This window comes from Hevea brasiliensis, chromosome 14 (genome assembly GCF_030052815.1).
Source record: "Hevea brasiliensis isolate MT/VB/25A 57/8 chromosome 14, ASM3005281v1, whole genome shotgun sequence".
Taxonomy (NCBI): Eukaryota; Viridiplantae; Streptophyta; class Magnoliopsida; order Malpighiales; family Euphorbiaceae; genus Hevea; species Hevea brasiliensis.
In genome coordinates, this window is record NC_079506.1 from 81,195,531 (window position 1) to 81,252,734 (window position 57,204).

General features: G+C 30.3%; 2 protein-coding genes, 1 long non-coding RNA gene and 2 other non-coding genes across 6 annotated transcripts; 2 read left to right on the forward strand and 3 right to left on the reverse strand.

Annotated features, from left to right (window-relative positions):
* Positions 1–29,163: 29,163 nt before the first annotated feature.
* On the reverse strand, positions 29,164–29,235 carry TRNAP-AGG (transfer RNA proline (anticodon AGG)). The gene has a single exon. It is a non-coding gene; the product is annotated as a tRNA-Pro (tRNA).
* A 36-nt stretch (positions 29,236–29,271) lies between these two features.
* LOC110670423 (protein REBELOTE) lies at positions 29,272–33,866 on the forward strand. 2 transcript variants are annotated; one of them, XR_009143039.1, is made up of 4 exons: positions 29,272–29,428; positions 31,834–31,921; positions 32,032–32,700; positions 33,322–33,866. XR_009143039.1 is itself a non-coding variant. In XM_058133447.1 (4 exons), exons 1-4 carry the CDS (start codon positions 31,609–31,611, stop codon positions 33,371–33,373), a joined length of 249 nt encoding a protein of 82 aa, XP_057989430.1. In that variant the 5' UTR covers positions 30,018–31,608; the 3' UTR covers positions 33,374–33,866. The 2 variants fall into 2 exon arrangements, 1 of the variants encoding a protein (XP_057989430.1); XM_058133447.1 differs by lacking the exon at positions 29,272–29,428 and adding an exon at positions 30,018–31,619 and having other exon boundaries at positions 32,032–32,129.
* Positions 33,867–35,387: 1,521 nt separating this feature from the next.
* LOC110670424 (uncharacterized) lies at positions 35,388–36,191 on the reverse strand. The gene has a single exon (XM_021832469.2). It carries the CDS (start codon positions 36,189–36,191, stop codon positions 35,388–35,390), a length of 804 nt encoding a protein of 267 aa, XP_021688161.2.
* A 9,174-nt stretch (positions 36,192–45,365) lies between these two features.
* On the reverse strand, positions 45,366–49,937 carry LOC110651939 (uncharacterized). Its single transcript, XR_009143040.1, has 2 exons — positions 49,341–49,937; positions 45,366–46,632 (listed from the first exon to the last, which is right to left on the reverse strand). It is a non-coding gene; the product is annotated as an uncharacterized LOC110651939 (long non-coding RNA).
* A 5,896-nt stretch (positions 49,938–55,833) lies between these two features.
* On the forward strand, positions 55,834–55,905 carry TRNAP-AGG (transfer RNA proline (anticodon AGG)). The gene has a single exon. It is a non-coding gene; the product is annotated as a tRNA-Pro (tRNA).
* Positions 55,906–57,204: the final 1,299 nt, after the last annotated feature.

The window sequence follows — 57,204 nt, forward strand, 5'->3', positions numbered from 1 at the left end:
TTGGACCATATATTATGCCATCAAATCGATGGTTCTCTGCAATCTGACTAAGGTAGCTGCCATTAGGTCCATGGGACCCTGGGTCATAAAAGACTGTTCTTGAACTGGCAGCGGCTGCTCTTCTACTTTAGCAGCTCTAGGTCTCCTGCCCCGCCTCCTTGGGGCAGGCGCCTCATCCTGTGCTGACACCTCGTCTGGCACATCCTGTTCTAGTGCAGTGGTAGCTCTTCTGCTTCTATGCATTTTCTTGAAATTCAACAGCATTAGCCCACAAAAAATTCAAAACGGCATGTTACACAGCTCTATAGACTCATATTTACACACAACTATATAAAGCAGAAACTAGAAGCAAAGATGATAATGGAAGGACGAATGTGGACTCTATTCTCTGCATGTGACTCCTATTAGACTCTTTCCAAAACTTTAGACATATTTTCCCTATGAATCTGGAGCCTAAGCTCTGATACCACATTTGTCACGATCCAACCTATGGGCCAAGCCAGCACTAGGACCTGAGCCATCCTAAAGCCCCTGAGGCCTAAGGCCCGTAGTAAGCCTAACTATTCCTCAACCCAATCCTAAGGCCCATTTGGGCCCAATTTCAAGAATTCAACCGGACAGAGTCTGGCCATAAAATGGACCATTCAACAGAGAGTTTTTTACTCGTCCGACCTATAAACACAATATAAAATAAATTGGAGAGCTCAGCTCACCCTCCACATGCTCATAATGTTAAAAATCCAATCGGAGCTCAGCTCCCTCATCCAATCCAATCATACATCCAGTTAATAATTTTATACGTCCAACATAACTTTTATAATACAGGCCCAAAATAAAAATAAGTACTTTTAACACATGCGGAGTCTAAAATTTAACTCAATTGAACAAAATACATTAAATACTATTAATGGACTTACGAAGAAGAAGAGCAGGTTAGCCACAACAAATAATCCTTTTATCACCTAGAAAAATGGATGAACAGGAGTGAGCGTTCAACTCAAAGAGTAAAATACTAATTTTAATCACAATTTCTATAGCTAACTAAAGCTAATGTATCTAAGGAATGTAAATGCAACATCATCATTAATTTTCATACAAACCACATCATAGCAGTAAAAAGCAATTTGGAGCACTTACCCACCCAACACTGTACAAACAGTACATATATGGGAGCTGATCCCCTATACAGCTCTCTTAATCCAAACTCTATCAGTGAGTGTCTCTCAAGTCGGACTTTTGCTTAATAAACTAAGTGTGGGGTCCCAGCAAGTATCTCTCAAGCCGTATCTACTCTGACTTATCCATAAAGGATCGGGTCCCAGCGAGTATCTCTCAAGCCATGTCTACCCATCCTGTCCATATCCAATACCATACCACATGCACACTACTCCAAATTATCACAAACAACATCCATGGCACTTCATCAATTATGAATGCAATATAAAACGTGCATAGTATTTAACTACATAGATACATATTTATAAGTGATGCATGGGCATGCTTGAACATATAATAATATCGAAATTATAATTAAAATTAATATTTTACTCACAGACTTAACCGCAGTCATTGCGGCGGCTAGGAGGAGGAGGAAGGCTGTACCAGCTCACCTGACTATTTCATAGCAATTATTTAATATATTTGATTCGATACAAGCTTGGAAAAGACCAAAGACAACCTAGGTCGTGCCAAAAATCCAGCAGAGTCTTCCCTATACTTAGGACCTATCCAACCTGCAAAAGGGTTCAAAATACACTTCTATCACATCCACAACTCAATCACATCACATGGCCCCTCCTGGGCCCATCCAAATAATCAACAATCACTATGTGAAAAATTACAGTTTAGTCCTTATAATTAACCCCTTTTTCAAAAACTACCCATATGAGCTCTAAAAATTCTAAAACTTTAGTAATATTACTAAGCTAATGTAAAAGGAATTATAATTTTCTAAGCTACCATGAATATTTTATAGATTTTTAATTGAATTCAAGCACTAGATAATTAAGAAAAAGTAAGGTTTGGGTTTTCCTATGCCGATTCTAACCCCGGGAATGTGTTCGGGACTTCTGACAACGGTGGGGTAGCCAAAATCTCGACCTAATTTCGAGACTTTTTCGATAGCCTGTCTGTTCGATGCAAAATTTACAGACCCAGGCAACCGTTGAATTTCAGCGAATTGAAGGTACCTACACGAAGCCACAAAATGGGGGTTAGTACATAATTTTTACGGAATTTTCTAAGCTCATTTAGTGCTCAGAAAAATACTACGAAGTTTCGAGAGACCCACTGAAAAACGGTGTCAGAAAATTTTGAAATTGGTATTGCCGCGAAGCTCTCATTGAGCGGTGCACTCCGGTACTCTCGATTTCCTTGTGGGGTTCACAGTTTGCGAGAAATTTAGCTCAAAAGTTGAAATGGGCTAAAACTTCTCGAATAAAAATTGGGCAAACCGCTTAATGGATTTTGGTGTTCTTGGTGTCTACAGAAAGCTCTCGAGGTGTAGATGGGTTTTGGCACAAGGCCCAGTCCAATCGGTGGCTGAATTGGCCGAATTTTGGCCAGAAAGATAAAACAGTGTGCGTGCGCCAGGTGGGTTTCGCATGACATTTCCGACGGCCTGAATGCTTGCCTGCAGCGAGGGAGGTGTGCCGGCGAGCTGGGGAGGCTGGGGAGGTGGCTAGCCGGCGATGGGTGGAGGGAAGAGAGAGAAAACGAGGAGAGAAGGGGAGAGGTCGGGACGCGCGGGGGGAAGGGGAAGGGAAAAAGGAAAGGGCTAGTCCGATTCGATCGGTCCAACCTGATCTGGTTCGATTCGACTGGTCCGATACAAAAATTTAAATTTTTACTCTGCCTTGGGAAGAAAAACGAGGCCCAAAAATTTCGAAAAAATTCTAGAAAACTCAGAAAAATTCGTAGAGTCCAAATATATTTTTAGTTTTATCACGTGGTCTTTAAATTAATTTTTAAAAATTATCAAAATTTTATATTTTCAGAAAATCGATCCCGATTTCTAAAATCCAAAAATTTTCAAATAATTTTCTAAAATTTAAATAAAATAAAATAAAATAAAATATTAATATCTACCCATAAAATAATTAATTTAAAAATTAGGGGTGTTACATCTAAACTCATTTAATGCTGGAAAAAATACTGCGAAATCTCGCGTGACCCACCGAAAAAATGATATCGAAAAAATTTGAAATGGGTATTACCACGAAGGTCTCGACGAGTGGAGCACTCCAGTACTCTCGGATTTTTGGTGGGGTTTACGGTTTTTGAGAAATCTAGCCCAAAAGTCAAAATTGGCTAAAACTTCCTGGATAAAAATTGGACAAACCGTTTGATGAATTTTTGTGTTCTTGGTGTCTATGGAAAGCTCTCGAGGTGTAGATGTGTTTTAGGACAAGACTCGGTTCGATTGGTGGTCGGATTGGCCGGAATCGGCCCGGGAAGTCGAAACGGCACGCGAGCGTGAGGGAGTTTTTGGGGCAGTTTTTCGGCCGCCTGGAGCATCGACCGGTGGCGAGGAGGGGTGCTGGAGGTGCTCCGGCGAGCTGGGGAGGCTGGGGCGATGGTGGGGTGGTGAGAGGAGGGGAGAGGAGAGAGAAAACGAGAGAGAGATGGAGAGTGTTGAGGGCGCATGGAAGAGGAAGGAGAAAAGGAAAATGGGCCGGTCCGATTTGACATGTCTAGTTCGATTTGGCCGGTTCGATTCAAGATACTTAAAATTGACTTTTTACTCTATCCTGTAACAAAAAACGAGGTAAAAAAATTTCGAAAAAATTTTCAGAAAACTCAGAAAAATTCGTATAATCTAAATATATTTTTAGTTTTGTCACGTGGTCTTTAAATATATTTTTAAAAATCATCAAAGTTTTATATTTTTCAAAAAATTGAACCCGATTTCAAAAATTCAAAAAATTTTAAATAATTTTCCAAAATTTAAATAAAATAAAATATTAATGTCTACCCATAAAATAATTAATTTAAAAATTAGGGGTTTTACAATTTTCTTAAGAAATAAATTTTATTTGAATAATATATATGAATATAATTTAAAAATAATATTAATTAATTATCATTATTGTTAATTTAACATAATTAATTAAAATTAATTATTATATTTATTGCAATATCTTTATATTATTACACCAATTTCTTTTCATTTATTATATTTTTAATGAATTTTCTATTCAAATTGTATATAATTTTAATTAACTTTATTATAATCTACAAATAAAAATTAAAAATTGACTTACATTTACTATTTTAGTATATTTTAAAATATTTTTTCTATTTAAAATATTTTAAAAATAAAAATTCACAAGATTAATGAAATTGATTTTTAATTTTTTTCTCAAAAAATTTGTTTGGTAAATGGTATCATATAAATAGTATATTTGTGATGTAAGAAAATATCATTGTAAGATATTGTATTAGGTTGCAAGTCATTTCTTTGATTGGTCAAGTATAAAATTAATTTTATATGATTGCTCAAATTTTCTATTATTAAGAAAAATAATTTAATAAGGGTAATTTTAATTTTTAAACCAAAATAGATAAAATTAATGAAACTAATATTTAAAATTTTTTGAAAATAAAAATTTTGCTAAATTTTCATTTTTTTTAAATAAAATAACTCAAAATTAATGCATTCTTTGTAAAAAAAAATTACAAACTAAATAAAAATATTTTTAATAAATAAAATACAATATTTAGTAGGATACCCAACAATTTCCTATTTGATTGAGCCATGTCATTAATTAGATTAACAGGAAATTATGAGTCAATTTCAATAACAGCTTTACAAAATTCCAGCTCCCATGAGATTAAGTATGATCCTCTGCTTATATAGATAATCATGGATGTAACATTTAAATTTATCTATCTTAAATTTAAATCTAAGATTAAAATACTAACTATAGAGTTTTTTAATATGTTTCATTTACAATTTAAATTTTTTAAAATCAATTTTTATTAATTAAATAAAAATATTTAAATATTAAAAAATGTAATTATTATTTTTTTAATTTAATTAGACTAATAAAAAAATTTTAATTTTTTAAAATATAAATTTATTAAATTTTTATTTAATCAAGTTAATAAAAATATTATCTAACATTTTAAACTTCTATTAAAAAATTTTACTGCCGCCGTTTGTATTTAACTTCATCCGTGCAAACGGTGAAACATTCCAAGCAACTGAAAGAAGTTTACAGGTAGAGGAACATTAACACTTGTTTGGATAGGTGAAAAAAGGAGGAAGGAAAATAACCAAAAGTAAAAATAAATTTGGAAAGAAAGAAAATAAAGGAAAAATGAAAATAAGTCTTATTTTTTTAGAGTTATTTTCTTTTTAATTTTTTTTTTAAAAAAACACTAGACTTTTACCTATAAAATTACATATTTGCCCTTTAATTTTTATTGTCATTTTTTAATTTTCCATCCCTTCATTTTTTACTCATCCATCATTATATTCATAAGAGGACTATACTAAGGAATCACATTTGTAATAATTCACTTTTTCTCTATTTTGGTAGAGAAACATCATCAAGTGTAAACTAGGGTCCACTAGTTAGACGAGTATAAGATTTTGCTTGTGAAGTTTGGCCAGGATATATTTATTCTTCCACAGTTTGTATATATATATATATATATAAGCTAGATATTAACAAAGCTATCCTTTTTTTTAACCTTAAAAATTTTCTAATATTATTTCATTAAACTGGTAAAATTTTATCATTTCATGTTGAATTATTAAATTTATATATATATATATATATATAAACTTTCTAATAAATTGATGTGAGCAAGGCAAATTTAAGCAATAAAAAGAATCTGATTAAATGTTTAATAAAAAGTATAAAATTTAGAAGCTTAACATATAAAATAAGAAGAAAAAATGTAAGGAAATAAATAAGATAATACAAGTTCATGGAATTCCCACTAGCCTTTTCTCTCAAGTAATTTTGTTTTTGGATTCTTAATTTTCTTAAGAAATAAAATTTATTTGAGTATATATATGAATATAATTTAAAAATAATTTTAATTAATGATTAATAATAATTAACATAATTAGATAGAAATAGTTATTATTTTATTCCAATTTCTTTATGTTATTACACAAATATTTTTTGATTTGTTAAATTTTTAATGATTTTTCTATTCAAATTGTAGATAATCTTTATTAACTTTGTAAAAATTATGAATAGTGTTTTTATATTCTAAAATAAAAATTAAAAATTGAAATTTCATTTATTGATTTTTGTATATATTTTAAAATATTTTCCTTGTGACACCCCTTACCCGTTTACAGTGCAGCCGAGTAAGATATGCCACACAGTGTAACGGAACACCATATTTTATTTCAATCATTTTTATTCTTCCTTAATTTATTTCTTCATGAATATGAAGTGCAATTTGTGAAATTTAACTTATTTAATTCATTTATTGAAATTATAAATTCATTTGGGGTTACGAAAATTTTATAGAAAATTCGGCGGAGTACCGGCTAAAAATGGATAATATAGTTCTTTGGAATCTGTAGAAAACACTTCCAATAATTTCCAATCATTCTCACACTCCATTTGTATCACATTAATTTACAATAATTTCTTAACAATTCCTCCATTTATCATTCATTCATTTCACATCATCATCATGCTCAAATCATAAATAAATTCTCACATGGTATTTATAATCACAAAGTTACAAATACTTACATTAATACAAAATTATATTACATAGGTTTCAAATATACATGATAAAATAAGAGTTTAATTACAAAACTTACAAAAATCACAAAATACAAAATGGGACCTAGTGTCCTACCAATGCACTGTATCCTGTGAGATGACACGGATACTATGCAGAACTGTGAACGGCCTTACCCAGTCTGTGGTCTACTGGGCTCTCTGTCCAAATCTTCAGTACCTACGCGTTGCAAAAGCGACGCGCTAAGCATAAAACTTAGTGGTGCCAATAATACAAGAAAATATAATATGCAAATAAAAATAATAATTTCCTAGTTATTATGTTCATAAAAAAAAATAATTATTAACTTATTGTTTAGTCGAGGGCTAATTACATTTTATGATATTAACTCCTAGCATTTTGTTAATCGTTTTCTTGATGATTTTGAGCTTGTTTATTTTATTGTAATCATTCTTGATCTTTATCTTGATATTTAATTTCCGTATTTTCTTTAATAATTAGTTCAATTACAATTATACTTTTCCATGCCCAAGTAACCTATACAAATTAACCGGACTGGATAAACGGATAAACTAGCACTGGGTATCAGGTACCTCGGGCCGTCACACCATCGGCCACAATGTATCTCCTGGTGCGCAAACAGAATGGCTAATAAGTCATAAAAGCAATAAGGCATAAAGCCAAGTATAATATCATAATCAGTATAGCCATAGGCCATCATCACAGAATGGCATGGAGCCATACATCATACGCAGTACTGCTATCAGAATCCTATTTGCATGCCAACCTATCCAACCCAATCACATTAGGCCTACTAGGGCATATTACAAAATTATTTCTTGAATATTTGTATTTTACATGTAAGCTTACTATTCATTTTATTAGTCAACTAAAATGTTGACTTTTTCATAGACAATAGGTATATTGGTTTTAATATCCCCAACATACCACATTTTGTATTCTAAAGATGTTGGTATTGGTTGCCAATACTATTTCTAAGCTTAGTGTTAGTTATTCAAAATTTTCATATTTCAAGCATTATATTTACTGTTCCATTGGTCATTTATACAGTAAGAATTTGGCAAAATTATCTTCATAAAAGTTATTCCTTATTGTGTCTAGTTACATTTCTTTTTTTGAATCACTCAATTTGGAGTTTTTTAGCTCAAGTTATGGCTTAAATTCCATAACTGGCCGGATTGCAAACTTTCCAGATTTTCTGGATAGACTAAATCTATAGTGTTTTGTACACTGACTGCAGGTCAGTTTTTGAACATGGTATGATCAAAATTTGGGTTTGTTTTCTTCATGAAAGTTGTAGGTCTACGTCTCAACTTTCTGCTGGTAAAATTTCAAGTCAATTGGACCTTTCTACACTAAGTTATGACTAAATGAATAGACACTGTTCATTTGGTCATTTTGCCCAGGCAGAATGCAAGTCACCCAGATTAGGGCAATTTTTAAGTCAACTTGGTTTGGTTTTCTGAGCAGGGTTTCTTCATCAAAGTTGTTCCATTATGTGTCTAATTTCATGTCCAATTGGCCTTGCACCAATTGAGCCTATACAACTCCATTTATAGCTGCCCAAACCTGCTAGACTCACAACTAGTCCTGCAGGTCACCAAGGGCAGCATGCCTAAACTCAACTCCAACATTCTTACTCACTTCATTTCCTGATCAAACATAGCCAAATGGTCACTAATTGACTGTTACAACTTTAGTTTATGTCCATTTTCATCCACCACCAAAATTAAATTTCAAAACCCTAACCCTAATTAACCAAGCATCCAATTCATGCATCTTACTCCTAATTTGCTATACTAATCATATAATTTATACTAGGGGCAGCTAATATGTCACTTTAAATCAAAGAATTCTCCTAACTCTAACTCATGTCAAGGCTGCCAAAATTTCATGGAACATAATCATGCCTCATTAACTCAATTTTTATCAAATTTTCAACTTAACTTAGCTCAAATTCATGTTTAGAAAGATGTAAAAGCAAAGAATATGGCACTAACCTCTTTGGTGATTTTCTAAGCTTGTTTACACCTCACTTTCTTTCACTTTCTCTTCTTCTAATTACTGCCCAAGTCTTGATCTAGTGGTAAGGGAAATTTTTAGTGAAGGGAGGATAAGGTTTTGAGGTGGTTTGGTAGAGATGTGGAAGCTTGGGTGAAGTTTTTAATGGTGGAAGGGTGTGGGAAGTGAGTTACGGCTGGAAGAAGGAAGAAGAAGTAGATTGTTTCTTCAATTTTTCCTGTCCATTTTACTCAGTTTAAGTGGTTTATGGACATGTGTCACAATGTGATTGGGTGAGAGTGCTTAGTGACATAAGCATGAGGTCAAAATTACAATTTTAATTCATTTTCTTTTCTTTTCTTTGCTACTCATTTTCAATTTAATTTTTAGCAATATTTATTCACATTTCATGTCATAATAATTATTTACTTAACTGGACAAGTAGGTCAAAAATCATCTCTAAAGACGAAATGACCAAAATGCCCTCCGTTTGGCTTATTGAACCAAAATAGTCTGTACCGATTGAAAAATTTTTCTAAGCATTTTCTTGGCATTCTAATGCCATAGAAACCTCAATGACTCTTCTCTGGAGTCCCAAAAATTATTTTATGAATTTTCTCTCTGGTCTAGGGCTCCTAGTTACGAGTACCGCAACTTCCCACTGGGTTACCCATCGCTAGGGCACCGGCTCATTTAACTTGGTTGTATTTTATTTCTAAAATTTTTCCTACATTTTTCTTACATTTATTTGATTTATTTATGACTCCTCACTCTAGTCTAAATATTTTTCCAGACGTTCTAGCTGTCCAGACCGACGCCGGTCGCCGGAACAGTAAAATGTGCGGAATTGCTACAGTGAGGGTATTACAACTCTTCCCCTCTAATTTAAATTTCATCCTCGAAATTTACCTGACTTAAGTAATCATGGAGTTGCTACCTCCTTGCTTCTTCACTTTCTTGTATCGCCTCATCAATGTTTGGGTTTGGCTCCTCCTGAGCTTCCATAGCATATACCTGTAGTGCCACCCTGACTTCGAGCCTTTCAACTGTCTCAGAAATAATCTTCTGTGAGATGTCAGCCGTCTCTACTCAACTCGATCTTCCTCACTCCCTATTGGTGTCACCCCCTTTCCCTCTTGTCCTATTGGTTGGAACACCTCACCCATATCCCAGCCTCACCCAAATTCTTCAATCCCAGTTGTTTAAGTTATCTAAACCTTATCACACTAGGACTTCAAACCCTACCACACCTCTTCCTCACTTTCTATTGGAGCCTTCCCCTTCCCCTCTCTTCCTATTGGTTGAAATATCTCATCCATATCTCAATCTCACCCAAATTCTGCAATCCTAATTGTTTAAGTTATCTGAACTTTATCACCCTATAACTCCAAACCCTATCACACGTCTCTCCCAAAACCCTATAAATACCCCACTGATAAAAAAAATAAAAAAAAGGAGAGGAAAAAGAAAAGAAAAAAAAAGGAGGTGAAGGAGAAGACGAAAAAAAAAAGGGAAAAAAATTAAAAAGAGGAATAGCCAAAATTATTTTAGTTTTTCTTTCTTTCTAGCGATATTTCTTAAAGGTTAGTTCTTTTATTTTCTTTTCAAGATCTATGCCATGTAATGTTTAATTTTATGTTCCTTGTTTTTAATTTATCTTGTATGTTCATATAGATCATGTAATCATGTTTAATTTGAGGGGATAAACAACTCTGCACATATTCAGTTTTTGGTCTCTCATGTTTTTACTATTTTTTGTTATTTTCTTAATCTGTAAAAATTTTAGGAAAATTATATTCCTATTCTTCACGAAATTCTATTAATTTTAGGCTCAAGAATCACTGAAAAATCTTTTGTATTTTGTAAGTTATAGCTGTTTGAAGTTAGGGTTTTTGTAAAATCCGATTTGCAGGATACCCGACTTGTGGAGCCCATATCTCCCTTGTTTCTTAATATTTTTGTGTAAATCTAGCGTCTAAAATTAATTTTAGAATCTTATGAATCTTTTTCAATTGGTTTTGCATTCATATCTGTTGTGGTTAATGAGTTATGAATTTTACAAAAAAGTAGTACGATTCTGTCACTTAGAAAAGTTACGATTTATGTAGACCATTCGGCTAGGATTTTCTTTGACTTATAAATTTTATGATCTTGTATGATATGTAGGCTGTCTTCTGTAATTTTTTTTATGATTTTTAGGCATGTCTAACTATTTTTAAAAAAATCGGATTTCTTGCTACCGTTAATCTGCCAGAATTTGAAAATTGTATATTTATGCATGTTCTTGTATTTTCTTGGGTTTTAATTGATATTTGATCTATTTTTATGTGTTCTTTTAATTCAAGAAGTGTTATGAAGTGTTTGGATCATTTTAGAAGACTTAGACCATTCGGTAGTTGTAACTAATTAGGAATCTTAACCCTTTAGGATACTAGAGCTAGAATCCAATGTAAATTGTTATTAATATTTTCTTATTTTCTTTAGTTTCTTTATTTTTTATTACAAACAAAATTGGTAAGTAGCCCTAAGGTAAGTACCAAAGAGGGCATCTGCGTGAAGCTTATGTGGAGCTAAACGGGAGTAAACCAGGGATATAATTGCCATACTAGAAGAGAATACCCTTTTTTAAGGGTAGCTTGCCCCAATGACAACTGTATTTACCAACAGGTAAGTAGCCCTAAACTCCTCAAATAATCATTGGCATGAAATTGTAGTAATAATAGAATTTTTATTTGGTAAATTAAAATTAACTTTGTTTTTAATTTAACAGACTTTTACATGTAATTAATTTAAATAAGTACTTTATAAATTAAAATTAATCCTATTTGTAAATTAAACTAACATTGGCATATAAAATAAATTTAATTTAATACTTGGTAATTGTAAAATAAATTTGCATGTTAAAAATCTTTATTAGGTTGTGATTGTATGGGCCATATGTGATATTAGAATAAATTACACATGTACATAATTAACTTAGTTCAATTATCCTTAGGGTAACTTGGTGAAAATTAATTAATTAGGTTAAATGAAAACGTAAGGTTATTTGAAATTAAATTTGTTTGTAAATTAAATTCTCAATTATAAATTAATTTTAGTCATTTGGTAAATATCATTTAAATAATTAGTAACCCCATAGATAGGAATTACTTGTGCATGAAAATTATTTGTAAACAACAACCCTTTTGTGAATTACTTGCGTGTGTAGGATTAGAATTATATTTTTTTATGATAAAGTTTAATAAAAGAATAATAAACGAGACTTTTAGAAACATTAGTAGATGACTGACACTCGAATTAATGAGGATAGACCAGGCGTAAGGGGTGCCTAACATCTTCCCCTTACGTATCCACTATCCCGAACCTAGACATTGGGCTATGGTAATGACAGTTGTGGAAACTCTGCAAGGAGTAAGTTGTCATCCTTGACCATCGGAAGAAACACTAAATATGTCCCGGTTATTACCCGGATGGCGACTCCTGTCTATCTATGCCTTTGTGGTATAAATCCTTAGTATCATGGTAGTATTATGTGAAGACGGTACTTATCAGTAGTTTGATTCTATTAGGATTGTATGAAGTGCATGTCTAGGAAATGTTGTCTAAGGAGGTGGTACTTAAGTGAGACCATTGCGACTCCACTATCTTTCCTGGACATTATCTGGTGTATTTTATATAATTCTAATGGATAATATTTCACCTCACGCTCCCCTCCCACAATCGGGTGCACTTAATAATTTTTCATTCACTTGTATATCCATTTCTAAAGTAACAACAATATTTGGATTAATTTCAACCAGTATTCCTTTGACATTATTTCAATGTTGTCTCTTAATTTTAATTTATAATATTAAAATACTCAAAATTTAATTTAATATTATTAAAAGTTCCTCTAACCATATTTCATTGGGTATTTTTATTAGAAGCTAATTTGAATATATGCCTAGATTGATTGAATATAATAAAAAAAAAATAATTTAGTATTTGATCTGTTAAAAAATAAATAAAAATTAAAAAAAATAAAAGAGTTATTAGTAATGTTTCAATCACAATTATATTTTATTGTATAGAGAAAAATATATTTGATTGTATCTAATCTACTTAAACATGTATAAAATCAGTTCTGATGAAATATTCAACATAATTTAGTCAGATAAATTTTGAGTAATATTAAATTAAAGACATAAATTAAAATTAAGGCATCATAATGAAATAATCTTTAAATTGAAAGATGATAGATGAAATTAAGCAACAATATTTGCAAGCTTGTTTGTCACTATATATTATATTTTCTATAGCAATGAGCTACAACTTCTTCTCAAGATTGATTTAGCAACTAATTAATGATATTTAGTAGCACACCTAACGATCTCATATTTGATTGAGCCTTGTCATTAATTAGATTAACAGCAATTTAGAATTCATTCTTCAATATCCAATTTTGATATTGAGAAAACTATCTTTTTTTCAGAATTTTTTTTTCTAATATTATTTCATTAAACTTGTAAAATTTTAGTATTTCATATTAAATTATTAAATTTATATTAAAAATTTTATAATAAATTCATGTGAGCTAGGCTAATTGAAGCAACAAAAAGAATTAATTTCATAAAATTTTTTTCATTGTTTGGTTATAATATTAAATTAATATTATTTTTATTTTATATATATAAATATTTTCACATTTTAATAAGATTATCAAAATTTAAAAAATAAAAAATAATTTACTCTTGTAAAAAAAGAAAGTCATTTTTCTTAAAAATAATTTAATTTTTCTTTTGATTAGAAAAATACTTTTCATTAATCAATTTTCATGAATGCTCTAAACACTCTGTAAAATAAATAAAATATTTTTTATATTTTCATAAAATAAATAAAACTTAAATATTAAATTTAATTTTAATTTAATTTTAATACTCTAACTAATATATTTTAAAAAATATTTTTCTCGGGACAAATAGGCTGCTCGTAATGTCAAACTGGCCATCATACACGCCTTTCCCTGTAGCACCAGAAACACGGCATGACTGATCGGGTGAATTTTCTTAGATATTTTGGTTTGATGCAATTTGGACTCTATGAATATAATTTCTTTTGGCCAAAACTTGCATATGGCTCTCCCATTGACTAACAGGCAAGGTTGCCGAATTGGGTTTTTTATTTTATTTATTTATTTATTTATTTTTTTAAATTGAACGAATCATACTTTTGAAGCAGTCAAGGTTTGTTTTAGCTTGCATGTACTCTTTCAAACAATTCATTTTTTCAAGAATTAATTTAATTAAAATTTGATACTGCATCATAAAAATTTGAACAATAAGGTATAATATGATACAAAAATCAGAGCAAAATCTAATCAATGCAGGGCCTCGCTAGCGAGATGCAACCGAAAGAAGTCTTGGGCAAAATGCTAGTAATGTCACGGGATCTAGATCTGAATAGTCTGAACAAACCCCAGTGGCTCTTCCCGCTATCAGAAACACCCGAATCCACCACCGGCAACACAGGAGGTGGAGTCCGTCGATTCTGCCTTTCCCTCAAGTCACTGAGCTCCATTTTCGTTGGAATTTTAGCCAGTCCAATCATAACCTTGTGTTTCCTGGAATTGGCGGACGGGCAGCGAGAAGTACCACTCCTTGAAGAATGCCTGGAGAATGAACTTGAAGTATTGATCTTGTTTTTGCTTAGCAACGAAGGAGAAGAAGATGATGAGGTTATCGATGATGGGAGAGGTGGGTTTCTTGGATAATCTTCTGTTCTGCAAGAAATGAGTTTCCCACAGAAAATGATATTGTCATCTACTATTGTAGACTTTGTTTCTGAGGTGGAGAACTCGAAGAAGTCTTCTTGGTTTGAAGGGGAGCCTGGAATCTCATTTCTGGGTTCGATTTCAATGTCGCAGAGATCAGAAAGATCACAAAAGGAGAGAGCATCTTCAAACTCTTCAATGGTGTTTTCCATTTGTGTGTCTAAAAGATGAGAACTTTTCTGAGTACAATTTGGTAGCTGGATTGTGAAAGGCCACAGCATTATAAAGGAAGAGGGTGGAGAGACAGGTTAAGGCTTCTAGATGGTGGATTATTTTATTATTATTAAGAGTAACAGTGGGAAGCAATGGACCTGGTAGCAGTGCATGATGAATGAGTTTGTTGCTAGAAGAGTTGACAAATGATTTATGGTGGTGTCAAGGAACTTACTTGGCATGGCTTTCTAGAAAGGAAAACTAGGTATGCAGCTGAGCAAATTTAGAACCCTTGCTGGCCTAACACTTTCTAGAATGGCTGCATGTATAACTAAACATCTACTAGAAAAATTTTTTTTTTCTAGGGTGAATATATAGATAAATTATACAATATAAAAATTAGTATATTAAATATTAAATCTGCTAATTTTTAAATTTAGGAAGATGAGACCCATGCCTTTGTAGATAAAAATATAAATATATCATATGTGTACACAATTTGCTCAATAAATAGGTGTCAATTGAATTCTTATCAGTAAAATTATATTTTCCACTTAAAAAGAGATTAATACTTAAATTTATGAGTAAATTTAAACAAATATATTAATTAATGTTATCAGGGATTCTTGAGTCAAATCCTGATTGAACGTTGCCTAAAAACAAAGAGAAAAGATAAGGTCAGTGGTTAGAGTTAGGCCACTCCGACGCTCAAGTCAGTAAATACCAAAAAAGCAAATACTAATCAAAAAAAGGGTAAAGAATTGCATGCCTTCAATATTATCATGACTCCTATTTATAGAATAGAAAATAGTACATTTTCTATATTAATCAGAATTTTATGCTAACTGACTCCACTTTTTATGGAAATATCAACTAACATGCCTTATATTCCTCGCTATAACATAGGACACGTTTTTATCATGTGTCTCTCTCTTATCCAATTACTCCTTTCTTATTTGATCATATGTTTATTCTGATTACCTTGAATGCCTTACCTTGTCCAAACATTATTTGTTCGAACACCTGGTATCTGAACCGAATACCTCACAGCTTGTTTGAACATCTGATGTCTGACCTTGATTCGGATTTCAAGACTCGAACCACATTCGATTCAGATTGAATTTTATCCATATTATATCATAAATATATAAGATTAATTTAAGAAAATGATGGGTCAATTGGCCCTTCAGATTTATCACTGATTATATCCTCAACCCTAGATCAAATATTTACATTTAAATTCTTATAATTATTATATATAAGTTTATTAATTATATATATATATTGATAGAAATATTTAATTCAATAATTATTAAACTCGTTTTCATATAAAATTTTCTGAAGTATCTATATATATATTACTTTAATTTTTTTAGAAAAGTAATATTTTTATTTATCTATTATGAAAATTCTGATATAAATGTTATTTTTCAATATATATATATATAACATCAAATCCACATTATCACATAAATGTAAATGTTAAATATTTAATTTGTGACAAGATGAAAATTCTGAAATTTTATTAAAAATGGAGAGGAGATCTTGATATTTCTTATACCAAATTTTATTAATATATATATATATATATATATATATATATATATATATATATATATATATATATATATATATATATATATATATATATATATAGGGTTGGTGTTAGTTATATGTGCTCCAGAGCATACACTAATCTTGTACCTTGTAAATGATATTGCGAATATTTTAATGGCAATTAAAATTTCATTTAAATGTTATATGTTTCATGTCATATTTATTTGAAATTGTCCATTAGCAATATGTTATATATTCTATTCTTATGAGATAAGAATATGAGTGATAGAATATATGAGACATTTACTATAAATCAGAGTTTGCAGCTAAATGATATTTTGGTGGGCACATTATATCCAATGAGCTGTCACCTCTATTTATCTCCATTGATTAGTATGAGATACTGATGTATATGGAATGGTGAGTCTCATACCATCTGATATGAGGTATCGGGATAAACACAGTGGGCACTTATATGATAAGTAGGTCGAACTTGTGACAAACAGATAACATGAACACTTGATAAGATGTTTCCTGATGGTAAAGTCTTATATGTCAAGAATTAGATTTCAAATGAGTGCATAAGATTCCATGTTAAGGGGTTTAACTCTACCATGACCCTTGATGGGATTGGGACATAATATGGAGGGATTTAAGTGCATGATGATGTATGATTAAAGGTTCATATTTAAGGTATTCTTTATTACTAATTGGGTGGCTATGACATGCTATGCTAGGTGTCAATTATGGTCTATAAGATGCTTAAAATGATTTAGGAAAATCATTTACGGTCTGGAAGAGTTCCAATGATATTAAGAGTTAATATCATTTCTCATTATCGATTAGTAATGAGCCTAGTAAGTCACACACCTACACAAGTTAATCATCAAGTATATAATGATTTAATTGATTAATTAAAGAGTTTAATTAATTAATTAATTAATTAGATTTTGTTTGCAATAAGATTACAAAGTCTTTAGTATGACTTGAAACTAAGTCTTGGATATTGGATGTATAATATAAATTAGATTTATATTTAAAGAGTTTAAATATAGATTTAATTGTGAAATTAATTAATAGAGATTAATTAATTAATTAATTAATTAATTAATATGTGAAATAAATTAATTTGAGGGAAAAAATTATAATTTTGAGTTAAGAACTCAAAAATACATACAAGGGCATTTTGATATTTTCACATGGTAACACGTGACACTATGAGATAGCGACACATGGCACTCATAAATGTGTGTCACTTGTCTTCCATTGATAGAAGATGATTATTTGATGATTTAATCTAGGCTTGACAAATGGCTTAATAAGATTAAGACAAAAATAAAGCTAGATTAAATGAGATCTTGACATGTAGCACTCCATTTAGTGTCTTTTATCTTGCATATTAATATAAGATAAGAAGAAGACAAATTAATTTAATTCTTCTTCTTCTTCTTCCTCAAGTTGGACGACAATTTCACTCTCTCTCACTCTCTTCATTTCTTCCATAGATTCATCAAGAAAAGCTTGTTTTCTTCTTGAATCAAAATTACTAAAAAGTGTTTCTAGTTTTATGCATCTGTTGACCCCGTGCAGCTCAAAATGAACATTGATTTTGATGATAACAAAACTCAAATAGAATCTATCTAACCCAACTTTAAAGTGATGTGTAGATTCTTTGTCTTATTCCTAAAGTATCTTTGAAGTTTCATCTAAGGAGAAAGGATACTCAAAGGCATTTCAAGACAAATCCAAAATGTGAAAAGAACAAGACTATGGAAGCCAAGACTCAAAGAAAAGGTATGAAATGCATAATATTAGAGATTGAGTCTTAGGTCTTTTGTGAAAAGAATAGATGAGAATTTAGTCAAATGGAGCTCAAAAATGAAATTTTATGTTTTGATTACTTTTTCTCATCATGACCTTAGACACTACTATTGAAACATTTTTCTAAGGTCTAAATCATTTTACATTGCAAGTTGAGACATGCAGCTGTTGACTTAGTTTGCTAATGTGTTTGCTAAAAACATTAGTTTACTAACCAGTTTACTGACTGCTACCAATATTTCATTAGTTTACTAATTGATCAGAGCTGCTTAACTTCGCACAAAATGACAAAATAACGGCTATTTTGTCTTGGGCAGTGTGTATAACGTTCCAAAAGGGTTTCAAACGGTCTAAAATGATTTGGGACTATAAATACACTTTCTTTGCTCCATTTTACACTTGATGAAAGCTTACATTTGAACTCCAATCTTGATTTTTCATTTATTGCTTTCATTCAAGAGCTTTAAAGTCTTTGAGCTACCATTGGCAAATCAACTCATCTCTTCTTTATAGTTTGATTTGTATTGAGTAAGAGTGAGTGTTGAAACATTAAATTGCATTTAAGAGAGGTTGTATAAGCACCTATTGAAGCTTGAGAGAGTAAAAGCTTGTGATAGCACTTGTGAAGGTTTCAAGCTACCTTGGTAAAAGCTTGGTGTTGAAAAGTTGTAAAGGGCTTTTGGTCTCTTGCCTTCAAAAGAGCAAATAGTGGAGAGAAGACTCAAAGAGGGTTCTTTGAGAGAGTGGATGTAGGCTAGTTAAGCCGAACCACTATAAAAATCATTGTGTTTGATCTCTCTAACCTTGACCTCCTTACTTTTGTGCAATTTAAATTTTTCTTCTTATACATGATATTGAATGTTGGTTGAATAGATTGAATTGATAAACTTAAGAATATATTGAGTGACATGAGAAATTAGTTGTATATTGTATGATGTATGTTTTGTTAGATATTGCCATATACATTGATTGAGGCTTGAATTGCAACTTAGGAACTCATTGTTGAAACACATATCACTATCATTTTGTATGGAGAAGCATCTAGTTGAACAAAGCCACAATTTTTCATTAGGCTACAAGCAAGAGCCGAAAAATTGTTAAAGTCCAATTCACCCCCCTCTTGGACTATTTTGGGACAACAAATTGGTATCAGAGCTAGTCTTTCTTGCTTAGGGTGTTACAACCTTAGAGTGATCCATAATGGTTGGTTCATCTAGCAATACTACCGGTATACCCGCACCATTTGCCGAAGGCTACTCAATCACTAGACCACCACTCTTCAATGGCACTAATTATTCATTTTGGAAAGTAAGAATGAGAAATTTCATACAATCTGTAGATATTGAAGCATGGAGAATTATTAAAAATGGTCCACATGTTCCTCAAAAGAATGGTCCAGGAACTACAAAAGTTCCAAAACTTGAAGATGAATATGATGACAATGATTGGAAGAAAATTTCTATAAATGCTAAAGCTATTAATATTTTGCATTGCTCACTTGACCTTAATGAATACAATCGTGTTTCAGGATGTCAATCTGCTAAGGAAATTTGGGATAAGCTTGAAGTCACTTATGAAGGAACTGATGTCGTCAAAGAGTCCAAAGCAAACCTTCTTATTCGAGATTATGAGCTGTTTGAAATGAGGCCAGGAGAATCAATTGCGGATATGAGTACAAGGTTTACTGATCTTGTAAATCTTCTCAAAGCGCTTGGTAAAAGATTTGAGGAAGCTGAACTTGTGAAGAAAATTCTTAGATCACTTCCAAAATCTTGGGAAGCAAAGACTACAGTTATCCAAGATACCAAGGATTTTAAAACATTCACCTATGATGAACTCATTGGCTCTCTCATTGCACATGAGATGGTATATAAGAAAGATGAAGTTGAAAATGAGCAAAAGAAGAAGAAAAGCATTGCTCTCAAGTCAAATAAGGATGAAGATAAGAAGAAAGGAGTTGCATTCAAAGTTGACTCAAGTGATAACTCAAGTGCTTCAAGTGAAGATGATGATGAAATGGCTATGCTTGCAAGAAAATTTAAAAGAGCTTTCAAGAAGGGAGGAAGCAAATACAAGAAATTCTTGAAAAAGTATACTCCCAAGGATAAACACTTCAGGGATTCAAAAGAAGAAATTGTATGTTATGAGTGTTACAAACCTGGACATATCAAGCCCAAATGTCCATTACTCAAAAAGAAGAAAGGAAAAGAAGATAGGAGCAAGAAAGCTATGAAAGTAGTATGGAGCAACAGTGAAGAATCTTCAAATGATGAATCAAGTGATAAAGAAACTGCTCTTCTTTGTATGATGGCACTTGAAGAGAAAGTTGAGAGTTCACAAAAGGAAGAAGAAAGTGACAATGAGGTAAATTCTTATGAATCTCCTAATGTAGAAGAACTTGAACTTGCATTTGCTAGAGTATATGATGAGTATAGAAATTACAAGAGAAAATGCACTAAAATGAATTTAGAGATTGAATCATTGAGCTCACAAAATATTGCCATGTCCAATGTGTATAAAAAAAATGAATTTTACAAAGGAAAAATTGCCTTGTTTAAAGAACTAGATTTAGAGTTGAAAATCTCAAAAGAAACATGTGAAATGCTCATTGAGAAAAATAAAGTTCTTGAAGCTAAAGTAGAATCCTTGACAAATGATTTGGCAAAATTTACAAAAGGAAAAGAAACTCTAGATGTACTTCTTGGAAACCAAAGAATTTCAAATGAGAAATATGGAATTGGTTTTGATGGTTTCATGAACTATGACAAGTACAAGAATTATTTCATTAAAGCATCTACATCTTCCTTGCCAAATGTTACATGTTATTATTGCAACAAAAGAGGTCATATGATTAGTTCTTGTGCATTTAGGAAAGGTCTTTTTAAGGTAAAGAAGGTATGGGTACCAAATGGAACCTTACCTAAGGTCACTAACCCCCAAGGACCCAAAGTTGCTTGGGTACCTAAAGTTCAATGATTAAATTTCAGGTTTGTTTCAAAGGGATGAAGAAAGTGATAAATGGTATATAGATAGTGGTTGTTCAAAGCACATGACTGGTGAAAAGGACAAGTTTTCAAAAATTACAATGAAAGATGGAGGATATGTAAAATTTGGAGATAAAGGGAAAGGAAAAATAATTGGAAATGGCACAATTGGAACCAAACCTTGTATTGAAGATGTATCGCTTGTTGAAGGTTTGAAATACAACTTGCTAAGTATAAGCCAACTGTGTGATAAAGGTTTTGAGGTAAAGTTTACTTCTTCTCTATGTACAATCAATAACTTAGATAATGACACATTGTTCATTGAAAATAGATCAAATAATGTTTACTTGCTTGACATGAATAATTTTGAAACTAATCATGATACATGTCTAGTATCTCTTGATAACTCTAGTTATTTGTGGCATAGAAGACTGGGTCATGCAAGCATGCATACACTCTCAAAATTGTTTAAGAAAGAACTTGTTAATGGTTTTCCTAAGATTAATTATGAAAATGAATTTCAATGTAGAGCATGTGCACTAGGAAAGCATACTAGAGCATCTTTTAAATCTAAAAATATTGTGTCTACCACTAGGCCACTAGAATTGCTTCATTTTGATTTATTTGGACCTGTAACTCCTACTAGTCTTGGTGGAAAGTCATATGCTTTAGTTATTGTTGATGACTATTCAAGATATACATGGACATTTTTCCTTGCTCACAAAGATGAAACTTTTGAAAAATTCACCTCTTTTAGTAAAATGGTTCAAAATGAAAAAGGCTTTTGCATCTCATCTATAAGAAGTGACCATGGAACTAAATTTGAAAATCATTTATTTGAGAAATATTGTGATAAATATGGAATCAACCATAATTTTTCAGCTCCTAGAACACCACAACAAAATGGGGTAGTAGAAAGGAAAAATAGGACTTTGCAAGAAATGACTAGAACTATGTTGAGTGAAAATAATTTGCCAAAGTACTTTTGGGCTGAAGCTGTTAATACATCTTGCTATGTGTTGAATAGAGTTTTGATTAGACCAATTTTGAAAAAGACCCCCTATGAGCTTTGGAAAGGAAGAAAACCAAATATCTCATATTTTAAAGCATTTGGTTGTAAGTGCTATATTTTAAATAACAAGAATGATAACTTAAAGAAATTTGATGCTAAATCCGATGAAGGAATCTTTCTTGGGTATTCAATAAAGAGTAAAGCCTATAGAGTGTTCAATAGAAGAACTTTGGTTATTGAGGAAACTATTCATGTTTTTTTTTATGAGACTAACCCTTCTATCAGAAAGAAAAATGTTTGTGATGATAATAATGAGCAGGTTTTTAGAAAAGAAAATATAATATCAAGTCAAGAAATGGAACAAATTGATGACAAAGATGAAGAAACTCAAGGAGAAACTACAATAGATGTCCATGATGCCAATGAAGATCAAATCAATGAAGAAATGCCAAATTTTGAAGAATTACAAGTAAATGAGCCCCAACATGATGATTTACCTAAAGAATGGAGATTCCATAGAAATCATCCTCAAGAAGACATTATTGATGATCCATCTCAGAGGATGATGACTAGAGCACAATTGAGAAGATATTTTGGTAATGTTGCTTTTGTTTCACAAATTGAACCTAAATGTTTTGAAGATGCTCAAAATGATGAAAGTTGGATTCTTGCCATGCAAGAAGAACTAAATCAATTTGAGAGAAATAAAGTTTGGAATTTAGTGCCTAAACCAAAGAATCATTCAATTATTGGTACTAAATGGGTTTTTAGAAACAAAATGGATGAAAAAGGCAATGTTGCTAGAAACAAAGCTAGACTAGTGGCTCAAGGCTTCAACCAAGAGGAAGGGATTGATTTTGATGAAACCTTTGCTCCGGTTGCTAGAATTGAAGCTATTAGAATGTTGTGTGCCTTTGCATGTTACAGGGATTTTATGCTTTATCAAATGGATGTCAAGAGTGCATTCTTAAATGGTTATATTGATGAGGAAGTGTATGTTGCACAACCTCGAGGCTTTGAAAATCATGAGCATCCAAATCATGTTTATAAACTTACTAAAGCTTTATATGGTTTAAAGCAAGCTCCTAGAGCATGGTATGAAAGGCTTAGTAAATTCCTTTTACAAAATGATTTTCAGAGAGGCAAAGTCGATACAACACTTTTTGTTAAGAAGCATCATAATGATATGCTTATTGTGCAAATTTATGTTGATGATATAATTTTTGGTGCTACTAACGAATCGCTTTGCAAGAAATTTTCTAAGATTATGCAGAATGAATTTGAAATGAGCATGATAGGTGAACTCACATTCTTCCTTAGACTGCAAATTAAGCAAATGAAAGATGGCATCTTCATAAATCAATCAAAGTACATCAAGGATATGCTAAAGAAATTTAAGATGTAAGATTTGAAGAGCATGGGCACTCCTATGAGTTCAACAATTAAAATGGACAGTGATGAAAAAGGTAAAGAAGTAGATACCAAACTTTATAGAGGTATGATTGGCTCTCTTTTGTATCTTACTGCATCTAGACCAGACATACACTTTAGTGTTTGCTTGTGTGTAAGATTTCAATCATGTCCAAAAGAATCCCATCTAAGTGCAGTTAAAAGGATCTTTAGATATCTCATTGGCACATACTCAATTGGCTTATGGTATCCAAAATGTGAATCATTTAATCTTGTTGGTTATAGTGATTCTGATTTTGCTGGAAGTAGACTGGATAGAAAAAGTACTTCAGGTACTTGTCAATTTCTTGGTCTTGCACTAGTTTCTTGGCACAGTAAGAAACAAACTTCAGTAGCTTTATCTACAGCTGAGGCAGAATATATAACTGCTGGTAGTTGTGTTGCTCAAATTTTATGGATGAAACAATAATTGGAAGATTTTGGTTTAAAATATAATCTTGTTTCAATTAGGTGTGACAACACAAGTGCCATAAACTTGATCAAAAATCCAGTCCAACATTCAAGAACCAAACACATTGAGATCACACATCATTTTATTAGAGATCATGTTCAAAATGGAAATATCGAAATAGAGTTTGTTGCCTCTGAAAATCAACTTGCTGACATATTTACAAAGACCACTTAATGAAGAAACCTTTTGTAGAATTAGAAGGGAAATTGGTATGTGTGAACCACTTGCTTGAAATTTAATTCATAATAATTTCATTTTATCCAATGTGTGAGTGATCTACTGTGATATAAGTTTGCTGAGAAATTTCTAAAGAACATTAGCTAACTTGTTTGTGTACTCGTAAAATTAGTTTACTAAGTTGTATGCTAATATTGCGTGACTTAAATTAGTTTGCTATATCGTGTACTGTTCAAATTTCAAACCAAAAGGTGATTGTGCTTGAAATTCTTTGCGTGTCCAGCAATGCATTTATCTTTTCACATATGATATCACATTCTCAGTGCTGTGTCAGACATGTAGAAATATATATTTGTGCATATAAAGATAGATAGACTTGTTTGAAATAATAATAATAAAAAAAGGAGAAAACAGGTTCACAGAGAGTACACTGGAATAGAAAAGCGCGGGACTCAAGAGAACTTAAAAACCTCTGCCACATGAAACCGTCACCCTCTCTCTCCTCTGCTTCGGTTCACGACACCATACCTCTAAAACAAACCCATTTTTCTTTCCGGCAAAATTTATCCAAACCCATCAGACCTCTCGTCTCTCCTTTCTTCTCCACTCCTAACACACCGAAAAACCAGTGTTCAAATTCTCCAATTTTTTTTTTCATCAATGGCTCGTGCTAAACGGAAGTCTCCTGTTGCTGCGGCTGCTTCGTCTTCCTCGTCAGCCTCCGACGACATCCCTTTCACCACATTACGAAAGAAATTGAAAGGGAAGAAAAACTTACCTGCATCAAAATCAGCTAGTGAGTCTTCCGACCCATCCAAGGCTGTCGAACCCACTATATCGACGCCAAAAAAGAAAAAGAAGCGACAAAAGCAAGGGGTTGATACCCAACGCAAAATGCGCACCGTCAAATCTTCGGGCTCAGTGGATAAAGCGTTGCTAGACTGCAAATTTATCAAATGGGAGTACTTTAATCAGGTAAAATTTCAATTCAAAGAGCTTTTTGAGTTTCAAGGATGGATGGATGTGTGTGAATGTACAAATGGGTATTACCCTAGGCTTGTTCAAGAGTTTTATAGGAGTTTAAGAACAGTTGATGATGAGGACAAATTTGAGGTAGTTTTGAATGACAGTGTATATGGTGTCTTTGTTGAATTGATAGCTACGGCTTTAAACTTGCCAAATGATGGAAATAAAATTTCCACACATAAGGATGTTGCTAGGGTGGCAGGCTTTAATTTGGTTGAGTTTGAAAACGAAGTGTTCCCTGCTAACACTGTCACAAATGAAAAGTCCACTAGCACCAAAGCTTTTCAACATATCAAAATCATTCACAGTATGGTGAACTACATTTTCTGTCCTAAATCTGGTAGCTATGGTTATTTGAGTCACCTGGACATGTGTATTATGTGGCACATTGTTAACAAAGTAAGGATGAATTTGGCTTATTTAATTTTCAAGAACATGTGCAAAGCTTATGGGATTGGAAAGCTGCCTTACGCACATCTTTTGACTGCTGTGTTTAAAGAGCTAAATGTGAATGTCTCTAAGGAAAGCTCTAGGACTGATTTGATTGTGCTCAGAGAAATTCACTCTGACACTGATGGGAGAAAGAAAAGGTTTGAAAAGGGTAGTTCTTCCTCTGCTAAGGTTGGTTCTGATTCTGCTAGTGAATTTTTGAGTGAGATTTAAGGGCTAAAAGCTGCTGTTAATGATCAATTCAGTTCAACCCATTAGTCCATTGAACTTTTGAAAAAATTTGTGGATGTAGTTGACTACAAAGTGAGTCACCTGCTTACTCAAAATGAGGAATTGAAGAGGCTAATTGTGGATCTTCAGCAGGCCAAGGAAACTGGTTTTCCAACTAAAGTTGAGGCTGCTACTCAAGTCTTTGCTCATAGTATTGGAAAGTGTGAAAGTAATAAGGTTGATGAGTCTCCAGCTGCTGTGGCACATGAAAGTGACCAAGTAGCTGAACCTGAGCTTGAACCTGCAGTAGAAGCTCCTGTTGACCATGCTAGTGAACAGGTTATTGAACCTAAAATTGGTCCTGCAACTGGTGTACCTACTGAGCATGATGGTGAAAAGGTTGTAGAACCTGAAGGTGAGCTACCTGTTGAACCTCCAAGTGCACCACCTGTTGAAACAGCTGCTGCCCCTACGCAGCAGAAGGAAGCTTCTCTCAAGGATCACTAAGAGAGTGCTCCAACTCAGCTATCTGCAGTTGCTGTCCCTGCAGCCAAGAAAGGGAGAAAAAGGACTAAATCCACCGTGTCAAATCCATACCAGTCCCTAGCTGTCGCTCTTCAACCACCATCTGATGAAGATGAGCCACAGAAGGATGATCAAGTGGCTGACCAAGGATCTCAACCACCTGTTGCTAAACCCACCAGGAAGAAGTTAGTGCCTTCCAAATCCACTCGCAAGAGCAAAAGACTAAAATGATTCCCATCTACTCTGGATTTTTAGTTTCTTATCTGCATGTTTAGTTTACTAGTCTGTTTGCTACTATTGGTTTTTAGTTTGCTACTGTTTACCTTACTGCGCTTAAATTTGGGCTAACATGATTCTTTTTGGTTATTTTCTCCTGTTTCCTTTTTTATTGATGACAAAAAGGGGGAGAATAGGATGGTTATGTGAATATGTGGTATCAAAATAGGTTGGATATGGTTATGTGAATATGTGTGTTGAATATGTGTTTAAAGGATGGATATGAATGTATTGATACTTGTGTTGATGGATATGGATATGTGAATATGTGTTGATACTTGTATTGATGGATATGTGTTTATACTTGTGTTTATACTCGTGACAACTGGAAATGTTTTTTTGAGAATATTGTGAATATGCTTTATAGCATAAACTCAGGGGGAGCTTATGTACATAAAATAGATTTCTTGGAATTTATATGCATACATTTAGGGGGAGCATTTTCAGCTTACTATACTTGGTTTTACATACTCACATAAACTTTCACACACTTTTATTTTTTATTGTTGATTCAATTGAGTTTTGTCATCATCAAAAAGGGGGAGATTGTTGACCCCGTGTAGCTTAAAATGAGTATTGATTTTGATGATAACAAAACTCAAACAGAATCTATCTAACCCAACTTTAAAGTGATGTGTAGATTCTTTGTCTTATTCTTAAAGTATCTTTGAAGTTGCATCTAAGGAGAAAGTATACTCAAAGGCATTTCAAGACAAATCCAAAATGTGAAAAGAAAAAGACTATGGAAGCCAATACTCAAAGAAAATGTATGAAAGGCATAATATTAGAGATTGAGTCTTAGGTCTTTTGTGAAAAGAATAGATGAGAATTTAGTCAAATGGAGCTCAAAAATGAAATTTTATTTTCTGATTACTTTTTCTCATCATGACCTTGGACACTACTATTGAAACATTTTTCTAAGGTCTAAATCATTTTACATTGCAAGTTGAGACATGCAGCTGTTGACTTAGTTTGCTAACTGGTTTGCTAAAATTTTTAGTTTGCTAATGTGTTTGCTAAAAATATTAGTTTACTAACCAGTTTACTGACTGCTACCAATATTTCATTAGTTTACTAATTGATCAGAGCTGCTTAACTTTGCACAAAAGGACAAAATAACGGCCATTTTATCTTGGGCAGTGTGTATAACGTTCCAAAAGGGTTTCAAACGGTCTAAAATGATTTAGGACTATAAATACACTTTTTTTACTCCATTTTACACTTGATGAAAGCTTACATTTGAACTCCAATCTTGATTTTTCATTTATTGCTTTCATTCAAGAGCTTTAAAGTCTTTGAGCTACCATTGGCAAATCAACTCATCTCTTCTTTATAGTTTGATTTGTATTGAGTAAGAGTGAGTGTTGAAACATTAAATTGCATTTAAGAAAGGTTGTACAAGCACCTATTGAAGCTTGAGAGAGTAAGAGCTTGTAATAGCACTTGTGAAGGTTTCAAGCAACCTTGGTAAAAGCTTGATGTTGAAAAGTTATAAAGGGCTTTTGGTCTCTTGCCTTCAAAAGAGCAAATAGTGGAGAGAATACTCAAAGAGGGTTCTTTGAGAGAGTGGATGTAGGCTAGTTAAGCCGAACCACTATAAAAATCATTATGTTTGATCTCTCTAACCTTGACCTCCTTACTTTTGTGCAATTTAAATTTTTCTTGTTATACATGATATTGAATGTTGGTTGAATAGATTGAATTGATAAACTTAAGAATATATTGAGTGACATGAGAAATTAGTTGTATATTGTATGATGCATGTTTTGTTAGATATTGCCATATACATTGATTGAGGCTTGAATTGCAACTTAGGAACTCATTGTTGAAACACATATCACTATCATTTTGTATAGAAAAGCATCTAGTTGAACAAAGCCACAATTTTTCATTAGGCTACAAGCAAGGGTCGAAAAATTGTTAAAGTCCAATTCAGCTCCCTCTTGGACTATTTTGGGACAACAGCATCCATAAGAATCTCACCATAAGTTAAAATCCCAAAGTTTATTAGCTAGGAAATCATTAAAAAGAAGAATTTGGGGCTGCCATTGATAAGTTTGGTGGAGCTTGTGGTAGACAAGATAAAGAAACTCCAATTGGTATTCTTAAAACTTTCAAGGGAGTAAGAAGTTTGATTCTGCGCCCTAAGAGGTTAGAGTCCCCAAAATCCTCTTTTAGTTAAGGTTTATTTGTTTAATTGTTAAACAATAATTATCGATGGCAAATGAATGTCTAATGCATGTTAAAAGTGTATTTTGATATATGTCTTTGATTGTTAAAGGTTGGTTATGACTATAATGCACTTGATAGGTTTGCATGAAATCCTATAAAAATTTTAAATTTCAACATCTAAAACCTAATTCACGCTTCCCGAGGCGGGTCTTGTTATTATGCATGTGTTATATTATATTTTAATACTATTTTTATATTTTGAGGAATACATCCAACGAAATAAATATTTAATTAAAGGGAAAAAAAATTAAAATTTGAAAATAAATATGAAGGGGCATTCCGAGAATTGAACTCGGGACCTCTCGCACCCTAAGCGAGAATCATACCACTAGACCAAATGCCCTCTCTGTTGATTTTGTGCGTTGTTACTCATATAGCTGATCTGAAGAAAGCGACCTTGCAATATTACGACTCTGCGCCCTGGGATTCCAACAAGCTCAGAAACTGAAAAAACATAAAAATGGCGAGAATGGCCTTTCTCCACTTGCTTCGATCCCAAACCGAACGCCTCTCATCCACTACTACCGTCCGCTCAGGTTTTTTTCTCATCATTTCCTTTTTATTTTAATCATTTCTCCTTTATATGATACCCAACTAGGGTTTTATTTTGCTTCACTTTTACAGTGGCTGAAGCTATACGTCGAGCTCTCACTCCTCATTCTACTTATTAAAAAATGAAAAATTAGGATTTTAGTTTAATTTAACCCTTATTTGGATAGAGAGAAATGAAAAAAAAAAAAAAAAGAATATTTAGACATTAAATAAGGGAGAGGGGAAAACATAGAACAGAAATTCAATTTGATAAATCTTCTTAATTAATTTAAAATATTTTCCTTGAAATTAGAGTAAATGAAAAGAAATATAAAAATAAAAATAATAGTTATATGTAAAATAAAATTACTTAAATACCCTTAAGGAATAAATAATTTAAGTATATTTTTTCTTTCTTTCTTTTAATCAAATAATATAAAAAAATTTAAATTTATTTTCTTTTCTCATCTCTTAATTTTCCCTATTCAAATTTTCTTCATCTTCAGTGCATAATTAAGATCCAAACAAAGGGCAATAGTTTCTGATTTCTTTCTATGGTGTTTGATTGGTCAAAGGAAATTTCTTTATTTTTTTTTTAATTGTTCAAGGGTTTGTTCTGCTAGTTCTTTAAGAGTTAAGTATGCTGGTGTTTTTGCTATAAATTTGTGAACTTTGTATTGTTTGGATATCTTAAGTAGGTGTAATGCATGTAAAATTTACAGTCTTTCTTGGTTATTTGTGGCGTTCTTTTGCTTTTACCTGCCTTATTCTGTCCAATTTCAGAACCTGTGTGCTGAGTTATTATAAAAGGAGATGTGTTTATGAATAGTTTGATGTTAGACTTAATAAATTGCAAGCATTTGAATTGTTCAAAATTAGGAATGTCTATGGCTACTGTCTTTATGCTGATTTAACAATTTAAGAATCAAAACCAATTATAAGGGCACAAGATTTTGATTAATTTAGTCCACAGGAATCTACCATTTGATTTATTATATTTGACCTTGGTTTTAGTTCATTGTTTGTGTTAAACTTGGTTTTGTGAGTCATTGTTCATTGTTTGTTTTTAGTTCATTGGTTTTAGTTCACTCCTTAGCTTTCTTCCAAGTGATGGCCCTGAAATGGTTTATGTAATGCATCAAGTATATAGGCCTACAAATCTGTCAAGGCAAGCTTCGACCAGTGAAGATTTGGCTTGTTTATGGAAAGAGTTTAACTTTAGGCTCAGGCTTGGCAAAATTATTAAACAAGCCAATCACTACCTCCTTCTCATAAACAAACCAAAACTGAGCCAAAGTCTTTCTTAATAAACATAAGCTATAAATAAAATTATTCAAAAAAATTAAATTATTCATTTTCAATATCGTAATATATACTTTTAAATAATTTCATAATTTGTATATTAAAATTCATATACATTACAAAATTGAAAAAAATTATGTTTTGATATGACTTTTTTAATAAATGATTTTAATTCTGTATGAATATCATAAATATAATAAGAACCTCTTAAATTTAAAATTAAATTATTGATGAAGTTATATATGAGATGGTTCATGAGCTTGTAAAGACTCACAAGGTGAGCTTGCCTGGGTCATATGTCAACTGAGCCTTAAGTGAGCTTTTATTAAGCTGAGCTCCAACTCCAAGTAGGTCACGGGCAGCTAGGCTCGTTTGCAGCCCTAACTAGCTTCAAATCAAAGAAAATAATTATGTAATATAGGGATTTCTTCTGTGGCTGAGAACCATCTGTGACATACAAAAAATCCCCAGCCTCAAACAAATTTTGGGCTCTTGGAAATGGATAACAGGAAATCATTGCTTAGGCTCTTAGTGGTAGGCATTCCTGCTAGGCCACATTTGTATGCGGTTCTTTACATGTTGCACGCAAAAAATGTGAAACTATATTATCTATTAACAAGTTTTAGTCATTGCAGCTGAATAGTAACTATGTGGATTGAAAGGAAGTCATGTAACATGATTAGAATGTGTTGTTGTGGCTTCTGTATCAGAAAATGTCTGAATATCTTGACCTTGCTGTGCATGGAATAATGGGAAAGTATTATTAGGTCTAGTCCAAGCATATGGCTTTTAGAAAATGCCAAAACTGGGTTTACTTATATGGTTGGCAAAATCATTTGTACATCTCTGTCCATATTTGCCACCATTTTGGGGTCAATAATAAATGATTAAATTGTAAGTTTTGCCCACTTTTCGCTTTGGTAATTCATCTATTTGAATTATACTAACTGTCTCATATCTGCCTGTTTCTTTGGTTCTCTAATATTTAACTATACCCTTTTGTTGGATGTGCTGCGTGGTTCTTGTGATTGTTTAACAATGCATATAGGTAAGATTTATGCTGCTTAACCATGATGTGTTTGCAATGCTTTGTTTTCTGGTGCTGTAGGTGGAGCCGAACATTCTTTGTGCGGAAGAAGAGAGATGATGTTGCTTTTTCACCAAGAGATCAGCAATCTGTTGAATCATTTCTGCAGGTTTGCATCTTCTTGGTTTCTTGTTTTGTTTTGTTTTTGTGCATGCGTTTATGAACACTAGTTGTGCTTTTCTAGGATTTTACTCAATTTAATGTTTGGTTGATATGCAGCTTAAAAGGGGCGGTGGCAATGTCCCTTTTACACAATATTACAGAAGTGTCATGGAAAAGTCTGCTTCTGGGAGTCTGCTTACTAATAAAAATATAAGGTGCATCCTGACTTGAACTATGGTTTGACTTTTATTATCTGTATTTGATAATTTGCAGTATGTCTAGCATTATCATTTTACATATTTTCTTATGATACAAAAACCTTTTGATGGTAAGCATGAACTGAGGTGAATTAAAGCATATTAAAGTTTCTACACATTGATTGAGGGAGCCAAAACTGAAAGTTAACCTTCGGCTGAGTACTTTCATCCCATTTTCATACACACAAAAGCATCATCAATCCATTTTCATCAGCAAGACAACAACCCATTTTCCTCAACCCTGAAGCCCATCTAACCCGTTTTTCTCAACCCCTTTTCCTTCCCTTCCCTTCCCTTCCTCGCCGCTGGTCCTCCACTTTCATCAATCATCTGGCCGACATGCATGTGATGGTAGAGAGCCGTCATAATGGAAGATGGAATAGAGGGTGCTGGGCAAATCTCAAATTGAGGAAGGGGAGATGACAAGATTGCGATTTTGTTAAGGAGAGAGATGGAGGGAGGGAGAGGCAGTGGATAGCGTAGTGGCAAGGCCTCAACACAGGAGGGGATGCAACTTGCAACTGGCGAGGTACTCTCTTTCTGCTCTGTGCTATTGGTCTCTTCTCTGGTTCTCTGCATTGTGGTTTTTGTTTGGGTACTTTGGCCTGGAGAGGGAATTTAGCCATGAGATTGGCTCAATAAAGTGAAACGGCTGAATTTGACATGGTTTGATTCTTTTTTTCAAATATTTTATCCCAAAAAAAACCAAATCAAATAAATTGAAAATTATAAGAAGAAAATCAAACCAAATTTTTGAGAAAACCAAACCAAAATTTTGATATAAATCAATTTAGTAGGTTTTTTCAGTTTGAATCTAATATTGCTCACCCCTATGCAGAAAGTTGTATTTCTTCCCTACATGTGTCTTCCTAGAATACTATACTGGATTTGGTTTGAACTTTCAACAGCCAATTCAGATCTCTCAAACTCCTAGAATATCTATGGTACTGAGTTGAATTTGGTGCATTTTTCTCCAGTTGAAACCGCTGCACGATGTGTCAACCAGTCTACAGCTAGCATTTTTTACTTGTATTATGAAAATTGCAAATTCTGATAATTTTATATTTCAATAGATGGGATTTAAATAAATATTAACAGATAACACTGCAGTTTTTGTTTTTGGTTACTAAGTTAATCGTTCTTTCTGCAGTTACCTGGAGCAGAAGAAATCGAAAAGAAAGAGGCAACACTCGAAACAATAATGTGGGTATGGCTGCGATTGGGGAAGTGGGTTCAGATTAAGTGGAAGTATATTTGTGAGATGGAAACTGGGGGAAGCATAAGAGGGAATTACTGAGTAATGCTTTCCTCCTACCCCATTTGATGATTTATAAGATTAGAGAATCCCCTGCTTCCCTCTCTCTCTCTCTCTCTCTTTTTTTTTTTTTCCTGAGTCTTGGGTGGGGAACTGGGCAGGTGGATATAAATTGTTTCTAACAGCAGAGCGTCCCTTAGGCCTCATAAATTCTAGTCTTGAAACAGAGATTCAACGAGCACTGTTGTTTAGATGTTCAGGACACCAGGTGGAAATCCATTTGCCATGCTGTAAGGGTAAAATCAAAGTTCTGATATATTAATATCGCTGGTGTAATTATTTGAATATTCAATCCATTGAAAAACAAAGACTGAAAAATTATCTTGTTGATAAATCAGATCAAAGTAAAGCATTTAAGGGGATGATGCTTAATTATTTCAGTTGGTATTGAATATGCTTATTGCTTTATCTTAACAATCCTTTTGGTCTGAGATGTTTTGCCCAGCTCTGACTCCAGTTGCATGTAAACATTCACTAGAGTTGTGTTTGCAATTTACTTTTGCATCTTGAAATAGAACCTTTGAGAACAATATTAGTAATTAATTAATTAATTTGATCTTAAGCAATATCAGTATCTAAATCATAAATGAAATAGTTGATATAAACATAAAATAGTGACATGAAATGTGGGGAATATGGAAGGCTTATGACACAGAAAGCACTAATTGGGGGGCCCTGAATTGCAGAATCAAAAAAGGACTGCATCTTTTGTAATATTGTGATTCTGGATCTTGCTGAACGGCTGCACATTTGTTTCATTCTGATTATATATATATATATATATATATATATATATATATATATATATATATATATATATATATATATATATATATGCAAGTGGATCGCTGTTGGCAGGAACATTTGACTGCTAAAGTGTTTGAATTTGATAGCCTCATAGCCGGCAGATTTGCCTATATTCGGTACCTATGGTCATATTCTATAGTATATAATTTTTTTGTGGTACAATGGCTCCTTAAAGAAAAGCAAAGTGACATAATTTTTGTGCCTAATATTTTAGGGATAAGCTCATTTTAGTAAGGTGTGGTTTGCTTGAATTTTTTATTTATTTATTTAAGGGTCTGTAAATTATTAAATTACATCAATGTATATTAATGTATCAAGTCTTCTTGCGCTCTTAAACTGACATAGCAAGTTGGTCTCTCATATTTAATTGTATAACTAATTTATCTATTGATTTCTTCACAATAAAAAAAGTAAATGTCAACATTTTTTTTTTATCATTTTTCCTAACTTGATACTGGATGAATTACATGATTATATAGTTAAATAAGTGTTGTTCACTTATCACGTCAGTTTGAGAGCACAAAGAAAATTGTTAGATTATCATATATTGATGTTGTTTAATAATTTTGCTATTAAGTACTAGTAACATAATAACACAAACTCTCAAATGTAAAAGAAGCAAAAAAAGACCTTTTTAATAAAACGCAATTTAGCCTTACTTCTGCTTTGCGGAGAGGCTGTTTCCCCCTTCTAACAATATAATACTAAATGCAATTTAGCATCATGGTCAAAGTGATCGTGGCCACCACATTATCATTACAAATTTAGCCAATGGATTGATTGGGATTTGTACTACTGGCAGGAATACATGATATCTGATTTAGAAAAGAAGGAAATGAAACTATGTACATGTAAATTTGCATCTCCCCCGAGAACAAATTTTGATCACAAAGCTTCTCTCTAAGACAAACATCTTTTCTAATGTTCTTCATGCCTCTCATTTCCAACACTCATGAAGGGCCAATATTACACTCAATTGGGAACATTCACTACGAAAACTTGTCATCTCTCTTTGGCTTTGCATACAGTAGAAGATCAATTCAGGTCTGCTCAACAGAATCTACACATTTGCCAACTCTTTGAAGCTCTTCTTCTCACACCCTTGGTATGAAACCCAATGAAGCCTTAACCATGGCGTTTGCATTGTAGCTCTTGCACCCAAAAATGCTTAGCAAACCCCACCAACCTTTCTCTCTTTTCCCACTTCTATCTACCAATTCTCTTCTATCATCTGATCGGAATGTCTTCGCCGGACGCTTCAAGCTCAGTCTCATCTTACTATCACTTAGCTTGCTCTGCCTCGTCTTGATATCATTGAGCTCCATCTCCATTGGATATCTTCCCACTCCAAATGCAAACAAGTTCCATCTCGACTTCGACGGACTTGACTGTAATGATACTTTGTTCATCGGAAAATCATATTTATCCGCGCCTTTCTTGTCTGGCGATCGCTCTAGAAAAGTATTACAAGTTCTGTAACTCTTTTTTCGTTGCAACTTCACCGAAGAGCTTCTTAATTTGTTGAAAGAATATGATTTCCAAGGGAAGATGCAGCTTTTCTTGGCGTCTTTAACTTTACTGGTGTTGTCTGAGTTCTGTTCTTTCTCATGATCTACATTTTCCCCTTTATATGAAATGAGCTTTCCACAGAAGATGATATTATCTTTAGGATAAGCAGAAGCAGAAGAAGTGAAGTCTTCACTGATGAATTCAAACAAATCTGGATCAAGAGAGGAGCTTTGATCTTCTCCGGAGAAGTCATCCCAATCAGAAGCTGCTTCACTATTCAATGGTAGATCACAAAGAGAAAGTGCTTCATCATCATCATCATCATCAAGTTTTTGTAAGTACTCACAGTTCTCTTTCACTGGCTTGAGATTCCATGCTTTTGCATCCATTGTTTGACAAGAAAACAAAGGCAAGAAAGAGTCTGAATAGCAATAGAAATGAAAGGAAAGATTTGGGTTTAATGTAGTTTGATAAGAGAGACAACCTCAAGAAATCACTAATATATACAAGTAGCTTATTGTTTATTTAATTATTTGAATAAGGATTTGGTTATGGAGGGTGGCTTCTAGAGGAGGATGTAGAGAGAGAGAGAGAGAGAGAGAGAGAGAGAGAGGATGATTCTGTTTTGCTTTCTAGAAGAGCAGGCGGTCATAGATTGACAAATCATAAAAGGGCTTGATTTTTAGTTATTTTTCTAGATGGATTAATTAATTTAAAGGATTTTTTCTTTTCACTTTAAATTGTTTTTTGTCCTTGGTTTTAATGGGTTGGCCGATTGCTTAATTAATGCTTGTCTAATTTGGAGATCCATGTAAGAGATGAGGAGGCTCATGATAGATTCTTCATGTTACGTATATAGGACTGCCTTGACGCACTCAATTAGGTGCATGATTACTTAAGTAATTAAATAAAATTTTTGTTTACATCCGATTTATTATAAATTCAATATATATAGATATAAGATATAAATATATATAATAAAAAAAATTTTTAATTGTATAAATATTTATAAATACTCAATTAATAAAAAATTATGTTCATGTATTTTTTATATAAATTCATTATAATTTTAATTAAAATGATGATCGGTAATTGACTGAATATATATACCTAGATATAAGTAATAATTATTTATATATTTAATGAATAAATTTATCATATATTTTATATTTTAAATTCATAATGAATTAAATTTAAACTTCCGCGTTAAACTTTTCTTTCAATATTTTCATTTATTAATGTTGCTAGAGAATGGCTCAACAAGTTTTTAATGATATACACAATGTTTATGAGATTTTTCATAACTAAATGTGATTCAAAATCTTGTTCTAATTTATATAATCTATGATCTATGATGCCACTTCTATTCAAGTACCATTTGATAATAAAAATTTAATGCTATATGCTTGGTTGAAATTAAGAATTTTAAAGTTTCAATGGTTTATTGATTGTTAATTTATTTATCTAGATATATAATTAATAAATATTAAAGTTATAAATGATAACAAACTTCAAATGGATTTGTGATTATATTATCTTACAAAATTTGCCACTTACATTCAAATGAAGTTTTATTTATATTCATAAATGCAATAATATTCAAGTGATCAAGTGCCTGTGTGAGAGGTTAGGATTCAAATCCTTATCTCATTTAAAAATATTTTGAAATATTAACAAAATAATTGTAATATATAAATATAAAAAGTCATTTTTGATTGACAACACATAAAATTCATGAAAAAAATTGTCCAAATCCATGAAATTCAAAAAAGTAATTATAAGATTTTAATTCTATAGATTTATATAATAACATTTGTTTGGTATGTTATTTAATTCTATGGATTGAAGGGTAATTTCAATATAATAAAAAATTGTAGAAAATAATCCTCATTCATTCCTCCTAACTAAGAGGATTTTTGAATAGGGTTCAATGGGAATTTGAAGATTTCAATTAACAATTGATTTTATACAAATTTATAGATTCATTACAACATAGCCAAACATTATAATTAAAATGGTACCTAACTCATTAAATCTATAATTCAAACTAATCAAATAATTAGGTAAGCATTGACTTTTTAAGTATAGGACTAGATAATTCCTTGCCTATGGTCATGATAGAAGGAACTTGAATTAATTTCAAGTCTCTAGAATATAATTTTCTTTCAAATCTAAGAACCAAAAAAGAATAATTAAATTAATTTTTTATTGTTAAATGTTGCATTTTTTCAGAATTTAAAAATTAGCATTCAAATGTTTATTGGGTTATTATATAATTTTTCAAATACTCAACTCTCTAACTTTAAAAAAATAATAAAATTCTAAAAAAATAAAGACCATAAAAATAAATAAATAAATATATATATATATATATATATATATATATATATATATATACACATACACTCAAATTCGTGACATCATAATTTTACAAGATAATTTCAATACTATTAAATTAGAATATTAAGACTCCGTTTGTTTTACGTAAAATGTTTTTTAAATTTTCCAGTATTTGGAACACTCAGAAAAATTAGTTAACGAGCTGGTCAAAGAAAAAATTAAATCATTTTTAAAGAAAATGACTTCATTTTTTCAAAATAGAAAATCATTTTTTATCTTTTAAATTTTGATAATTTTATTAATATATATATATATGTGTGTGTGTGAAATAAACACATACTATTAAATTAACATTGCAATCAAATAATGAAAAATATTTTTATGGAAAATATTTTTCATATATAAATTTTTTTTCTGTGAAACAAACGGAGTCTAATTATAATAACCACATGAAAATGAAAGGCGAATTTAATCTCAAACATTGTTGGAATAAATAATAAATGGTAAGATAAATTCAAAGGCGTCCAAATTCTAGAAGGTTAAATTGGGATTGAATTTATGTGTCAGCTAAATAAGAAATTTAACTTGTAAAAGTCTTAAAAACTTAATAATGGAAAACAAATGTTGGGTGTTTCCATAAATTGGAATTTTTTGGTTCTTCTTGTTTTCAACTATGTAATAACATCATAGTCTTTATTTAATTTCCACGAACAATTGAGCAAGAAGAAAAGAAAATGTGCACAGGCATATAAAGAAAATATCTGCATAAGAAGAAAAATAAGATGTGGAAGAAGCAAAGAAAGCAGAAGAAATATTTCATTTTAATTACAGTAGATAGATACAATTCACTATTATAATTTTATTATGTTTTTTAGTCTAATATATTCTAACAAAAAAAAATTTTAATCTAATATATTAAATATTATCAATTATATTAATATTTCTTTCAAATAAAGTTTTTATATATTATTCTCTGGAGGACAACAGTTTTTAAGATAAGATTTAATATTTTGACTAGAGTTAAAATATTAATTTTTTTTATTTATAATATTGAAAGTATAATTATTTATATTAATGTTTAGAAGTTGAGAAAGTGGATCATAAAATATTACCTCTCTTAACTTGTAAGGTAGTATTTAGCATTTTAACTAGAGTAAAAAAAATAATAATATTACTATTTTTATAATTAATAACTATTCTAAAAATTATTTTTATGAACACTTATACTTTAAATAACTATATAAACAGTTAGCTATTAATAGCTAATAGTTTGTAAAACAACAAATAATTACTATAATAGTTAATAATTACTATAATAGTTAGTATTATTGAACAGACCTTTAATATAATTGGCATTTTAGTTTAGAGAAAATTACTATTTAGTATCTATATTTTAATAAAAATAACTACTTGATTTCTATATTTTGAAAATATATTATTTAGTCCTTATATTTTACTTTTATTAATCTGTTTAATTCCTTTATTAATTTTTTTTATTAGTCAATATCAGTAAAAACAAATATTTAATCCTTATTTAAGTGAAACTAAGTCATTATATTTTGGATAAATACATTTGTTAGTCCCAGTAATTTAGTTCTATTAACTATTTAGTCTCATAATTATTTTTTATACTTAAACTATCATAATTCTCTCCCCCTTATTTCTTCTTACCCTCTCTAATTTTTCTCTCTCTAGGTTTCTTCTCTTCTGCACCCACACCCTTTCTCCCTCACTCTCTGTTTGCTTTCATCTTTTAATAAAAATAATACAAATTATTTCTAAGTAATCAAGAAAAATTGAATTGGATGAAAATATTAGAATGATTTAAAAAAAAAATGTAAATTCAGATTTAATATCCACATAGTAAAATTTTTATTTTCTATCTAAGAATATATTTTTCAAAATATAGGGACTAACTAATTAGTTCTACTAAAATAGAAAGACTAAATAATAATATTTCAAAATGCATAAATCAATTAATATATTTTTCCATAAAATAGAGGGACTAAATAATAATTTAACTATCATTGACTAATGGAGAATTTGATGAAAAAACTAAATAGTTTAACAAAAGCAAAATAAAGAAATTAATTAAATAACATATTTTTTTAAATATAAAGATTAAATAGTTTGTTTCATTAAAATATAAGAACTAACTAATAATTTTTTCTTTAATTTAATAGTAAAGGTTAGTATATTTAAAAATGGACCAAAGTTTCAAATAATACCAATGTAATTACTCCATTGAATACTTAAAAAAAAATAATTCTAAAAAAATACTAAAAAAGCATTTAATGTTTTATAACTTTTTTTAAATATGAATACAATGTAATAATGATTTTTCTTAGCATCTAGTCTGATTTGATTATCACATACTTATAAACTTAAATTTGAGTTCTTATTCCTTTAATTTTTTTATTAAAAAAAAAACTTTTCTATGCACTGATGATTCAAAAATTAAATTTTGTAGTAGATGATATATGTATTTCTATAACTAAAAGTAATTATATATATATATATATATATATATATATATATATATATATATATATATATGTGTGTGTGTGTAAATTTAGAATAAATTATTAAAATTATTGTAAAAACTATAATTGTTTGTGATATGTTATTATATATTAAAAGTAATATTTAATTTTCTTATTATATATATTATTACATGACTTTTTTTTTAAACATAAGTAACCATAAAATCATTCAATCACTCATTTCTTAATTATACCATTGCGTAGTCGATTTTTTTATAACGTTGATAATAGAGAAATCTAAAAGTTTATATAAAATTACATCTTTAACATTTAATTAAGTGTCGATCTAATCAGATGTTAATTTATTAAAATTGGTTGCTAATAAATTTAACAATTGATTCAGTTGGTTGCAATGAAATTGATTGCTAATCGATTAACATCTGATTAGTAAATTGATTGCAAATAGCAATTGACAATTGAATCAGTTGTTAAAATAATCAAATTTAAAAAAATAAAAATTTTAATTAAAAATTATTGATTACTACTTACAATCGATTTAGCAACCGATACATAATCTATTGTAAAAAAATTAGTATCTTTAGTTTAGCAATTTTACAATTATTTTATAAGTTAATTGTTATTTACAAGTAATTTAATAATCGATTGTAGATTGTTAATTTAAAAAAAAATTAAAATTTTAAATAATAAATAGAAATTCTCGTAAATAAATTATTTTAAAGCCTATGAATATATAATATTTTTTTAATCAAGAAAATAAAAATATCTTATTAATTTACCTTTTATTTTTACTATTTTATATAAGTAACATATGATACAAGAATCATAGGTTGAGGAATAAATTTTGCATTTATTGTAAGGGAAGGATCATATACGTGCATAGTTATAATAATCAATCTCCTTTCATCTTCATTCTAATTATTAAGATATATAATGCATAGAATTCAAGAATAGGACTTTTTAACTCATTCATAAAACGACTTTTAAATAGGTTTAATTTAATAAAATTTTTAATTATTTTTTTAATAATATTTAAGGTGACAATATAATATTTTTTAATCAAGAATATAAATATATTATTAATTCACCTTTTATTTTTACTATTTTATATAGGTAACATACCATAAAAGGTTCATAGGCAGAGGAATAAATTTTATATTTTAATAAATTGATTGAAAATGATTAAGCCAACTCCCTACTCTATCACTCTCATTGACTGCCACTTGGCTAACTATTGAATGTTCACTTTGTTATTTTAATCATTAAATTAAAATTTATCAATTCATCAAATCAAACAAAAAATTATGATAGAAACTACTTTTTTTTTTTTTTTTAATTCAATTAAATTCTAAATATAACTTCAGTTTTATATACACACATACACGTGTAAGACTTATAATACAAATATATATGTTTAGATAATTATTGACTAAATGATACACCTATTACATTTATAGGCATATATCCAAAGCTATTTAATTAATATGGGACAAGTTTAAGATTAGAAGCGACATATAATTAATATATGATTTTATTGACTCACAGATGCAACTCAAATTAATTAATTAATTAATTATATATATATATATATAAATAAAATTTATTATATAAATACATACGTTCAGTAATTGCTATCTCAATGCTATTTAAATAAATTCAACCTTGAAGCAAGTACATAATTGAACTAAGCCTAGATTAGCAAATAATATTATTCACTTGGAGAATCAGGTTCCAATCTCCATTTTTTTTAATTCTCTTATTAACAATAAAAAGAGTAAATAATTGAAAAAAAAAATATATAAATACCTCTTAAATAGATTATATAAATTCATTATATATATATATATATATATATATATATATAATTTTAATTATAACTCAAAATTCAAGAAAAGAAGAAATAAATAAAAAATATATAAGTAAGAAAGACTATCATACTCATTGTCTTTAAATTTTAAATTAATGTAGTGTCAAAGATGTATATATAATCTTTGACAAAAAGGCAATTGCAAAATCAGAAAATAATGTTAGGGGGCAAATATTATAATTTTTTTTTTTTTTTGCCTCTTTTTAGAAATGAGTGTTCACTTTTTAATAGAGTTAAAATAGTAATTTTATGTTTTGAGAAATTATTTTCATAAAATACTCATCAATAATTTTATTTTTGTTTATAATATTAATTTCTTAAATTTATTAACTTAATATTTTATTAGTTGACAATTCAAACATCCACATAATTATAAAAATAATAATTTTTAGGAACTTGAGTATTGAGGTTTTAGGTTTTATTATAAGCATAATACCATTATGATTTGTTATTTGGATGGGTTGAAATGTTTATCCAATTATGAGTTTAAATAAGAAATTGGACCAACAATTGCAAAAAGAATTCTTCCAAAATATTTTAAACTCTCTAAATTCTAACATGAATAAAAAACAAAGTTTAAAATTTCCCAATAAATGGAATGTAAATATGATATGAATTTTAAACTATGATTAAATAAAACTCAAATATCCAATCATAAAATGTATAATGTACATTTCAGGTCCAATGGCACTTCACTTGTGACCAATTTGTAATTTACTTTTCTTTTCATTTGCACTTGTAGAATATGCAATTCAGCCAAACTCACATTATGCAAAAGTATACTTGCTACCATTATCAATAATGTTAACTTTTCATTTTGTCACATGCTTTGATTTTATTTTTATGTTCACACATTGACAAACAACTGGGGGAAAGCATTTGGTTCAAACCGAACCGAATTAAATTGAATCGAATTAAATTATGAAAATTAAATTATATATTTTAGAAATTAAATCGAACCGAACCGAAATAAATGAAAAATCAAATCGAACTGAACCGTTATATTTCGGTTTGATTCGGTTCAAACCGATTGGTTTTGATTTTTTTTTAATTTAGACTTGATTTTCAAGTTATTTGGTCTAATTTTGACTTTGGTTTGAACCTAATAACCATTAATCAATGAAATTAAACAATTTATATATATATATAATTAAATACAATTCATAAATTCTACATAAAAATAAATCAATTCAAAAATTAATTCAGTTTGATTTGGTTCGATTTGAAAATATAAAATTACTATTCAGCTCGGTTCGGTTTAATTAATTTTTTTTCTCTTCAAAATCGAACCAAACCGAAATAACTGAAATTTTTATAATATAAAATAAAATCGAACCAATTAAATTTTAAAACTGAACCGATCGAACAAAATTAATTCGATTCGATTTTTCAATTTAAACCGAAATTTGCCTGCAAACAACTACCACTTTTTGTCTTTCACTTTATATATATATATTATGAACTCAAGAACAAATATAAATATAATTATTTATATTACAATTTTGAGCAATGAAAAGCCACCAGACTCCAATAATTAAGCTACGTAATATGATATAATTTATAATTCTCATTTAAAAGATTCATACAATCACGAAGATCCCTCATTATTAGCTTTAATTAATATCAACCTACCTAAAATATTATTCACATTTAAAATATAAAATTTTATAAGAATTTAATTCAATTGATTTCTTTTTTTTTTATCAATTTTTATATTTATAATGAAAGAATTTAATTCTTTTTAATTTAAAAAATTTATTTTTAAAAAATAAAAATTAAGTATAATTATGTGAAAATTCAGTAATTCAATTGAATTTTTTAAACTCGTTTAAATGTGGATTCCTTTTTTCAACTTAGTCATTAAATAAAACAGTTAGTATTAATGAATTTTTGGTTAAAATTTTAACTCAATAATATTAAGATTTAATATGAATAAATTATTTATATATTTTAATTAATTAATAATTAAAGAAAATATATAAAAATAAATAAATAACTGTTTTTTATTAATTTTTCATGAGTCAAGACAAAGTTTTTTTTGGAATCAAGACAAAGTTAAATAAATTAAAATGTTAATATAATTATATTTTATTAAAAAATATTTTTATTTATTATTAATGAGTCCATGTTTTATCAATAGAAAAAATATTTTATAAATATAAGAAGATAAAAAATTTTTGCCCCACTATCCAAAAATTATAACGGTGAATAATAATATTGTATCTATTTATTGTAAATAAAATTATTTCTTCTGCCTTCTTTGCTTCTTCCACATCTTATTATCAATATGTTCTTTATATTCTTGTGCATTTTTTTTTTTAATTTTTTTATGGAACAGCCAACATTTCTTTTCCATTAAGTTTTTAAGACTTTTACAAATTAAATTTCTCATTTAGCAGACACAAAAATGCAGTCCCAAAACGATTGTAGAATTTGCGTCATTTAACCTTCTAGAATTTGACACCTTTGAATTTTTTTTTATTCCAACAATGTCTGAGATTTGCTAAAATAAAGAAAAAAAAAATAATGTTTGAAATTAAATTCACCTTTCATTATCATCTCTTTATTATTATTATTATTATATGTGGAGAGGAAGAGTCTAAGCCTTCCTAAATCAACATATATGTAATTACAATTGGATTATGTTCATGCACTACTGCTAATTTATATATATACCTTAAAAATAGCTTTATAAGAGTATGCCACATAACTTAATAAGAGTGCTTGAGAATTGACATGTGATATAGCCTCTTTTTTCAATTTTTTTTTTTTATATTTTTTAACAAGAATTTGCCACTAGCTCATTTCTTGTTGTAAATTAGTTATATGAATCCTTTGAATACGCAAGGGCAGAATAGACTTTTGATTCTTTTCTAGATCATTCATCTAAGCTATATATAAACTCATCAATTATTCAATACGATACACAACTTTTCCTACTCGTTTATATTTATCTAAAGAATTTCTTCATGGTATCAGAGCACAACCTGTGTTACTGATTATTCTTCTTTCTGATCAAATCTGATATAGGGACTCACCTTATAAGATCTAATTTCCAATTTTTTTAGTTTCCTCGCTCAAGCTTCTAAGAAATGTCTGAAGTATTGAATATCGGTAGTAACAGTCAAGCTACTAGAAGAGGGAAAGATACTCTTTATCTGCATAATTCTGACCACCCTGGTATGGTACTTGTACATAGTACCATTGACTGGGAAAAATTATCTATCATGGAGTAGATCCATGATAATAGCCTCACAAGCCAAGGATAAACTTGGCTTTATTGAAGGAAGCTGTGAGATGCCTACTGTTGGATCTGCTACTTTTGACAAATGGAAGAAGGTTGACAGCATGGTGACTTCTTTGATCTTGTGTTCTCTCTTAAAGGAACTTGTGGATGCTTTCATTTATACTTCTTCTTCAAAAGATTTGTGGGAAGAAATTAAAGGGAGATTTGGTCAGAGCAATGGACCACTCCTCTATCAGCTAAAAAGAAAGATAAGTATTCTAACTCAGGGCAATGCATTAGCTGTTGTGTATTTTACTAAACTTAAAAAATTATAGAATGAATTAGCATGTCATAAACCTTTACCAGTGTGTAAGTGTGGAGCATCAAAATCAATGGATGACATGCATAATGAAGATAAACTCATGCAGTTTTTAATGGGATTAAATGAAACTTATGATCATGTCAGGAATCAAGTTCTTTTGATAGATCCATTGTCTAGTATAAACAATGCATACTCAATGGTGTCAAGGGTTGAAACTCAAAGAGAAATTCACACTGATGCATCAAAAGGATTTAATTCTGCCATGAATGTTAAAGGGCAATTTCAGAAATTACAAGGTAAAAAGAAGGGGTTTGGCAAAAAGGAAAATAGAACCTGTGACTATTGTAATGCAAATGGACACACCAGAGAAACATGCTTCAAGTTACATGGTTATCCAGAATGATTCATAGAATTCAAGTAGAAAAAAGGCAAAGGCAAAGGGAACACAATAGCAAATGTATATGAGAAAATATTGAAATTAAGAGCAAGGCAGTATACAAGATTGAACCAACTGGAGTTGATTGGGCAAACATGATCCAGTAGGGAATAGCCAAGTTCTTGCAGAACCAACACCCTGTAGTAAATGATGCAAACTATGTTGATTTCATGGCTTTGCAGGTAAAAAACTAAGTTCCTACTCTTCTAGCTGCCATGGTGATGATGACAATAAATCAAAAATAGATTCTGGAGCTTCAATTCACATGTGTGATGATTTTACTCTATTTCACAATCCCTCAAAATTAAATAAAAACAATTTTGTTACACCACTAAATGGAACTAAAAAACTTGTTTTCTACAGTGGAGCCGCCACAATTAACCCAAAGCTAAAACTGTCTAATATCCTTTATGTACCTTGCTTCAAGCACAACATATTGTCAGTAATTGCACTAACCAAAACCTCCAATATAATTGCCAAATTCTTTATTGACTATTGCCTTTTGTAGGACCAAGTGACTAAGGAAGTGGCAGCAAGAGGAGAATCACAGGGAGGACTATACATAATAAATTGGTCTTTTGGATATAAGTGTAGTCATGGAATTTCTAGTACTAATCCCTGTTTCTAAAATTCATTATACCAAGCCTATACTTCAAATGAATGAGGTTTACCTATCTTCCATATCATCTAATTCCTATGAGTTATGGCATTCCAAACTTGGACACATATCTAGCACAAAATTGTCTCATATCACCGCCATCAAACCAAAGAACAAAAGTTCAGGAAGTTTGTGAGGTATGCCCATTTGCTAAACAACAGAGGATTAGTTTTCAAAATAGCAAAATAACTACATAGTCAACATTTGATTTGATTCACATAGATTTATGGGCACCACACTCAGTGTATTCAATTTCATAGTCAAAATTTGTTCTTACCATTATTGATGATTTTTCAAGGGTTACATGGACATACTTATTGCATGACAAAACTAGAGTCGATAACATCCTTCATGAATTTTTCAACATGATAGAAATCAATTTCAAAAACACAGAAAGTGAGGTCAAATAATGGTACTGAATTCATAAACCAATATTGCACTGCTATCTTCAAAACAAAAGGAATTTTACATTAGAGAACTTGTCCTTATTCTCCAAGGCAAAATGGGGTGGTAGAAGGAAACATAAAAATTTATTGCAAGTGGCAAAAGCTTTGATGTTTACATTAAAATTACCATAAAGTTTTTTGGAGGAAAGTATTTTAACTGCTACTTACCTTATAAATAGAATGCCAGGTACAGGTAAAATGGAAAACACCCTATGAGGTTTTATATGTAAAATTCCAAATTACAATCATTTTAGAGTTTTTGGTTGTTTATGTTTTGCAACTAATATTAAACCTTATAAGCATAAGTTTGAGAAAAGGGCTCTTAAATGTTATTTCTTAGGATATGCTTCTGATTTAAGGCTTACAAATTATATGATTTGCAAAACAAAATAATAATTGTTTTAAGAGATATGGTTTTTTTATGAGACAAGTTTTCCATATTCAAGTGGGACTATTGAACAAACAAGTGAAAATGTCATTCCTCTGCCCATTCTTGAAAATGAATCTGTCACTCCTCAACCTATTCCTCTACAGTTAGAAGAGACAATAAGAATTACTACTACATCAATTACCACAAATACTGATCCTTCTACTACATCTCATTCTGATATTATTCAACTGCATATAACTCCTAATATGCCTTTCGGAAGAGGCACAAGACCTACTACAAAACCTAGATGGTTGGATGATTTTGTGACACACATGTTCAGGAAGATAGTCCTACTGTTGTTCCACTTGCTAGCACTTCCAAAGACATTACAAGTATCATAAATTCACCTCGTAAACTTCATTTTATTTCTCAGCCTGAGTATAATCATGATTATGTGAATTTCATAGCAAATGTGTCTATAATTCATGAACCACAATCTTACCATCAAGCTAGAGAGGAATAAATTGGATTATTACTATGAAAAATGAATTGGAAGCTTTAGAGAAGAAAACACTTGGGTCCTTACCACTCTACCACAAGGCAAGAAAGCCATAGCTTCTAAGTGGATTTACAAAGTAAAGTATAACCTAGATGGTACTGTTGATAAGTACAGGGCTAGGTTAGCTGCAAAGGCTGTAGTTAATTAGCAAGAATTGACTGCCATGATAACTTTTCACCACTAGCAACGCAGGTCACAATCAAACTATTCTTAGCCATAGCTACAAAATTTAACTGACCTATACATTAGCTGGATGCTAAAAATGCATACGTACATGGATACTTGGATGAAGATGTATATATGCAACCACCAGAAGGGTATACTAAAGCTATTCAGGTACAGGTGTGCAAATTTTTAAGAAGTCTTTATGGCCTTAAACAGGTAAGAAGACAATGAAACAAGGAATTAATAAGCAAATTGCATGGGTTTCATCAATCTGCATTTGATCACTGCTTGTTTACTAAAGGTGTTGGACATAATATTATATCCCTAATTATCTATGTAGATAATTTGTTAATTGTAGGAGTAGATGAACGACAAATCTCCTTAGTGAAAAAATTTCTTGATGAGCAATTTACAATCAAAGACATAGGATATGCAAAATACTTCTTAGGACTTGAAATTGCTATATCAGAAAAGGCAATGTTCTTAAACTAGTGTAAATAGATCATGGATATTCTCCAAGATGTACGACTACAGAAAGCTAAAGCTACTAATTACCCTCTACCTAAGGGAATCAAGCTCGACAATGACACTAGAGAAGTACTATAGCAACCAAACAAATACAGAAGGCTTATAGGGAGATTGTTATACCTGGGACTTACGAGACCAGACATCTCTCATGCGACACAGAAACTAAGCCAGTTCATGGAAACTCCAAGGTGCCCACACTGAGTTCCATGTCGTGAAATATTTGAAGGGTCGTCTTACCAAAAGTTTATTCTTCCCCTTCGTAAATGATTTGAAACTTTGAGCTTTCTGTGACACAGATTGGGCACCTTGCCCAGTGATAAAAAAATCGACAACAAGATTTTTTATCTTCTCAAGACCCTCACTAATATCTTGGAAAGCAAAAAAGCAATCCATTGTAAGCCCCTCTTCGGCTAAAGTAGAGTATAGAAAAATGGCCATGACCATTTGTGAATTACAATGGACGAGCTACCTCATTGGTGATTTTGGATTGAAGTTATCTCTCTCGATTGCTCTATATTACGATAACAAAGTAGCATAGCATATAGCAGTTAACCCGATCTTCCATGAAAGAACAAAACTTCTGGAGATTGATTGTCATGTCATTCGTGATAAGTTGAACAAAGGCTTTATCACCACCATGCATGTGCCGTCACGACATCAACTAGCAGATCTTTTCACCAAACCCTCATCCTCTGTTTCGTTCAACGAGCATTTATTCAAGATGGGCCTTTATGATTCTCATATTCCTCCATTTTGAGAGGGTGGGGGAGAGGGGTGGGCTGATAGTTATTTTGCTAATGGGTCCAGCAGACCCAGCCCATCCGCCATCCACAAAGCAAATTAATTGACAGCTACTAATGGGCCAGTGCTAGTAACAGTTCAATAAGTTTGGCCCATCATCTATTGACAGCTGCTCTTGTTGTTTAGAAATCACCTGAAGCATTCTGGAAAATTCTCCAGAAATACCAGCTCATTTCTTGCTGTAAATTAGTCATGTGAATCCTGTAAATGTGTTAGGGCATAATAGACTTTTGATTCTTTTGTAGATCATTCATCTAAGCTGCATATAAACTTATCAATTATTCAATATAATACACAACTTTTCCTGCTCATTAGCTAAAGAATTTCTCCAAGCAATTTTCTACTGAAGCTATCTGATCTTGGCCCTACTCCAAATGGCATATCTAGTCTATTAATTCCTGATTAATCAACAACACAATTAATTAGTATATTATAATCATATGCTAAATATGATTTTTTCAAATCCAGCAAGTAGGTACACAAGCCATAAAAAAATAATAATAAAATAAAATAAAATTTTAATTCTCGGATCAGTGTATTTTGCATATAGTCAATCTTCACCTACTCGAGATCAACACCTTCAACTGACCAACTCAACGTTGAGGACTGCCAAATGAAGCACTAACCACACCATTTGCTTGGTGACTTTCACACACCAAAACCCGAAGCAAACCCCACAAATTCTTCACTCTCTTTCTTCTACCACTCTTATTCCCCATTTCACTTCTATCTTCACGCTGAATTATCTTCTCTGCTTGCCTCTTTTTTTGCCTCGTCTTCATATCTCTCAGCTCCATCTCCATGGGAAACCTTCCAAACAGAAACCATCTTGACTTCGACCTTTTTCTCAAAAAATCATACTTGTCAACTTCATATCCTTTACCGGTTGACACTTTATGTACTGGTAAAGATTTGCAAGTCTTGTAAGATTTTTCTTGCTGTATCTGCTTGGATGAAGTGGTTCTTGATGGGATGCTGAAAGAGCGTGACTTCCACGGGAAGATGCCTTTTTTCTTTGATTTGGGGATGAAAATTTCTGGGTTTTTTGCTCTTTCATGATGGGCTACTGTTGGTTCTTTAGGAGGAATGAGTTTCCCACAAAAGATGATATTATTATCCTTGTGATAAGTAATAGAAGCACTAGAATCTTCACTGAAGAACTCAAAGAAATCTTGATGGTCAAATGTTGAGCTTTGATATTCTTTGGAGAAGTCATCCAAATCAACAGAAGAATTGCTGTTTAAGGGAAGATCAGAAAGTGAGAGTGTTTCTTCTGCATCATCAAAATCTTCCCTGTAAGGACTGTTTTCTGATACTGCACCAAGGATAAAATCTTTGGCAACCATTGTTGAATTAAAAAATAAAATAAAAAAAAGAAGTTGGTGAAATAATTGGACAGAAAAGGAGAGTAAAGGAAGGAGAGCTTGATAAAGGAATAGTTTGTTTATGTATTCCTTGTGAGAACTGAGAAATTAAATGAAGAGAATGTGCTAAGAATTTGAAATATATATACAACGAACTCACAAGTTAAAATATATTTTTCTTTTCTCTTTTCTTTTTTCTTCATTCTTGTTAAAGGTTTCGTTATGAGGACGGCTTCTAGATGCCAGGAAACAATAAAAAGAGCAAAATAAATATATTATCATTATTATTATTAACTTCTGACCAATAAAATTAATTGATATTATTTTTATTAACTCTGATTTTTTTTAAGATTTTTTTATTACAGTAAATTGGTATAACAAGTCAACTTTTATGCTAATCGCTAGTACTACGCTAATATTGGCCAAAGGCACACGTCAAGACTGTTTAAAAAATTCAAACCCTCCACTTATCAAATTGCCTAATCCTGATTTTTTTTTTTTTTAAAATCTTATAGTTCATAGATAGTCATTAGGACGGCTTGAGTGAACTTTTAATGTGATTTGGAACTCAATTAATTGGGTTTAGATTTGAAGTTGAAGGCTCTCAATTGTTTATATGAGATTGGCGCTTGGTGATATGAGGATATATACAGGTAGGATGGTGATGGGCCAAATATTTTTGAGCATCCAATTCCATTGAATCTTATTAAAATAGGTTTAAGACAAATTTAAATTTAAAAATAATATTTAATTTGGGTTTGATTTTATATTAAGTACTTATTATCGATCTTCTTTATATAAACAATTAATTAAATAAAAAATATTTTATATTATTTAAATAAATAAAATTTTAATATTTTATATAATTATTAGAATTTTAAAATATAAATTATTATTAAAAAGGTTTACTTTTTCTGTATTTTAACATGTTTAAACGTTATTAAGGTATTAGAACACATTTAAATAATTTATAATAAATTTTAATTAAATTTAAAATAAATTTAAATAATAAAAATTATAATCGATTTATTCAAGTTCGGATTGATTGTCGGTATCCCTAAATGTTAGAGTAAATTTGAAGACGCTAAAATCTCAATTGTTTATTTACCTGTTAGGAATTACTGTTAAAATTGCTATTGAGAAAATCACTTTTTTAAATATGTTAATTGGAGTATATTAAAAAATAATTAAAAATTAAATTTAATAAATTTTAATCATAAAAATATTAAAATAATTAAATAATTTTTTCGAACTATTTTTTTCAATAATATTTAAAATGATATTTTTATTCAAAAAAACAGTTTTAACATTCAGAACTGAATGCCAAACAGGCTGTGATATAAAGTTGGCCATTACATATGCAAACCGCGTTGGAATTTTTCTTGCGGACTGTTTTAGTTAGAGAGAAAATGTTAAAGTCTTTGGTGATGAATATTTTAAGTTTCTTCATCTTTTACCAAATGTAATGTGACCGTTAGAAAAATAATAATAATGGAAATTAGACTGTTGGTGAATAGATGTCCACTTTCTTACCTAATTTTACTCCCATTTCTCTCTTGGACCTTTTCATTCATTAGTTTGAATTTTTCTTTTCTTTCTTTTCAATTGTTGGTCATTCACTGCATTGAATTTTATCTTAATTTGATTCAATTAGTCACATATAATATACTTTGATAATAATTAAGTAATTTAAAAAAAAAACTAAGGCATAATTTCAAATATATATTATGTAATTTCACTACATATTATCAGAGGTAAACATTTGATTAATCAAATTAAATTGAATAAAAATTAAGAAAAAATCAAAAATAAAAATATTCAATTAATATAATATATATTATTATTAATTAAATATTAATAAAAAATTTAATTTTTTTCTATATAGAAATAATTCATATATTTATTATGAATAATTATAAATTAAATATTATTCATAAATTATAAAATAATAATATATTATTAATAAAATTTAATTATTTAAGTTAATTCAATTACCAAAACAAATAAGTGAATTGATAATTAAAGAATAATAATTTTTAAAATTACTGAAAATTAAATTAAACTCATTTTCATTAAATAATTAAATTAATTGAATTGATTCGGTTATTTAGTCATAATAAAATAATGTACACTTCAATATATTACTTCGTTATAATATATTTCCCTTTATTTAATGAATTAAATATAAAAACAATATATTTTGATTAAAAAAAAATCTCTTAATTGTCGATGTGTGATATTACATTTTTTATTTATTTTTTTTAAATAAAGACAATTTAAAAAAAAAAAAACAAATAAATATGGACTTTTGTTTTTTCTTGGATATTGACATTACTAGCTAATTAATTTAGTGATCAATCATAAAAATGTATCATGAAATTTTGGTGTGATTTACTCATGAATCTTTTTTTTTTTTTTTGTAAAACTTAATTCTAATATTAATTAATAAGGATTAAAGGACACTCAATTTCTAATTAGTAAAGTGCTACAATTAATTCCTTTTTTTTTAAATTGGGTTAGCCGCGTAATATTTAATTAATAAAGACTTTTCTTGTAATGCTAAATGTCATAGGTTTAAGAGGGATTTTATCTTAATTTGGTCAAATCAATTTATAAATTTTATAAATATATTAATATATTTATTTATAATAATTTTTAATCTTATAAGTTGAACTTATATTCTAAAAGAAAATAAATTGAAAGGATAATTTTTATTTTTGCGTTTATAAGTTATATATTTATAAGCTAATTTGATCAATTATTATACTATATTATTATTATTTAATTATTAAAATTTCATCATAAATCTTATTTAATGACTTTTTAATCATTTTAATAATAAAATATATATATAAATTATTTTTTTCACTAAATACATCAATGATTTATCAATTACCTATAAGTGTTTTATCTAAACACATAATAATTTAAAATTTTAAATACTTATAAATTTAAATTAACTTATTAAAGTTTATAAACTAATTTTTATAAGTTAAATTAAATATTCTCTAAATACAGTCAATCTCATAATTAGTGTTATTTATTTTATAATTAATTATTAATTAATTTGCATACAATATGTGTTAGTATTAATTGAAAATAACGATTACATGTCACATGCTTTCAAAATAATAATAATAATAATAATAATAATAATAATAATAATAATAATAATTACATGTCACATCATATATTTAGGAGAGGCAAGAAGGAAGGATTTAATTTTCTTCAAGTAAGCCAAACCTAATTTAGAATTTAGTCAAATGTTGAAATTGCTCAAAAAGACGAGTAAATCAAACGGTAAGAGAAGTCCACACATAGAAAATAATCAAACCACTTTGAAAAATTTAAGAGTTTGTTTTATTGTGTTTTTGCCTTTCAAACTCATATATTTCTTCATAATTCAAGCGTGAATGCCACTAAAAAAAATAACAGTGAATGATAAAAAACAGCTGGAAATGGCATAAATATTTTAATATTTATTAAATATTTAGAATTTCTTTTTTTAAATTATAATGCAGTGTTGGGAATCCAAATCCCACGTCGAAAATGAACAAAAATTAAATAATGAATATAAATAGTTGTGTTACACTATAAAATTTGATAATCATTTTAATGTTTAATGTAAATTAATCACTTATATAGATTCGAATTAAAATGAATTAAAATGAATTAAAATAATTTGATTAGCACTTTCTATTTGAATTTAACATGGCATTATAGTTTGAATTGGGTTGTGGGTTTCAGCAATATGTAAAGCTGTATAATTAGATGCATACTGAGTTAATATTAATTTATTGTCAAATAATAATTATGTGATTGCACTTGAAGGGATAGTACAAAGAATTCAGGTTTCACATCGATAATCAACAAAAATTAAAAAATAAATATAAATGATTGAATTATAATATTACATTAATTAATATTTTAATATGTGACATAATTTAATTATTTATATAAATTTGAATTAAAATATAATTTGATCAATTATCTCTTGGCTTTTGTGAGGCTAGCTAGGTAATTAAATTGTTCATGTTTAAATGATAGGTCGTGTTGACTATTGACTATTGATTAAAATTTTGTTGACCATTCGTTATGATTGAAGCCCATGTCGTATTTATCAAAGTTTTTAAATTTGACTACTTTCAATAGAAAAAAGTTTTTAAATTTGACTTGGTCATTAAATTGGTAAAAATAAATAATTAAAAATTTTAAGATTTAACTATAATTAAATAAAAATAATTAGTTTAATAGTAAATATATATTATAAGTAAATAATTTGAAAATAATTTATAATTAAAATTTTAAATAACAATATTTTATAATAAAAAATATAAAATAAAATTTTTCATAATAATAAATTTATTAAAGCAACAGCAAACTATTCATAAATACATCCACTTGACAGATAGACTAAATATTTAAAGTTTATTTACTAGTAAACAATAGGGCATTTGGTCTAGTGGTATGATTCTCGCTTAGGGTGCGAGAGGTCCCGAGTTCAATTCTCGGAATGCCCCCAGCTTATTTTTCCAATAATTTTTCATTTTTCATATAGCCGCACCGCATCTTCTCTTCATATACACCACTATTTTGTCCTTTTTGACCCTTAATGGAAACATTACTTCTGCTATTATGTCCTTTTGTGAACAATTATTTCTCATGAGAAGCTTAGCAGAAACGCAACATCACCTAGAACCTCTGCGTCCTTTCCTCTTCTTCTATATATGCATGTTCATGTCAGGTTTGCTGTCACCCAGCAACCATTTTCATTTTCACTCTCCTTTCAACCTGAAATTGACCAAATGGAAAATACCAAGAATCTCCATGACATGGAAGATTTTGATTTTGATGATGATGAAGACGCCCTTTCCTTATGTGACCTTCCACTCTCTCACCAAGAAACTGAATCCAACACTTCTCTTTATGAACAACAGCGCTCAGATTCTCACCCTGATTTCTTCTTCGAGTTCTCTACGAGTCCATGCTCATCGGATACTGACTGCCCTATACCAGATTCCTTACGTGACCTTCCACTCTCTCATCAAGAAACTGAATCCAACACTTCTCTTTATGATCAACAACGCTCAGATTCTCACCCTGATTTCCTCTTCGAGTTCTCTAAGAGTCCATGCTCATTGGATACTGACTGCCCCACACCAGATAACATCATCTTCTGCGGGAAAATCTTAAGCTGCAAAAATGAAGAACCTACTAATAATAATTATGATAATAAACCTGTAAGCTCAGCTGGGTCGTTGAAGAAAAACAAGATTTCATTAAACTCATCCTCCAAGTCTTCATCTCCGCCATGGACAGCCCAAAGTTTGATACGCTCCCTATCATCAGGCAATTCAAGGAAACAGCGTAAGTTCTTGATTGGATTGGCCAAGATTCCAACAAAAATGGAGCTCAGTGACATAAGGGAAAGACAAAAGCGACAAGCTCCGCCTCCCATGTTCCCGGTGGTGGTCGCTGATGAAACTCCAGTTGTGAACGGAAGTAGCAGGAGCAAGAGCCGTCAATTGGGCCTGAGACCTTTAAGTTGTAGTGCCCACCTACGCAGCGGGTTGCCCAAGGCTTCTTTTGTTTGCTTCCCGCTGGCGAGGCCTGCTCTTTCTATTGACTAATTTACCGTTGGATTGTTCTTGAATTCAATGTTCTCTACGAGTTAAGTTCAGAATCAAATTCAGCATAAGATGACATGATCTTCTGCGGGAAAATCATATCTTGCAGCAAACCTTACTATTATTAATCTTGGGCCCTTATTTATCCCTGTTCTCAACACTAATAGGTTATAGGTAGTTGACGCTTGACAA

Excerpts from the sequence above, each read along its gene's own strand:
- LOC110670424 (XM_021832469.2), bottom strand. The coding sequence starts at position 36,191 with ATGGATGCAAAAGCATGGAATCTCAAGCCAGTGAAAGAGAACTGTGAG.
- LOC110670423 (XM_058133447.1), top strand. Across the intron at positions 31,922-32,031 it reads CTGTTGAATCATTTCTGCAG|CTTAAAAGGGGCGGTGGCAA; the intron begins GTTTGCATCTTC and ends GTTGATATGCAG. Across the intron at positions 32,130-33,321 it reads CTTACTAATAAAAATATAAG|TTACCTGGAGCAGAAGAAAT; the intron begins GTGCATCCTGAC and ends TTCTTTCTGCAG.